Source organism: Triticum urartu, chromosome 3, assembly GCF_003073215.2.
Source record: "Triticum urartu cultivar G1812 chromosome 3, Tu2.1, whole genome shotgun sequence".
Taxonomy (NCBI): Eukaryota; Viridiplantae; Streptophyta; class Magnoliopsida; order Poales; family Poaceae; genus Triticum; species Triticum urartu.
In genome coordinates, this window is record NC_053024.1 from 566,336,655 (window position 1) to 566,408,743 (window position 72,089).

Genomic DNA, 72,089 nt, shown 5'->3' on the forward strand with positions numbered 1-72,089 from the left:
TTGGGGAATGTAGTAATTTCAAAAAATTTACTACGCACACGCAAGATCATGGTGATGATAGCAACGAGAGGGGAGAGTGTGATCTACGTACCCTTGTAGACCGACAGCGGAAGCGTTAGCACAACACGGTTGATGTAGTCGTACGTCTTCACGGCCCGACCGATCAAGCACCGAAACTACGGCACCTCCGAGTTCTAGCACACGTTCAGCTCGATGACGATCCCCGGACTCCGATCCAGCAAAGTGTCGGGGAAGAGTTCCGTCAGCACGACGGCGTGGTGACGATCTTGATGTACTACCGTCGCAGGGCTTCGCCTAAGCACCGCTACAATATAATTGAGGACTATGGTGGAAGGGGGTGTTGGGGAAGGTAGTAATTTCAAAAAATTTCCTACGCACACGCAAGATCATGGTGATGCATAGCAACGAGGGGAGAGTATGATCTACGTACCCTTGTAGATCGCAACGGAAGCGTTGACACAACGTAGAGGAAGTAGTCGTACGTCTTCTTCCCGATCCGGCCGATCCAAGCACCGTTACTCCAGCACCTCCGAGTTCTTAGCACACGTACAGCTCGATGACGATCCCCAGGCTCCGATCCAGCAAAGCGTCGGGGAAGAGTTTCGTCAGCACGACGGCGTGGTGACGATCTTGATGTTCTACCAACGCAGGGCTTCGCCTAAGCACTACAACGATATGATCGAGGTGGAATATGGTGGCAGGGGGCACCGCACACGGCTAAGGAACGATCTCAATGATCAACTTGTGTGTCTAGAGGTGCCCCCTGCCTCCGTATATAAAGGAGCCAAGGGGGGAGGGGTGCGGCCAGCCCTATGGAGGCGCAGGAGGAGTCCTACTCCTACCGGGAGTAGGACTCCCCCCCCCAATCCTATTCCAACTAGGACTCCCAAGGGGGAAAGAGGGAGAGGGGTGGCCGGCCACCTCTCCTAGTCCTAATAGGACTAGGGGAGGGGGGAGGCGTGCAGCCCTTATGGGCAGCCCTTTCACCTTTCCACTAAGGCCCACTAAGGCCCATATGATTCCCGGGGGGTTCCGGTAACCTCCCGGTAATCCGGTAAAATCCTGATTTCACCCGGAACACTTCTGATGTCCAAACATAGGCTTCCAATATATCAATCTTTATGTCTCGACCATTCCGAGACTCCTCGTAATGTCCGTGATCACATCTGGGACTCCGAACAACCTTCGGTACATCAAAATGCATAAACTCATAATAACTGTCATCGTAACGTTAAGCGTGCGGACCCTATGGTTCGAGAACAATGCAGACATGACCGAGACACGTCTCCGGTCAATAACCAATAGCGGGACCTGGATGCCCATATTGGCTCCTACATATTCTACGAAGATCTTTATCGGTCAGACCGCATAACAACATACGTTGTTCCCTTTGTCATCGGTATGTTACTTGCCCGAGATTCGATCGTCGGTATCTCAATACCTAGTTCAATCTCGTTACTGGCAAGTCTCTTTACTCGTTCCGTAATACATCATCTCACAACTAATTCATTAGTTGCAATGCTTGCAAGGCTTATGTGATGTGCATTACCGAGAGGGCCCAGAGATACCTCTCCGACAATCAGAGTGACAAAACCTGATCTCGAAATACGCCAACCCAACATGTACCATTGGAGACACCTGTAGAGCACCTTTATAATCACCCAGTTACGTTGTGACGTTTGGTAGTACCCAAAGTGTTCCTCCGGTAAACGGGAGTTGCATAATCTCATAGTTATAGGAACATGTATAAGTCATGAAGAAAGCAATAGCAACATACTAAACGATCGGGTGCTAAGCTAATGGAATGGGTCATGTCAATCAGATCATTCAACTAATGATGTGACCTCGTTAATCAAATAACAACTCTTTGTTCATGGTTAGGAAACATAACCATCTTTGATTAACGAGCTAGTCAAGTAGAGGCATACTAGTGACACTCTGTTTGTCTATGTATTCACACATGTATTATGTTTCCGGTTAATACAATTCTAGCATGAATAATAAACATTTATCATGATATAAGGAAATAAATAATAACTTTATTATTGCCTCTAGGGCATATTTCCTTCAGTCTCCCACTTGCACTAGAGTCAATAATCTAGATTACACAGTAATGATTCTAACACCCATGGAGCCTTGGTGCTGATCATGTTTTGCTCGTGGAAGAGGCTTAGTCAACGGGTCTGCAACATTCAGATCCATATGTATCTTGCAAATCTCTATGTCTCCCACCTGGACTAGATCCCGGATGGAATTGAAGCGTCTCTTGATGTGTTTGGTCCTCTTGTGAAATCTGGATTCCTTTGCCAAGGCAATTGCACCAGTATTGTCACAAAAGATTTTCATTGGACCCGATGCACTAGGTATGACACCTAGATCGGATATGAACTCCTTCATCCAGACTCCTTCGTTCGCTGCTTCCGAAGCAGCTATGTACTCCGCTTCACATGTAGATCCTGCTACGACGCTTTGTTTAGAACTGCACCAACTGACAGCTCCACCGTTCAATGTAAACACGTATCCGGTTTGCGATTTAGAATCGTCCGGATCAGTGTCAAAGCTTGCATCAACATAACCTTTCACGGTGAGCTCTTTGTCACCTCCATATACGAGAAACATATCCTTAGTCCTTTTCAGGTATTTCAGGATGTTCTTGACCGCTGTCTAGTGATCCACTCCTGGATTACTTTGGTACCTCCCTGCTAAACTTATAGCAAGGCACACATCAGGTCTGGTACACATCATTGCATACATGATAGAGCCTATGGCTGAAGCATAGGGAACATCTTTCATTTTCTCTCTATCTTCTGCAGTGGTCGGGCATTGAGTCTTACTCAACTTCACACCTTGTAACACAGGCAAGAACCCTTTCTTTGCTTGATCCATTTTGAACTTCTTCAAAATCTTGTCAAGGTATGTGCTTTGTGAAAGTCCAATTAAGCGTCTTGATCTATCTCTATAGATCTTTATGCCTAATATGTAAGCAGCTTCACCGAGGTCTTTCATTGAAAAACTCTTATTCAAGTATCCCTTTATGCTATCCAGAAATTCTATATCATTTCCAATCAGTAATATGTCATCCACATATAATATCAGAAATGCTACAGAGCTCCCACTCACTTTCTTGTAAATACAGGCTTCTCCGAAAGTCTGTATAAAACCAAATGCTTTGATCACACTATCAAAGCGTTTATTCCAACTCCGAGAGGCTTGCACCAGTCCATAAATGGATCGCTGGAGCTTGCACACTTTGTTAGCTCCCTTTGGATCGACAAAACCTTCTGGTTGCATCATATACAACTCTTCTTCCAGAAATCCATTCAGGAATGCAGTTTTGACATCCATCTGCCAAATTTCATAATCATAAAATGCGGCAATTGCTAACATGATTCGGACAGACTTAAGCATCGCTACGGGTGAGAAGGTCTCATCGTAGTCAACCCCTTGAACTTGTCGAAAACCTTTTGCGACAAGTCGAGCTTTGTAGACAGTAACATTACCGTCAGCGTCAGTCTTCTTCTTGAAGATCCATTTATTCTCAATTGCTTGCCGATCATCGGGCAAGTCAACCAAAGTCCATACTTTGTTCTCATACATGGATCCCATCTCAGATTTCATGGCTTCAAGCCACTTTGCGGAATCTGGGCTCACCATCGCTTCTTCATAGTTCGTAGGTTCATCATGATCTAGTAGCATGACTTCCAGAACAGGATTACCGTACCACTCTGGTGCGGATCTTACTCTGGTTGATCTACGAGGTTCAGTAGTATCTTGATCTGAAGTTTCATGATCATTATCATTAGCTTCCTCACTAACTGGTGTAGGTGTCACTGAAACAGTTTTCTGTGATGTACTACTTTCCAGTAAGGGAGCAGGTACAGTTACCTCGTCAAGTTCTACTTTCCTCCCACTCACTTCTTTCGAGAGAAACTCCTTCTCTAGAAAGGATCCATTCTTAGCAACGAATGTCTTGCCTTCGGATCTGTGATAGAAGGTGTACCCAACAGTCTCCTTTGGGTATCCTATGAAGACACATTTCTCCGATTTGGGTTCGAGCTTATCAGGTTGAAGCTTTTTCACATAAGCATCGCAGCCCCAAACTTTAAGAAACGACAACTTTGGTTTCTTGCCAAACCATAGTTCATAGGCGTCGTCTCAACGGATTTTGATGGTGCCCTATTTAACGTGAATGCGGCCGTCTCTAAAGCATAACCCCAAAACGATAGCGGTAAATCTAGAGACATCATAGATCGCACCATATCTAGTAAAGTACGATTACGACGTTCGGACACACCATTACGCTGTGGTGTTCCGGGTGGCGTGAGTTGCGAAACTATTCCACATTTTTCAAATGTACACCAAACTCATAACTCAAATATTCTCCTCCACGATCAGATCGTAGAAACTTTATTTTCTTGTTACGATGATTTTCAACTTCACTCTGAAATTCTTTGAACTTTTCAAATGTTTCAGACTTATGTTTCATTAAGTAGATATACCCATATCTGCTTAAATCATCTGTGAAGGTGAGAAAATAACGATATCCGCCACGAGCCTCAATATTCATCGGACCACATACATCGGTATGTATGATTTCCAACAAATCTGTTGCTCTCTCCATAGTACCGGAGAACGGTGTTTTAGTCATCTTGCCCATGAGGCACGGTTCGCAAGTACCAAGTGATTCATAATCAAGTGGTTCCAAAAGTCCATCAGTATGGAGTTTCTTCATGCGCTTTACACCGATATGACCTAAACGACAGTGCCACAAATAAGTTGCACTTTCATTATCAACTCTGCATCTTTTGGCTTCAACATTATGAATATGTGTATTACTACTATCGAGATTCAATAAGAATAGACCACTCTTCAAGGGTGCATGACCATAAAAGATATTACTCATATAAATAGAACAACCATTATTCTCTGATTTAAATGAATAACCGTCTCGCATTAAACAAGATCCAGATATAATGTTCATGCTCAACGCTGGCACCAAATAACAATTATTTAGGTCTAATATTAATCCCGAAGGTAGATGTAGAGGTAGCGTGCCGACCGCGATCACATCGACTTTGGAACCATTTCCCACGCGCATCGTCACCTCGTCCTTTGCCAGTGCCGCTTATTCCGTAGTCCCTGTTTCGAGTTGCAAATATTAGCAACAGAACCAGTATCAAATACCCAGGTGCTACTGCGAGCTCTAGTAAGGTACACATCAATAACATGTATATCACATATACCTTTGTTCACCTTGCCATCCTTCTTATCCGCCAAATACTTGGGGCAGTTCCGCTTCCAGTGACCAGTCTGCTTGCAGTAGAAGCACTCAGTTTCAGGCTTAGGTCCAGACTTGGGTTTCTTCTCCTGAGCAGCAACTTGCTTGCTTGTTCTTCTTGAAGTTCCCCTTCTTCTTCCCTTTGCCCTTTTTCTTGAAACTAGTGGTCTTGTTAACCATCAACACTTGATGCTCCTTCTTGATTTCTACCTCCGCAGCTTTCAGCATTGCGAAGAGCTCGGGAATAGTCTTGTTCATCCCTTGCATATTATAGTTCATCACGAAGCTCTTGTAGCTTGGTGGCAGTGATTGGAGAATTCTGTCAATGACGCAATCATCTGGAAGATTAACTCCCAATTGAATCAAGTGATTATTATACCCAGACATTTTGAGTATATGCTCACTGACAGAACTGTTCTCCTCCATCTTGCAGCTATAGAACTTATTGGAGACTTCATATCTCTCAATCCGGGCATTTGCTTGAAATATTAACTTCAACTCCTGGAACATCTCATATGCTCCATGACGTTCAAAACGTCGTTGAAGTCCTGATTCTAAGTCGTAAAGCATGGCACACTGAACTATCGAGTAGTCATCAGCTTTGCTCTGCCAGATGTTCATAACATCTGGTGTTGCTCCAGCAGCAGGCCTGGCACCCAGCGGTGCTTCCAGGACGTAATTCTTTTGAGCAGCAATGAGGATAATCCTCAAGTTACGGACCCAGTCCGTGTAATTGCTACCATCATCTTTCAACTTTGCTTTCTCAAGGACGCCATTAAATTCAACGGAACAACAGCGCGAGCCATCTATCACAATCAACATAAAAGCAAATATATCAGGGACTAAGTTCATGATAAGTTTTAAGTTCAATTATCATATTACTTAAGAACTCCCACTTAGATAGACACATCCCTCTAATCTCTAAGTGATCACGTGATCCAAATCAACTAACCATGTCCGATCATCAACGTGAGATGGAGTAGTTTTCATTGGTGAACATCACTTATGGTTGATCATATCTACTATATTGATTCACGCTCGACTTTCCGGTCTCCCGTGTTCGAGGCCATATCTGTATATGCTTAGGCTCGTCAAGTATAACCTGAGTATTCCGCGTGTGCAACTGTTTTGCACCCGTTGTATTTGAACGTAGAGCCTATCACACCCGATCATCACGTGGTGTCTCAGCACGAAGAACTTTCGCAACGGTGCATACTCAGGGAGAACACTTCTTGATAATTTAGTGAGAGATCATCTTATAATGCTACCGTCAATCAAAGCAAGATAAGATGCATAAAAGATAAACATCACATGCAATCAATATAAGTGATATGATATGGCCATCATCATCTTGTGCTTGTGATCTCCATCTCCGAAGCACCGTTATGATCACCATCGTCACCGGCGCGACACCTTGATCTCCATCGTAGCATCGTTGTCGTCTCGCCAATCTTATGCTTCCACGACTATCGACTACGCTTAGTAATAAAGTAAAGCATTACATCGCGATTGCATTGCATACAATAAAGCGACAACCATATGGCTCCTGCCAGTTGCCGATAACTCGGTTACAAAACATGATCATCTCATACAATAAAAATTAGCATCATGCCTTGACCATATCACATCACAACATGCCCTGCAAAAACAAGTTAGACGTCCTCTACTTTGTTGTTGCAAGTTTTACGTGGCTGCTACGGGCTTAAGCAAGAACCAATCTCACCTACGCATCAAAACCACAACGATAGTTTGTCAAATAGACTCCGTTTTAACCTTCGCAAGGACCGGGCGTAGCCACACTCGGTTCAACTAAAGTTGGAGAGACAGTCGCCCGCAAGCCATCTATGTGCAAAGCACGTCGAGGGAACCGGTCTCGCGTAAGCGTACGCGTAAGGTTGGTCCGGGTCGTCTCGTCCAACAATACCGCCGAACCAAAGTATGACATGCTGGTAGGCAGTATGACTTGTATCGTCCACAACTCACTTGTGTTCTACTCGTGCAAATAACATCAAACCATAAAACCTAGGCTCGGATGCCACTGTTGGGGAACGTAGTAATTTCAAAAAATTTCCTACGCACACGCAAGATCATGGTGATGCATAGCAACGAGGGGAGAGTATGATCTACATACCCTTGTAGATCGCAACGGAAGCGTTGACACAACGTAGAGGAAGTAGTCGTACGTCTTCTTCCCGATCCGACCGATCCAAGCACCGTTACTCCGGCACCTCCGAGTTCTTAGCACACGTACAGCTCGATGACGATCCCCGGGCTCCGATCCAGCAAAGCGTCGGGGAAGAGTTCCGTCAGCACGACGGCGTGGTGACGATCTTGATGTTCTACCGACGCAGGGCTTCGCCTAAGCACTACAACGATATGATCGAGGTGGAATATGGTGGCAGGGGGCACCGCACACGGCTAAGGAACGATCTCAATGATCAACTTGTGTGTCTAGAGGTGCCCCCTGCCTCCGTATATAAAGGAGCCAAGGGGGAGGGGTGCGGCCAGCCCTATGGAGGCGCAGGAGGAGTCCTACTCCTACCGGGAGTAGGACTCCCCCCCCCAATCCTAGTCGGAATAGGATCCGCGGAGGGGGAAAAGAGGAGGAGGGGGCCGGCCACCTCTCCTAGTCCTAATAGGACTAGGGAAAGGGGGAGGCGCGCAGCCCATCTAGGGCAGCCCCTTCTCTTTTCCACTAAGGCCCACTATGGCCCATATAGCTCCTGGGGGGTTCCGGTAACCCTCTCGGTATTCCGGTAAAATCCCGATTTCACCCGGAACACTTCCGATATCCAAACATAGGCTTCCAATATATCAATCTTTACGTCTCGACCATTTCGAGACTCCTCGTCATGTCCATGATCACATCCGGGACTCCGAAAAACCTTCGGTACATCAAAATGCATAAACTCATAATATAGCTGTCATCGTAACCTTAAGCGTGCGGACCCTACGGGTTTGAGAACAATGTAGACATGACCGAGACACGTCTCCGGTCAATAACCAATAGCGGGACCTGGATGCCCATATTGGCTCCTACATATTCTACGAAGATCTTTATCGGTCAGACCGCATAACAACATACGTTGTTCCCTTTGTCATCGGTATGTTACTTGCCCGAGATTCGATCGTCGGTATCCAATACCTAGTTCAATCTCGTTACCGGCAAGTCTCTTTACTCGTTCCGTAATACATCATCTCACAACTAACATATTAGTTGTAATGCTTGCAAGGCTTATGTGATGTGTATTACCGAGAGGGCCCAGAGATACCTCTCCGACAATCGGAGTGACAAATCCTAATCTCGAAATACGCCAACCCAACATGTACCATTGGAGACACCTGTAGTACTCCTTTATAATCACCCAGTTACGTTGTGACGTTTGGTAGTACCCAAAGTGTTCCTCCGGTAAACGGGAGTTGCATAATCTCATAGTTATAGGAACATGTATAAGTCATGAAGAAAGCAATAGCAACATACTAAACGATCGGGTGCTAAGCTAATGGAATGGGTCATGTCAATCAGATCATTCAACTAATGATGTGACCTCGTTAATCAAATAACAACTCTTTGTTCATGGTTAGGAAACATAACCATCTTTGATTAACGAGCTAGTCAAGTAGAGGCATACTAGTGACACTCTGTTTGTCTATGTATTCACACATGTATTATGTTTCCGGTTAATACATTCTAGCATGAATAATAAACATTTATCATGATATAAGGAAATAAATAATAACTTTATTATTGCCTCTAGGGCATATTTCCTGAGGGCACGCACCGGTAAGAATATGAGGTGGATCAACTTGTGTGTCTAGGGGTGCCCCTGCCCCGTATATAAAGGATCAAAGGGGGGGTGCGGCCGGCCAGGAGGAGGGCGCGCCAGGAGGAGTCCTACTCCCACCGGGAGTAGGATTCCCCCCCTTTCCTAGTTGGAATAGGATTCGGGAGGGGGAAAGAGGAGAGAGAGAAGGAAGGGGGGCGCCGCCCCCCTCTCCTTGTCCTATTCGGACTAGGGGGGAGGGGCGCGCGGCCCAGCCCTGGCCACCTCTCCTCTCTTCCACTAAAGCCCACTAAGGCCCATATACCTCCCGGGGGGTTCCGGTAACCTCCCGGTACTCCGGTAAAATCCCGATTTCACCCGGAACACTTCCGATATCCAAATATAGGCTTCCAATATATCAATCTTTATGTCTCGACCATTTCGAGACTCCTCGTCATGTCCGTGATCACATCCGGGACTCCGAACAAACTTCGGTACATCAAAATGCATAAACTCATAATATAACTGTCATCGAAACCTTAAGCGTGCGGACCCTACGGGTTCGAGAACAATGTAGACATGACCGAGACACGTCTCCGGTCAATAACCAATAGCGGAACCTGGATGATCATGCTACAGTAATCCCACGCTAATCATGCCATGACACCTCGGTTACTGTTGCTAACCTCGCAATGATTCGAAACTGTTTCAAATTTAAATTCTAAATAAGTCAAACGACAAAAGTTTTCAAAATATTAAACAAAAATGTTCGGTGTGTGACTAATATTGCAAGGGTAATTATCGTAAAGAAAACACATTTTTATAAAATGCCTAAATGACTTAAAATGAAATAAAATAGAGAGAAAATAAATATAAGAAAGAAAATGCAAAAGGGAAGAACAAACAAAAAAAGAGGCCACAGCCGATTCGGCCGGCCCACCCCGCCGCGCCCTTATCCCCCCCACTGTCCCCCACCACTCCATCGACACTCTCACTCTCCCCCCCACGAAAATATCCCCCTCTCCCCGACTAGATCGGGATCGAGGGAGGAGGACCTCGCCGCCGCCCGGATCGCCGTTGCCGACCATCACCTCGCCGGCGCCCCCTCCACCACCGGCCTGCCTCCCCATCAACCTCGTCGTCTCCGTCATCCTCCCCAAGCCCCATTGCCTTGTCCCCTGCGACCCACCGTGAGGACCCCTCCTCTCCCCCTTTCCCTCTGTCGCCGGCGCCTTTTGCGATGCCCCGGCCTCCTCTACCGCGTGCATTGCCCGCGCCGTCGCCTGGGCCGTGCCGCCACCGCCACCGCCGCGCCGCGCCGCGCGTGCCCTGCAGCGCCCCCCGCCACCGTTGTTGCTTCGCTGCGCCGACCGCCCCCTCCTCGCCGGCCCCGCTGCTCGCCCGCCTGCGCCGCGCGCGCCTCCAGCAGCCCCCGTGCTAAGCCCCCCCCCGCCCTGACTGGCCTCGCTCCCCCGCCTACTCCTGTCCCGGAGCCAGGCGCGCGCCGCCCTTCGCCCACTGGCTGCAGCGCCCGCACGGGCGCCCCACGCCCGCTAAGGCCCCCGTGGCCAATGACAAGTGGGCCCCTGCCCAGAACGTTTTAATAATAAAAAAAAAGAATAATAAATAATAAATAATAACTAAAATAAACTTAATTAAATAAATAAATAAATTAAGTTAATTAATCCTAGTTAATTAATCTAATTAATCTGTTAGTTTAATTAAACAGTAGTTTGTTTAGCCTAAACCCTAATTAAGTCTAAACAGTGTATGACCGGTGGGTCCCACTGGACCCACGCATCAGTTGACCCAGTCAACCCCTGTTGACTGGTGACGTCAGCATGACATCATGCTGATGTCATAAATCCAAATTTCAAATTAAATTAATTAATTAATTAAATTCCAGAAATTTGTAAAATCTTTAGAAAATCATATCTTTTAATCCGTAACTCGGATTAAATTATTTTCAACATGAAAGTTGCTCAGAACGACGAGACGAATTTGGATACGCAGCCCGTTCGTCCGCCACGCATCCCTAACCTATCAAACTCGCAACTTTTCCCCTTCGGCTCCTCTGCCCGTAAACGTGAAACACCGGGAATACTTTTCCGGATGTTTCCCCCTTCACCGGTATCACCTCATACCGCGTTAGGGCACCTCTAGCACCGATACTTGTCATGTCATGCATGGTCATGCATTTGTTTGCATTATATTTATTGTTTCTTCCCCCTCTTCTCTCGCTAGACATCGAGACCGACGCCGCTGCTACCCAGTACGACTACGGTGTTGACGACCCCTCTCTCTTGCCAGAGCAACTAGGCAAGCCCCCCCCCTTTGATCACCAGATATCGCCTACTCTTTTCTCTACTGCTTGCATTAGAGTAGTGTAGCATGTTACTGCTTTTCGTTAATCCTATTCTGATGCATAGCCTGTCCTTACTACTACTGTTGTTACCTTTACCTGCTATCCTACTGCTTAGTATAGGATGCTAGTGTTCCATCAGTGGCCCTACACTCTTTTCCGTCTGTCTTGCTATACTACTGGGCCGTGATCACTTCGGGAGGTGATCACGGGCATATACTATATACTTTACACAGTTACATTACCTGTGATACTGTTCGGAGATGGGGGCTGAAGGGGCAGGTGGCTCCATCCCGGTAGAGGTGGGCCTGGGTTCCCGACGGCCCCCGACGGTTACTTTGTGGCGGAGCGACAAGGCAGGTTGAGACCACCTAGGAGAGAGGTGGGCCTGGCCCTGGTCGGCATTCGTAGATACTTAACATGTTTAACGAGATCTTGGTATTTGATCTGAGTCTGGCTACTGGCCTATACGCACTAACCATCTACGCGGGGACAGTTATGGGCACTCGACGTCATGGTATCAGCCGAAGCCTTCGTGACGTCAGCAACGAAGCGGCGCGCGCTGGATTGGACTGGAACGCCTACTAGGCTAGGTCTGCTTCCGGCCGCCCACGCAACGTGCAGGTGTGCTAAGGGCGATGGGCCCAGACCCCTGGGCGCTTAGGTTTAGACCGGCGTGCTGACCTCTCTGTTAGTCTAGGTGGGGCTGCGACGTGTTGATCTTCCGAGGCCGGGCATGACCCAGGAAAGTGTGTCCGGCCAAATGGGATCGAGCGTGTTGGGTTATGTGGTGCACCCCTGCAGGGAAGTTAATCTAATCGAATAGCCGTGATCTTCGGTAACAGGACGACTTGGAGTTGTACCTTGACCTTATGACAACTAGAACCGGATACTTAATAAAACACACCCTTCCAAGTGCCAGATACAACCAGTGATCGCTCTCTCACAAGGCGACGAGGAGAGGATCATCGGTTAGGGTTATGCTATGCGATGCTACTTGGAGGACTTCAGTCTACTCTCTTCTACATGCTGCAAGATGGAGGTGGCCAGAAGCGTAGTCTTCGACAGGATTAGCTATCCCCCTCTTATTCTGGCTTTCTGCAGTTCAGTCCATCGATATGGCCCTTTACACATTTACCCATGCATATGTAGTGTAGCTCCTTGCTTGCGAGTACTTTGAATGAGTACTCACGGTTGCTTTCTTCCTCTTTTCCCCTATCCCTTCTACCCGGTTGTCGCAACCAGATGTTGGAGCCCAGGATCCAGACGCCATCGTCGACGACGACTCCTACTACACCGGAGGTGCCTACTACTACGTGCTGCCCGCTGACGACGACCAGGAGTAGTTTAGGAGGATCCCAGGCAGGAGGCCTGCGCCTCTTCCGATCTGTATCCCCGTTTGTGCTAGCCTTCTTAAGGCAAACTTGTTTATCTTATGTCTGTACTCAGATATTGTTGCTTCCGCTGACTCGTCTATGATCGAGCTCTTGTATTCGAGCCCTCGAGGCCCCTGGCTTGTAATATGATGCTTGTATGACTTTTTTTTATTTGTAGAGTTGTGTTGTGATATCTTCCCGTGAGTCCTTGACCTTGATCGTACACATTTGCGTGCATGATTAGTGTACGGTCAAATCGGGGGCGTCACATAGCGGAACCTGGATGCTCATATTGGCTCCTACATATTCTACGAAGATCTTTTATCGGTCAGACCGCATAACAACATACGTTGTTCCCTTTGTCATCGGTATGTTACTTGCCCGAGATTCGATCGTCGGTATCTCAATACCTAGTTCAATCTCGTTACCGGCAAGTCTCTTTACTCGTTCCGTAATACATCATCTCACAACTAACTCATTAGTTGCAATGCTTGCAAGGCTTATGTGATGTGCATTACCGAGAGGGCCCAGAGATACCTCTCCGACAATCAGAGTGACAAATCCTAATCTCGAAATACGCCAACCCAACATGTACCTTTGGAGACACCTGTAGAGCACCTTTATAATCACCCAGTTACGTTGTGACGTTTGGTAGCACACAAAGTGTTCCTCCGGCAAACGGGAGTTGCATAATCTCATAGTCATAGGAACATGTATAAGTCATGAAGAAAGCAATAGCAACATACTAAACGATCGGGTGCTAAGCTAATGGAATGGGTCATGTCAATCAGATCATTCACCTAATGATGTGATCCCGTTAATCACATAACAACTCTTTGTCCATGGTTAGGAAACATAACCATCTTTGATTAACGAGCTAGTCAAGTAGAGGCATACTAGTGACACTCTGTTTGTCTACGTATTCACACATGTATTATGTTTCCGGTTAATACAATTCTAGCATGAATAATAAACATTTATCATGATATAAGGAAATAAATAATAACTTTATTATTGCCTCTAGGGCATATTTCCTTCAGTCTCCCACTTGCACTAGAGTCAATAATCTAGATTACACAGTAATGATTCTAACACCCATGGAGCCTTGGTGCTGATCATGTTTTGCTTGTGGAAGAGGCTTAGTCAACAGGTCTGCTACATAACCCCATCATCATATTCTATTCCACCCATAGTGCTATGTCTATGGCTCGCGCTCATATATTGCGTGAAAGTTTATAGGTTTGAGATTACTAAAGTATGAAACAATTTCTTGACTTGTCATCGGGGTTGTGCATGATGAGAGCATTCTTGTGTGACGAAAATGGAGCATGACTAAACTATATGATTTTGTAGGGATGAATTTCTTTGGCCATGTTATTTTGAGAAGACATAATTTCTTAGTTAGTATGCTTGAAGTATTATTATTTTTATGTCAATATGAACTTTTATCTTGAATCTTTCAGATCTGAATATTCATACCAAAATTAAGAAGAATTACATTGAAATTATGCCAAGTAGCCCTCCACATCAAAAATTATCTTTTTTTATCATTTACCTACTCGAGGACGAGCAGGAATTAAGCTTGGGGATGCTTGATACGTCTCCAACGTATCTATAATTTTTGATTGCTCCATGCTATATTATCTACTGTTTTGGATATTATTGGGCGTTATTATCCACTTTTATATTATTTTTTGGACTAACCTATTAACCGGAGGCCCAGCCCAGAATTGTTGTTTTTTGCCTATTTCAGAGTTTCGTAGAAAAGGAATATCGAACGGAGTCCAAACGGAATGAAACCTTCGGGAACGTGATTTTCGGAACAAACATGATCCAGGAGACTTGGACCCTATGTCAAGAAATAAAGGAGGAAGCCATGAGGTAGGGGGCGCGCCTACCCCCCCCCCTCTCAAGCGCGCCCTCCACCATCGTGGGCCCCATGTTGCTCCACTGACGTACTCCTTCCTCCTATATATACCTATGTACCCTCAAACGATCAGGGACGGAGCCAAAAACTTAATTCCACCGCCGCAACCTTCTGTATCCACGAGATCCCATCTTGGGGCCTGTTTCGGAGCTCAGCCGGAGGGGGCATCCATCACGGAGGGCTTCTACATCAACACCATAGCCTCTCCGATGAAGTGTGAGTAGTTTACCTCAGACCTTCGGGTCCATAGTTATTAGCTAGATGGCTTCTTCTTTCTTTTTGGATCTCAATACAACATTCTCCCCCTCTCTTGTGGAGATCTATTCGATGTAATCTTCTTTTTGCGGTGTGTTTGTTGAGACCAATGAATTATGCGTTTATAATCAAGATTATCTATGAACAATATTTGAATCTTCTCTGAATTCTTTTATGTATGATTGGTTATCTTTGCAAGTCTCTTCGAATTATCAGTTTGGTTTGGCCTACTAGATTGATTTTTCTTGCAATGGGAGAAGTGTTTAGCTTTAGGTTCAATCTTGCGGTGTCCTTTCCCAGTGACAGTAGGGGCAGTAAGGCACGTATTGTATTGTTGCTATCGAGGATAACAAGATGATGTTTTTATCATATTGCATGAATTTATCCTTCTACATCATGTCATCTTGCTTAAGGCGTTACTCTATTTTCATGAACTTAATACTCTAGATGCATGCTGGATAGCGGTCGATAAGTGGAGTAATAGTAGTAGATGCAGGCAGGAGTCGGTCTACTTGTCTCGAACGTGATGCCTATATACACGATCAACCCTAGATATTCTTATAACTATGCTCAATTCTGTCAATTGTTCAACAGTAATTCGTTCACTCACCGTAAAAATACTTATACTCTTGAGAGAAGCCACTAGTGAAACCTATGGCCCCGGGGTCTATCTTTATCATATTAATCTTCCAATACCTAGTTATTTCCTTTACTTTTTTTACTTTGCTTTTATTTTACTTTGCATCTTAATCACAAAAATACCAAAAATATTACTCTATCATATCTACCGACTCGCGCGAACTTCCTACTGGATTGATACCTTAGTTCTTAAAAACTGAGGAAAATACTTACGCTACTTTGCTGCATCATCCTTTCCTCTTCAAGGAAATCCAACGCAATGCTTAAGAGATAGCAATCTGTGGAGAGAGAAGGAATCAACGTCGGCACCGGTGGATCGCAAAGGGACTCGCTCCTGTTCGCCTAACCACTCGCAAGATGCAGCGTACCCAACAATTATTTGATGCATTAGCTTCACATACTATAACGTTCTACTGTCACGAACAGGGATCTTCCTAAAACAACCGCAAGATCACTGTCATCCAAAGAACAGAATAGTGAATCTCTGTAAACAAATATAACAGTAGTGATCTAAACACTCTTATATTTCTTTACGAAGGGAGTACTATGAAATTTGCATCACTGGGTCAATGTCTCTCTGGACTTCTCTTTTGCCTCTCCCAGAGTTATTCTTCCACTGTTCCAGCATCCTCCAGTTCAATACCTTCATCCTCCTTTCATGGACTGGCACGGGCAAGCAGCGATGTCTAGAGCAAGAGATGAAAACTTGGGTTCAGGAGGCCGTCACCGAGTCATCTATAGATTGGTTATATTCAGATTCATTTGATTTTGATTTTCTTTTGTTGCATGAGGTCAGAGTCCACAGCTAGGGAAGAGTCGTCAGATGACAATTGAAGTAGGGATCTGCCCCTTTCAATACTACTACTACTACCAAATTCACCGGTGCTACATATAAACATTGCGAAGCTTAGAACTAGATGGCCCTAAGAAACTACTCCAGCTATGCTCCAGCTGTGTCATATCAAGAAACAAAAAGGAAGAAGTGTCCCTGGCCTAGGCACCTATGGAGCACACCCATGAGAAAATAAACAAATTCAGGCAAACAAAAAAAAAACGAACAGAGCACACAACCATGAGAAGATAAGCCTGAAGTACATTTATTTAGTGCACAATAACCTGGATAAACCATACTGCCATACTGGTGGCACATACAAACCATGGTGAAGGACAACTTGCATCAACACACCGATGCAAATTCAAATGTCTCGGATGTAAAAGTGCATCAAACACAGATGCCTCACGCGACTACTAGCAATTCAAATGGTCTTAGATGTGACAATACCAAGTATACGACAACTTCCAGGCTTCGGTGACAGCACACGAGCATTTGTGTGTTGCCTAAAATCCGTGAATCTTGATGCTCTCTTTCTTTGCAAGTCCAGCCTAACCAAACAGAAATTGCCACCCAAATTTAGAAGATGTATGCACAACAGTCAATATGTATGACAATATAAAATAGCATCGTAAATTACCTGAACTAGGAAAGTAGCAACATTTTTACGCTGATCACCTTGGAGTTGGATGACCTGGAAATATAGAAGATAACTCATCAGCATATATACCTTTACATTAGAGAACTTTGATTCAACAAAATAGGAGAACCTCGCTGTACCTGGCCTAGTTCTGGATCCTGGACTACAGTACCATTACAGCAGAATTCCTTTTTGAGATCCTTGAGAATCTTGTTGTAGCTGTAATCTTTCTTCAAGCCCTGAACAGTAGTCAGACTCTTTCTTCCGTTGCGCTGCTGGACACGCACATGCACATAGTTCTTTGATCCAGCACCAGCGCCGGAGTCCTCAGCATTTGCCTCAGCAAACGGATCTACAAAGAAGATGCGAAGTCAACTTCTCGGTAGAAGGTATAATAGGCAAGGCAGCCAGAGGATTCACAAATCAGTGTTAGACTGTAGGACAAACCAAAAATTACATGTTTCTGTGACATAGATATCTGTGAACACACATCTTCAGAATACAGATAAGATATGCATTAGTACCACCTCTAGAGAAGGTTAGGAAAAGCTCTTGTCCAGCATGATAAATATGTATACAACAACTAACTCATAATCAACTAGATGTGGTATTCTGTTAGTTGATAGAACTAGATATTGAGAACAATCTATTAGGTAATTTAGGGTAAGAGAGAACGTAAGTAAAGACAATCTATAGGTTATTTATAGGCAAAACAAATGATCCATGTTTCTGTAATATAGTGATCTGTGCCTGTGCATCTTTATTAATGCAGACAAGCTATGTACCTGTGCCTCTAGGGAAGGTTAGCAAAAGCTCTTGTCCAGCATGATACATATATGTAGCTATATAACAACTTATAATCTAGTGATAATGGTATGCTGTTGGTTACTGAGATTAGATATTGAGAACAGTCTATAGGTTAATTCAGGGAAGAGGGAACGTAAAGAAACACAATCTACAGGTTAAGGACTCAAATTGCTATAGATTGGCAGGTGTGATTCCCTAATGAAGAGATAATGAAATGAGTGCATACCAAAAGCAGTTGGAACCTGGACGTCGAGATCAGACATGAACTTGTTGTTTGGTTTGATTGGCCCCAAACAAACGAGGCTCTATTTATTGTCTTGATGTGTGAGCTGCAAAACATCCCAAACAATTACAAACCGTCCAGCAATACGTTAATTCTGAAATTTCAACATTCATTCTGAGAAGAGTATAAGCTAGAACTGAGCCACTGATATGCAATAGTTCCTAGATAGTAGGATATTACTAGGTGCTGACAGAAGTTGCATCTGAATTTCTTCTTAAGAAGACCTCTATTAAGTTATTATCATTATAGCTGATGAAATTTAAGAAATTCAGAGTTATAGTCACGAAATATCTAAGGCAGATATAGTCACGCAATACGGAGGGTACTCAGGGCATGTACAATGGTGCTATCTTAGGAGTGCCACGTAGGATAAATGATGAGGTGGAGGAGAGAGAACTTGTAAGAAAAGGCTTGTCTTCTCTTATTTAAGATAAGACAAGAGATGATCTCTTAGCACAATTTGTCTCACCATGTTTTAAGGAATTGCTAGTTATTGAAGATAAGGCTAAGATATAACTCATTGTAGACATACTTTTTTGTCATCTCTAAATTACATGCAAGACTTAAGATAAGACTGTCTTATCAACCATTGTACATGCCCTCAACAGTACAACATCGAATTAAGTGCACAGGACATTCAGCATAAAAAACGAGGGACGGTGTGCAAAACGCAAGCACAAGCCCCATCCTTGGTCACTTCCAAAATCCACATAGAAAGTAGAAGACCATACAAAGTAATTTACCTCCTTATTAACTACCAAGGGAGAACCTAAAATCAGCCCACAAATTTCCTAAATCACAAACAGCATGTTCCAAAATTGATCGTTCTAGACGCATCACGAAATATCTAAACCAGCCCACAATCACATACGCCGACAACAAAAAACAAGGCACTTATCTAAACTGCTCGCACGAACAGATCGGTTCAAATCGCGCCCGCAAACCTAAGCGAATCCCCAATATCAAACGCCCGATTTCCAGAAAACCGGCCTACCAGGTGAGGAAACCAACCGATTGGGGCCAAAAATCGGCACACCAACAAATCAACCCAACAGCCCCATTGAGATCTGGTCGGCTCGGAGCGAGATTGGGAGCGGGCGATCAGACGGCGCAACCGCAACAACCGATCGCGAGACGGAGTCAACCGCTAGAAATCGAACCCCGGGGGAGCACGGAAACGTCGAATCGGCCGACGGGGGGGAGGGCGAGGAGAGGGGGGAATCACCTTGTTCGGTGGAGAGAACCGCGGACGGCGAATGGGGGAGGAGCGGGGGAGGAGGAGAAACGCAGCACGGGACGAGACGACTTGACCTCGGCTCGGGGGAAATATCTGTCTCCTCTCCTCTCTCTCCTTCCGCCCCGGTTCCACCACCGTCGGTTATAAAGGAGCACGCCGCGTATAAATTAGGCGGACCGACGATTAAACGTGGGGAGAGGATATTCGGTCCGTCGGTTCTACGCTAAATTTAGCCTTGCCGTCGGTTCAGGCCCATTAGCGGCAGATGGAGTTGTAATCTTGTCCTGTTAGTTTTGCTGGGCCCTGATTCTTAGGCGTCAACCTTGCCTAATCACAAATTAGTCAGAGGTTTGTCTCAAAAAAAAACAAATTAGTCAGAGGTACCCGTTCGAGATTAAAAAAACCTTTTCCAAAGTGCACATGTTTCCCTCTAAAAAAAGTGCATATATGTAAATGCCTCTGGTGACAACACTTTTTTTAAGAAAATTGTGAACCGTTTTAAACTCATGACTTTTTAAGAAGCAATCATAAATATTTTTCAAAAATTCACGAACATTTTTCGTATTTGCGAACACTTTTCAAATTCATGAACATCTTTTTATAATCATGGATATTTTTTTAAATCCATGGACATTTTTTTGTTTCACCAAAAAAATTTAAATTTGCAGAAAAGAACCCATGTAGAGTTTTTTCATGTGCTTTCCTTAGTTTTGGATTGACAAGTACGACACACATCCCGTATGATAAAATAGGCCCAAACAATAGAAGCACAAAAAGCGCACGTCTGTGTCCCTTGGCTCTAGCGACCCGAAGGCGCTCCGCTAGGATTTGTCATGCCTCTCATCGGCGGCGCCGCCGATCCGGCACGTCTTTTGTGGTTCTAGGACAATGGAGGCGCTGTTTTAGGTGTTTTTTTATTAGTTTTTTTGCCATGCTCAAGAAGACGAGTTGGCGTGACTTTTTAAAGATGGATCAAGGTTATCCCCGCCTAGCCCCCGTCCTGGCGGTGCTTCTACCGTCGTCGGAGGGCGTGTGGAGGTGTGTCTCCGGCTAATTTCGTGAGATTCGGTTGGCGTTTGTCTTCGGTGGATCCGTTTGGAATCGGTCTTCGTTTGTATGCGTATGTGTGCCTACATGTTGCATCATTCTGATCTACACTTCTCTTCATCGACGGTGGTCGCTATTATGGTGTGCTGGTTCTATGGGGTCTTTCCAATGGTCTACTATAATAAGGTTTGTCGGCTCCGACGAGGGAGGGGCAATGATGACGACGTGCCTTCGGCTTGCTCCAATTCTTGTAGTCGTCACTAGGTGGTCTGCGGACCTAGATATAATTTTTACTTCTGTTTTTTATACTCCTTGACAATTGATGAATAAATCAGAAGTTTTCTCAAAGAAAAAAAGAAGTGTGAAAAAAGGCCTACAACACTACAGGACGATGACACATAAGAAATGTACGAGAACCGCCAAACATAAAAAAGAACAGAGATGGTGGAGAGGGGGAAACAAGACAATACAAATAAGGATGACATCACCTAGATGTGCAATAACTATTTCACATCTAGATGAGCCCTAGAAGCACTAAGTAAAAAAAATATAAATTTTTTAATTCTCATATGGATGAGAATTAACAAAGTCTCATCTAACTTCTATATCATTTAATTTTACGTGAAGATTGGTGCTGATATAACATGGGCACAAATGCACATCAGCACACATTTGTCTGCACAAGTCTAAAAGTTGACAAAGTTACTCAACGTTGATTATATTTTTAACAATCCATATTTCAATATAACAACAAACAAAACAATTTTTTTTGGTAGTATACGACCAGTGACTGGTTACGAAAATTGACCATCAATCTCCAAGTGCTTTCCTGGCAAATGCGTCATTGACTATACCAATAAAATCCACGCCATTTTGGTGAAACGAGCCGTATGATGCAGACATGAAACACCACTTTATCATTTATGTAAGATGCATATCATTCTCAAAATCGAGACTTACACAGAATTGATATTGTCAGGTTCGTCTTTTAAAGCACTTCTTATCATGATTTTTTTGCGGCGAATTCTTATCATGAATTTGTAACCATTTAAACATTTGTAAGCATTAAATATTTGTTTAATACGTATCTGTTTAAATTTGTAACCATTAAACAGATATTAAACAAATCAAAGTCAGAGCTCATATTTACACTGTCAGAATACACTTGGTAATTCTTTAAAAGAGGCTTGAATTGCCAAAACGTCTTGTATTTAAAAACAGATGGTGTATTTAGGAATGGAAGAGAAACAAAAGATCAGCAGGCTGCAGTGACGTCTCCAAGATAACAGTGGAAGAGCTGGCACTACGTATGGCATGGATGGTCGACGCACTAGTCAAGTCAATCTTCTCCCCTGAAGAGATGGAAGAGATGCTCCCTCATCAGGAAGTCAATGTTCTACGGATCGCTCACAGCCACGGGTGATGGACCCGTACAATCGTATGCAGCGCCGAGGAAAAGGAAAGGCATACAAAACCCGCCGCCGATTGAGAACCACCGCACCTTCAATACGCGCACGAGACCATCCGGAGGGCCCTTGATTGGATTCCCTGTCTGAACGGAGCCCTGCGCTGTTCTTCCCTACAGCAACCGGCAGCATCTTCTGGGACTTCGTTGCCTGCACTGCACGCCACACGTTTTTGTCTTCATTAGTTCTTGTAGAGAAGATGATATGAATTCATTTATTTGCTTAACATGCGAATGAACAAATTGAAAAACCGTGCTTCGGGAGAGGGAAAATAAGTGCAATATTACAGGTTTGAAATGGGAGAATGCTGGAGCGGGGAGAAACGCAACGCGTTTCAGCTGAGCTAGTTCCAGGGAACTTCATGGAGGAAATTGGCGTCGATAGCCGAAAGATTGGATTCATGCGAACTGAGCCTGTATCTTTGACCTTCCTTTCTGCACATGGACAATCAATTAGTCATCATCATACAGGACAGAGGCTAACAGGCCTATAAATACCATTACCTGTTGTTGGATCATATCAGCAAGTGCTTCCATACCAACATGGATTTCCACTCTTCCCCTCGGCGTTTTCCGGCTTACCTCCTACTATGCTTATGCCTTATGATAAACATAAGCAGAGGGTATGGATCTCAAAAGGTATGGCCAATTCATCACCCTGCATTTTATGGCATAGTGTTGGTTCTGTTCGATGCTAAGATATGTTTTATGTTCCTCTCCACGCATAGCTGTACATCGTTTACCTGGGAGAGAAGAAACATGATGACCCTTCTCTGGTAACATCTTCGCACCATGACATGCTCACCACCATTCTTGGAAGGTAAACCTCAGAACAAGCTTCCTATCTTTCCGAGTTTGGTTCTGATCTTCTGAATGGCAATATACATTTAGAGGACAGAGTATTTCGTTCGACAATTCCGAGAAAGGCTGCCGTTTTATTTTTCCTCATCACTTGCTGATTTGTTTCAGCAAGGAAGATGCGTTGGCCTCCATCACTTACAGCTACAAGCATGGCTTCTCCGGCTTCGCGGCGATGTTAACAGATGACCAAGCACAAGATCTTGGAGGTGGGCCAAGTTTACTACAAAAATTGCTTCGCTAATTCTCTGATGGTCTAACACTATCCTGTTAAGATAACCGAATTGGAGAATTCAATCCTGATGCATGATCCTTTCTTCTGAAGAAAGAAACGTATTTGGTGATTATTATTTGCTCATTAGTTAAGCTGTTTATCTTTCTAATCATCGATATGAGTTCGAGGGTGGGCAGTCATATGGTTCTTATTCCCGTTTTGTGGAAACCTACTCCGGATCAATGTATGGTCTCTTTTCTGCAATACAACTTATTTGTAGTTGTACACTCATTTTAGTATGAAGCTGCACATCTGCAGTAGCCTTACGATCCTGCCTGATTATTATTTCAATTTTTCCTATTTCTTAGGTGACTGAAAAATAACTACTTTTAAGTCACTGCTGAGAATTGTCCAATCAAACTTCAGAATTCGTGAAAGGGTAAAATAAGGGGCGAGAAAATTTTGATCTTGGGACTATCAGTAGTTAACTGAGAAGCAGACAATTTCTTTCTCGGGTTATGAGGATCCTTTCTTTTTGTTACTCTGTGATGTATACACCACATATACATAACTAACTGGCGGCTTCTGATTTAGAATTTTAGTTCCTCATGTATATTTTTGACATGTTCAGAGCTACCTGAAGTTATCAGCGTTACTCCAAATCAGCATCATGACTTGATGACCACAAGAAGTTGGGATTTCCTTGGCATGAACCTGGACCATCAGCCACCCAGTAAACTTCTGCAGAGGAGCAAATATGGAGAAGATGTAATTATCGGGATAGTTGACACTGGTCAGTCCTTCATTGCTAACAAGTTAAATTAGAGAAAAAAATCTTCACCAAGCAAATTCCTGCTAAAACACTGCAAATGCAATTGATGCAGGGATCTGGCCTGAATCAAGAAGCTTCAGCGACGAAGGATACGGACCAGTACCGTCACGATGGAAGGGTGTGTGTCAGCTGGGGCAGGCCTGGAACAGCACCAACTGCAGCAGGAAAATCATAGGCGCACGGTACTATCCTGCGGGTCTGGACAAGGCTGACCAAGCGAACAATTACATGTCGGCACGGGACATTAATGGGCACGGGACACACACCGCATCCACAGCAGCCGGTGCAATAGTAGAGGGGGTCAGCCTCCATGGCCTGGCAGCAGGGGTGGCACGGGGTGGTGCGCCCCGAGCGCGCCTTGCAGTGTACAAGGTTGCATTCGAGGGCCCGAAGAAGGTGCAGCTTGCTAGTGCCGCGCTGCTAGCAGCTCTGGATGATGCGATTCATGATGGAGTTGACATCCTATCCCTATCAGTCCAATATAATGACAATTCATTTGGTTCACTCCATGCAGTCCAGAAGGGTATTACCGTTGTTTATGGCGCGGGAAATAGCGGGCCTAGACCACAAGTCATTTCTAACACAGCCCCTTGGGTCATCACAGTCGCAACGAGCAAGATCGACCGGTCTTTTCCAACTGCCATTACCCTTGGAAACAATCAAACCATCGTGGTATGCACAAACATGATCTTTGTTAGAATCCTGGGAGGCAACTTTGCTCCACCTATCATCCTCAAACACTTACCACTCAATATTTATGCATAACTTTTCATATTTGCAGGGTCAATCACTCTATTACATGATAAAAAATGAATCCAAGAGTGGGTTCCAGCCACTTGTACAAGGTGGAAGGTGTGTCAGATGCTATTCGGTTTCTCAATTGACTACATTTATAAATAGATGTCATTTTCTGCTTAGGCATTAAGATCTGAATCCAGTTGAGCAATTATTGTGGTCTTTCTGTTTTCAGCTGCTCAATCGAGGCGCTAAATGGCACGGAAATCAACGGAAAAATTGTTCTATGCATTAAAGAAACTTTTGGCCCAACAGCAGACATTCTCCCAGACGCCATAACAAATGTTAAAAGTGGTGGGGCATTTGGTCTTATTTTCGCAATATATACCATAGATAAGCTTTTGAGCACCGAAGATTGTGTGGGCATTGCATGTGTCATTGTCGACATTGATATCGGGTTTCAAGTTGCAACATACATTGGAAGCCAAGGGTAAGAACCTATTTTGTGGCCTTCCATGCTTAGTTGCTTACAGATGTTATCTTTTATCCAGCAATTATTTAAAGACTCAATAAACTGTGCTTTAACTTGAGCAGCTCGCCCATTGCCAAGATTGAGCCAGCAAGTACTATAACAGGAAACCGAGTTCCTGCTCCAAGAGTCGCATTTTTTTCTTCAAGAGGCCCGTCCGCCAAGTACCCTACAGTTCTTAAGGTACACAAGCTAAAATGAGCGCATTCTGTTGTCCTTGCAATATATATACTATTATTCCAGAAACAATTTTCGGAAAAACACCAACTAGTAGGGATTGATCGTAAGATTTCTCTCAGAAATAGGGACGTTAAGATGATTTTGTTTGACAGGTTAGCACTACCTTCATACGGTGAAATTATCTTAATCCCATTATAACTACTTTAACAGCCTGACATAGCCGCACCAGGAGTGAACATCTTAGCAGCTACAGGAGACGGATATGTGTTCGACTCAGGGGCATCAATGTCAACCCCACATGTAGCAGGCGTCGTAGCATTGCTAAAGGCTGTACATCCTGATTGGTCTCACGCTGCCCTAAAATCAGCAATTGTTACCACTGGTAAATTCCTAAAACATTATATCCACATGAAACACTATCCTCATCAATCCACTCACACTTTCTTAACAACGATTTGCTCTTCTTTGCATGGGTAAAGCATCAACCAAGGATGAGCATGGCATGCCGATGCTAGCAGAAGCACTACCCCGGAAGGTCGCCGACCCATTCGACTATGGAGGAGGAAACATAAATCCTAATGCAGCTGCCGATCCCGGCCTTGTTTACGACATCGATCCGAGGGACTACAGCAAGTTCTTCGCTTGCACGATTCAGAAATACGCTATCTGCAACATTTCTACATCGCCGGCATATCACCTAAACCTGCCTTCCATAGCCATTCCTGAGCTAAGGGGTCCAATTAAGGTGCAGCGAGCAGTCACGAACGTTGGCGAGGTCGACGCGGTTTACCGAGCCGATATACAGTCCCCCTCAGGAGTGAGGATCAAAGTCGACCCACCAACCCTAGTCTTCAACGCGACAACGAAAGTGCACGCCTTCAAGGTCAGCATGACGCCTCTGTGGAAGGTGCAAGGCGGCTACACGTTCGGCAGCCTGACTTGGCGCAACGAGCGCCACTCGGTGAGGATCCCACTAGCAGTCCGGATCACAATCCAAGATTTCTACGCCGATGTTGCATAGTAACGAGGAATGTCATATGAAAAATAAAGATTGGTGATGTTACGGATTTTAGCATGAATCACAAGATTATTTGTAGTACTTACGATTTGTAGTTTGTACTTGAAGAAATTTGTTTGCAATAGAACACTACTGTTATTGATTTTTGTCTGAATGCTCGGTTCTCGATTTTACCCCCGACGAATCACACAACGGAAATCGCTGGAGAGAGAGGAGGATGGCTGGGACGAACCTGGCGGCGTGGGCGGCGGAGAGCCTCGCCTGATTAGCCGTGGCCAGAGCCGACACGGGAGTGGGGGTCCGCGTACGTTGACCTCCGGCCGCCGGAGTCGACGGGACTCGTTCTGGTCCCGGTATCGCCGTGCGGCTGACCTTTTTTTTAGGGGGCGCCGTGCGGCTGACGGCCATTGTTCCCCAGCCTCGTCGTTCTGATCCTGTACATGGGCCTCAATAAATTGGGCCGTGCTATCTGGATGAGACAACTTCGGCGTTGAGGCCGTTGATGTAGCGTCGAGCCACAGCGCCAACACTATGTCTCGCTTACATCGTTTTTTTCAACGCGTTTTTGGCTTTTTAAACCTTTTTTTTGTTTATTTTTTCAACACTTAGGTTTTCTACCTGTCTTCCTTAGCTTTTGGATAAAAAAATTATTTTTTTGGCACGAAAAAACATGTTTTTTTTCTTTCGCGAGAGTCACAGTTTTGCTTCTGCTAGAGACACGGTTTTGCTTTCATGGGAGTCACGGCCGTGCCTATCAGAAACGAAAAAAGATGCTTTTTTTATTTTTTATTCCTTTCGCGAGAGTTACGGTTTTGCTTTCGCGAGAGGTACGGTTGTGCTTTCGCAAGAGTCACGGCCGTGCCTCTTAGAAAAAAAAAGAAAAACGTTTTTTCTGTTCTTTTTCTTTCGCGAGAGTCACGGGTTTGCTTCCGCGAGAGGCATGGTTACGCTTTCGCGAGAGTCACGGCCGCGCCTGTCAGAAACAAAAAAATAATGTTTTATTTTTTCTTTTTCTTTCACGAGAGTCACGGTTTTGTTTCCGCGAGAAGCACGGTTATGATTTCATAAGAGGCATGGGTATGCCTCTTTCGGAAAGGGAAAAAATCGTACTTCCGGTTCAGATTTTTCATTCGGTTTTTTCCGTAAAAAAAGTTTGTCAAAACCTTTCAACATGGGATTTAGTTTTGAAGATCTAGATATGAGGAATCCAACGGTGAAAGCGATTCGAGATTTGAATGCACAGTTTAAGAGATAATTCTTTTTGAATAAATGGATCTACGAAAAAAAAGAAAACTCTCAGATTGTGATAAATGGTGCACATGCAGCGATCTTTGCAATGCATACTCCTCAATTAGTGATTTCGGCATCCATCTCGTCTGAAGCTTTCCTATGGGCTAGCCCAATAGCTTGTTACTCACTCGTCCGTTTGTGGGATTGTTTGTAGAATTTTCTTTCCTTTTTTTTCCTTTTTGGTTTTTTTATTTCTTCTTTGGTTTTTTCTCATTGTTTTATTTCTTTTTTATTTTAAGTTTCGTTTTTCTTTGCTTTCTCTTTGTTTATTTCATGGGTTTCTTCAGGTTTTTTATTTCTCATATTCCTTATTTCTTTGATTTTTTTGTTTCTTCCTTGGTTTTTTATGGTTTTATTTTTTTATCGGCTTATACTATTTTTTATTCTTGTGCACCTGTATCCTCGGTTTTTGTTTCTTTCTTTTTGTTTTTTGTTTCATTAGTATTTTTACTATGTTTGTTTGGTTTTCATCGTATATTTTACGTATACATCAAGAATATTGTTTAAAACCATGTTTAATATTTTTCAATCACAAGTTCAACATTTTTTAATACATGGTTAATATTTTTATATGAATTTTAAACATTTTTAAAATGCTTGATTAAAAGTTTATAAATACAATATTAACATTTTGTGAATACATGATTAATATTTTTCTATACACATTTAACATTTTCAAATGCTTGATTAACAAGTTTTTATATAGTATTAGAATCTTCTTAATGCATGGCCAACATTTTTTCTATACACATTTAACAGATTTCAAATGCTTAATTAACATTTTTTAATGCAAGATAAATATTTTTTAATATAATGGTCAACATTTTTTATACATATTTAACATTTTTTGAAATGCTTGATTAATATTCCAATAATTGTTTACATTTTTTTAAATGCTTGATAAACATTTTTTAAATACATGATCAAATTGTTTCATACACATCGTATTATTTTTGTATACATGAGAAACATTTTCTCTATACATGTTTGACATTTGTCAAATGCTTGGTTATCATTTTTTCAAACGTTTTATGTATAGTGTTTTTGTATATATTTCTTTAAAATATTTGAAAGTATAAAAAAGTAAACAAAGCTGAAAACAAAAACAAAGTACGTGAAAGAAAAACGAGGTTGTGGTCTCCCGTGCGCCTGGGCCGACACATTCAGGCGAGGCTTCCCTCTGTCTCGCGTGTAGCAAGACATAGAGGCGCCAGAGTCACAATCACACTCTTCAATTCCGCACCTCGCTACAATAAGTAGTTTCTTTAAGCGAAGGCAAAAATCAAGTACTCTTTTAGTTAAGAAGAAAAGAATTGACAGTCAATTAACAAAAAACCGGACAAAAGCATTCACAGTCCACCGAGCGGCACAGACAAGATAACCTACACATAACACTACAAAGAAGACCTGTCGAGGTGGCACATTGGTGTCGTCGTGTCATCGCCATCACTTCTCTCCAAGCAAGGGCGATCGCCATCCCTTCACCATGAACGAGCGACTTTGACTTCACCACATACGACTGTCAACCCAACATATGGCATAGAGGTGTGTGGAGTCACATGAACGGCTATTTTTTTCGAAAAGGGGGGCTCCCGGCCTCTGCATCAGAACGATGCATACGGCCACCTTTATAAAAATCAAATAAGTTCAACAAGGTCTTGCAGTCACATGAAGGGCTATGCCACGCACTCAAGTGTTAACAGCTCTACGTTCATCCACAAGGATAATGCTAATCTCCGTTGCTGCGTTTGCAAGCCAAGCAGGCTGTTCGCTGTTGTCCGCGTCCAATTGCTGCCATGACATGCTCAGCTTTGTTCTGCACACGGCTAATCTGTCGAAATCGAGCTTGCCGTTCCTTGATCAGCTCAATGATTTCGGTGGCTTGGTGCATGTTCCTTGACCGGCCAGCTGTCCCAGCATTGATCAATGCAACGATCTCAGCACAATCAGTCTCCACCAGTAGCGGCGCTTGGGACCAGTGCAGGGCTACTCTAAGCCCCTTCTCGCACGCCGCTAGCTCAGCTTCCAGAGGTCCATGACAGTTGAACAACCATCTACATGCAGCAAAGATTATCTGTCCTTCGTGGTCATGTAAAATCATATATACCTGCACTCGCTTCGCCCTCTGCTGCAACATAAGAGCCATCAAAGTTGAGCTTGACATGTCCCGCTGGAGGGAGCTCCTATTTGACATCACAGGGAGTAAACGAGTTGGCATATGAGTACTCGTTGTGATACATCCACTCAGGTCAGCCGGGAATTTTCCATTGGTAATGTCCGCCTGCGGGTAGTGCTTGATCATGAGCAGATAGTCCATGTGTCCACACAAAAATCGTTTAGATGCTTCAATTGGAATCATTGGCTTATCATGGGCCAGTTCATTATGCACATGGCACACACGCCAGAACACCATTGATAACTAACATGCGTTGTGTGTCATTCAGTTATTGGAGGAGCATTAGCAGCTCCGGTTCAGAATTTCTGAGCGCATCATCACGCGAAGATTCCAAACGTTTTTCATTTCATTCCAAAGGGCATGCACACAATTTCGATTCTGACGGAGAGCCACGAAGAAGAACTATACAAAGTTGACACAGTAAGTAGTTGCATCTTTGCCTTTGTTCTCATCTTAAGAACATGTACAGGGTGCGCATCCATGTAAAACTTGGAGACGTGTACCATCGTGCACAAAATTATGTCGGCAAGTCATGCCAACATGAGCTAACGATGAACCAACCTGGCACGTGCGTGCACTACGGAGCCTCGCTGTCAAGAGACCTGCAGCACATCCCAGATTATCATATCGCAGTCCATCAGACACTATAACACGCATACGATCCGATCCTTTCATCAGCCAACAGAGTTACAAATCGTCGTCTTCAGCGCACCGAAAACCATTTAACATCAATAAACTAATCGATAATGGCAGGCAAACCGCGACAGCTTCTCACCCATCAAGTAGAGTGGAAACGTACTCAAATCACCTGCACACGCTTTTCATCAGAGACAAGAAGAACATTTCCATCCACTAAGACGTGGACTCGTGGCGTGTGCCAGTCAAAACCCGTTGCCGGGTCAACTCTGGATCCTGCATAAATATACACCACCCGGGATGTTGCTGCCCACGACATCGAGTTGGAGCAGCCGAGCAGAGGTAGTAATCACAGAAGAATCTGCTGCCCCTGCGTGCTTGTTTGGAGCTTGGTGCCTGGAGGCGAGGCTAGGAAGAAGATGACGAGGCGGTTCTTGCCTCTTTGCGCGCTCCTCATCGTGCTGCTCTGCATGGCGGCGAGCCTCGCGGAGGGGAGGCGCGGCGGGGGGCGCCCCATCATCGGCAGCGGCAGCGGCGGGGCCAGAGGGAGAGGGTCAGGCAGCCCGCGCGGCCTCAGCGGCGGCACCTGGGCGGCGTGCGTCGGCTCCTCGCTGCTGGTCGCGGTGGCCATGCTCTTCTAGCTTGCAGCGGCGAGAAGAAGTCAAGAAGGATGGTTGGGCAATGTAAATGTTCTGTGGATTCGTTGGTTCTTTACTACTACTGTCGATTTGATTGTTGTTGTATATACGTACAGATACATTCGTGAGCGGATTGATGAATTCATTTGACATGTTCTATCTTGATTAAGTGGATTATGGGCAGTTTGTTCATATTGAGACACCGTATATGTGGATGTGCATGATCTCTCCTCGTCAAAGTATCGTAGAGACAGCCCATGTGATTTCGCAGTGTGTTTAGCATCAAATCAAATACTACCACACAAACATAGTTTATTTTCATAACATTTCACAGAACCACATCGTAGAAACATAATGTGGTTATGTTATGTCAAATACATACTCCCTCGGTAAAGAAATGTGGTTATGTTATGTCAAATACATAACATTTCACTGGACTAAATACTCTTATATTTTTTTAGGGAGAGAGTACATGTAAATATCTTAGATCTGTAATCCATCATCTCGAAAACTCACAGGGGCACAAATGCATGCAACCACCCATTTGCTTCAAGATTGATGCATTAGTTTATGTCATTAACCCTTAATTGCTACACTTGGGGTCCATGCATGCTATCTTTTAGCAGAGTTGCATGCGTCACCCACCCCACCTCTCATTTTTTTATATTTTATCTTCAAATTTGAATCTATTGTATCTTTCGAACCAAAAGTACAAATTAAGTTTCATTTGCATATTCATGTTCGTTGCAATGTGTGCTTTCGAATAAGACTAGTTTTAGATACATTCAACACCTTTTTAAAGTTTACCAAGTTTCAAATATTAAAACTTGCTAGTCATAATATTATGTTTTACAAACTTATTATTTATTCTATCAAGTTATACTAGTTGAAACGCTTTTAGAACTTGTCAAAATGTTAGAGCCCTCACATGGTTTTAAGTTTCACTTTTGAACTTACTGATTTTATTGTTCATTTTAAGTTTCAGCAGTTGAAACTTAGCAAAATTTTAAATGCGTCAAAATGTATAAAAATTGGTCTTGTTTCAAAAGATATAATAGAATAAAATTGCAAGTCAAAAGAAAAAGCATGAGAAATGGGGTGGGTGGGGGTATGCACTCTCTTTCAAAGGTTGTACCAAAAACTGCATAGATGCAGTAATTAAGCTCTAATCACAAAACCATCTTCTGGATTTAGACGCAATCAAACGGCTGCATGCATGTATGCATGCCCCACCCCTGCTTGCCATAAATCGTCTTCTTCGTTCATCTCACCTTCTTCTCCTTTCGTAGACCTAGGGTATCCCCCAACTCCTGGTGAAGGAGCAAAGGTAGAGAACCATGTGAGAAAGATAAAGTCGGTATGATAATAATGATGACAAAGGTAGAAGATGGAGATAACTAGACATAGAGCAGACCATGGCACATCCGCGAATGGCAGACAGAAATTCAGAAGCATTAACTTTACAACCCTGTTTGGAATCCTGAAAAGCCATAAAAGCCATAGTAAAATCGCAGGAATGCTATTTCCGTAGGAAATGTTCATTTTCTTTCCTTTGGAGTGCAAGAATCGTAGGGAAAGTGTAGGATAGGAATAAGGTTCCCTTTGAATTTTAGGGCATCTTTCTTTCACATGATAAAAACAGACATGAACAGATTTTTTTTGAACATGTTACCATGACATGTGGAATCTTAGAGGTATCGAAGACACTCAAATTGCTAGTTGCATCACAGAAAAAAAATAAGAATTAGATTAAAAAATAATGAGAATGTGAATGGAGGGAGAGAAGCCCATATCTGATTCTTATAGAAGAGTGAACCCTCGAATCCGGGTTGGCGACAACTCGCCTTGAAGCTGTCTACCACTAGACGACAGGAGAGGTCTCACAAGAATTAGATATCATACCTCCGGGCTTATCCATCTCCAAATCAATTAGCCTACCGGCACTTGGGAAGAACCTCCTAGCGCCATGGCGAGTGCGTCATGTTTTCACTCAAGCCACCTAGGTTTGAAAAAAGTTAAGGAGAAAACTTCCCCTCTTGGCTTTTTTTTAATTAGCCTACTAGCAAAGTACGTAAAATTATTTCCAAAAAAAGAAGAAAGGATGAATTCTCTTCAAAAACTGAGGTAATGAAAAGTTTTTTTTTCTTTTTGCAATTTTGCACATGCTTTCAAATATGAGTGCGGCTAGATCTCAGTCGACCTAGACTTAATCAAATGATATAGTATGTAGGAAAAAGAAGAAGAAAAACTAAAAAAATTACACAGATCTTCATGCAAGATGAAACAAATATCGAGAAAGCTAAGTACCTGCCGACTGGTCGTTAGGGATAGGCACGTACGATTCCCGCACCCGTACATTCTAAATCCCGCGACGGAAAAAAAGTTTTTTTTTCTTTTTGCAATTTTGCACATGCTTTCAAATATGAGTGCGGCTAGATCTCAGTCGACCTAGACTTAATCAAATGATATAGTATGTAGGAAAAAGAAGAAGAAAAACTAAAAAAATTACACAGATCTTCATGCAAGATGAAACAAATATCGAGAAAGCTAAGTACCTGCCGACTGGTCGTTAGGGATAGGCACGTACGATTCCCGCACCCGTACATTCTAAATCCCGCGACGGAAAAAAAGTTTTTTTTTCTTTTTGCAATTTTGCACATGCTTTCAAATATGAGTGCGGCTAGATCTCAGTCGACCTAGACTTAATCAAATGATATAGTATGTAGGAAAAAGAAGAAGAAAAACTAAAAAAATTACACAGATCTTCATGCAAGATGAAACAAATATCGAGAAAGCTAAGTACCTGCCGACTGGTCGTTAGGGATAGGCACGTACGATTCCCGCACCCGTACATTCTAAATCCCGCGACGGAAAAAAAGTTTTTTTTTCTTTTTGCAATTTTGCACATGCTTTCAAATATGAGTGCGGCTAGATCTCAGTCGACCTAGACTTAATCAAATGATATAGTATGTAGGAAAAAGAAGAAGAAAAACTAAAAAAATTACACAGATCTTCATGCAAGATCAAACAAATATAGAGAAAGCTAAGTACCTGCCGACTGGTCGTTAGGGATAGACACGTACGATTCCCGCACCCGTACATTCTAAATCCCGCGACGTAAAAAAAAGTAGCCACAGCAAGATTCGAACCCCGCACCTACAACCTCACTACTAACCTTGCCTATATCTGATGACCATCTCAGCCAACCAGATGTTTTGTCTAGAAGTGGGCTAATTCTGTAGATATGTGATTACAACGAGTAGGCCACTGCTATGGTGCAGCCCTCCATTTGATTTTTTTTCTGTTACGAATTGGTAATACTCGGATTTTGTTGTATTTCTATAGATAATGCATTTTCGTTTTTTCTTTCACTCATGAATCATTTTGTGGTTCACTTCTTGATGGAAGTAGGCATCCCCGCGAGAACGATATTTCTATAGAGGATTCTACATGAGATGCCCTTGGACAGGTGGGAGATGTTGGCGAAGGGAAGGTGGCACGTCGTGTCATGGTAGAATCCAAGCAAATCTTCGTAGTAATTTGGTGAGAGAGGGATCATCATAGGTGGGAAGACTATATGTAGTTACAACATAACAATTATGTAGTCACCGGGTTGTAGTCATCAACATGGTTATTTTTATAGTTACCAAGTTGTATATGTTATAGAAACATGATTATTGTAGACCGACTTACCCATTATTTGGTTTACAAAAAATCATGTAAATATTCCTCGGCAACTATTGTGTAAATAGCATGATAATATAGGCTTCCGGACCTGATATTTTACATGCAAACACCAAGTATTTTTGACCCGTGAGAAAAAGTTGTTGAAAACATATCACCGATAACTTCAAAGTAATAGCATGGTAAGATACGCCCCTAACCTGATAATTTAGGTACAAACACCACGATAACTTTGACCCGTGGAAAAAAGTTGTTGAAATTAAAACATACCGCTGATAACTTCTAAGTAATAGCATGGTAATATATGCCCTCGGACCTGATAACTCAGGTACAAACACCACGATAATTTTGACCCAGAGAAAAAGATATTAAAAACATACAACCAATAGCTTTTGTGTAAATAGCATGATAATATAGGCTTCCAGACCTGATAACTTATATACAAACACCACAATAACTTTGACCCGTGAAAAAAAGTTGTTGAAAACATACCACCGATAACTTGTGTGTAAAAGCGTGATAATATACGCTTCCGGACCTGATAACCCAGGTACAAACAACACGATTACTTATGACCTATGAAAAAAAGTTATTGAGAACATACTCTATAAATAACATGGTAACACAGGATCCCAGACCTGATAACTTATTTAAGCACTGTAGACCTGATAACAGGTACAAATACCAAGGTAACTTTGAACCAGGTGCAGAAATTATTGAAAACATACACCGATAATTTTTATGTAAATAGCATGATAATATACTCATCCACATATGATAACTTACATACAAACACCCCGTTAACCTTGACCAGACGCTTTTTGTTGTTGAAAATATACCTCGGTAATTTCTGTGTAGATAACATGATCATTTAAGCACTATAGATCTGATAACTTAGATACGAACACCACAATAAATTTCGAACCAGGTAAAAATTGTTGAAAACATACGCCCGATAATTCTGTGTAAATAACATGATAATATACGCATCCACACCTGATAATTTACATACAAACACCGCGGTAACCTCGACCAGACGATTATTCGTTGTTGAAAATATACCCCGGTAACCAAAATGCATAACTTGTGTGCAAAAACAATGGTATTTTTCGTAGCTAATAACGTAGACTCAAACACCATAGTAAATTTTCACCGGGGGAGAAGTTGTTGAAATATATCCCGATAATCTTCGTGTAAAGTTTGCATGTTGCCTATGCTAAACTTAGCATGCTTCTCACGCTTATCAGCATTATAATGATAGAGTTGTCAACCTTTGTCATGTTATTTGTTATCAGAGCGTTATGTTGAAGTTACCATGATGGTTATGTCATAGATATCACGCTGCTTATTCCAAGTTATCAAGACTGTTTTTTTTTGCTAACATGGTAGAAAGAATAAGGGTTCAAATACCCCTGTTTATGTATTGTGGACAATAAAAAAAGACCGATGAGTTGGTTAGTGGCTGTAGTAGCTAGTTGGGAGACCAACGTTCAAGTCCCCTTTTAAGCACTTTATTTCTTTTTCTCCGCTATCTAGACTAATTGATATAAAACCAGCCGAGTGAAAAAAAAATCTGTGAACCGAGGTGAGATAAAAATCGGTGGAAAGAAAATCTAGAAGAAAAAAATCGGGAAACGGGAGGATCGAAGGAAAGACGCAGCGGGTCGTTAGCACAGTTCAACAAATATAGCATAACAAAACTGTTCAAATATTTAGTACTCTTCCCTCCTGGCTGTGGACCCATGACGTGTGGTGCGACTAGTCAACAGATCTTGCCGGGTCAACTCTGGACCAGGCTTAAAGATCCATGAGCACAGCAGCTGCGCACACCCACAGCATCGAGTTGGAGGGGAGAGCAACCACACACCAAATCTACAAGCTGCCTGCGCTGGCCTGGAAACCTTGGAGATCACAAGATGAGAAGCTTCTTGCCTCTGTGCGCGCTCCTCCTCGTCCTGCTCTGCTTGGCTAGCCTCATGGACGTCACGGAAGGAAGGTTCCGAGCCGCAGGCGCCGGCGCCCGAAGCAGCGGCAACAGCAGCAGCGGCGGCAGCCCGGGAAGCCTGAGCGGCGGCACCTGGGCGGCGTGCGTCGGCTCCACACTGCTCGCCGTGGCGCCCATGCTGCTGTAAGCTGCTTTGAATCAGCAAGCACCTGGCGATTCTGTGATATGGCTGGCTAGCACCTAGCAGCCCAGCATATGTGATTTGTCTGGTGTGCAATTTGGGGTCAAGATGGATGGAGTTGGATGCATTTTCTTCCTCCACCTTAACTCCTTCGGATGGCAGCTTTATGTGATTGCGGTGTGTTTTTCCAATTCAAAATACGAGTATGTCATATTACGATATCTACATCGTCTTCAAAATAGTACTTTGTCATTAATTTCCCACACCGAGGGACAGGCCCTGAAACGAAGGATAGGAACGAGCGGAATCAATGTGTTCTAATTTCTGCCCTTGCACCGACCATCCAACGGACCATGGATTAAACGGCCACTGTCTGAAAGAACTATGCTATGTCCAGGGAACCGCCGGTTCTAACCGCCCTTCCTTTAAGTTTCAGTATTTGAAACTCTTTCTAGAATTAAATTGTTTATTTAGTATAGAATAGGAGAAGAAGGGCTTCATTGCCCCCCAGTATTCTAGCATGTAGCTTTGAAAAAGGCGAGGTGTTGTTCAGGGTTTCCTATCCCATTCAACATTTTACATTTTGGCGCAATATATTATATCTCTTCCTTGGGGTACGGTACCATATCAAATTCATTTGGGCAACGGGATAATAAAGCGAACAAAGACCATGAAAAAAGATTACAACATCCAGAACAAAGCCTATCAAGCCAACCTTCCCTCACTGCGGTGCAAGCATGGTGCCTCATGCAAAGGTAATTTAGATGCAGAGACTAGTGTTATAGACCTGCTATTTTAGATGCAGTCAGGTCAAACCAAATGTTTGGATAGCATAATACGAAAAGGACTCCTACATTTTATATCACAGGTAGTAGTTTCTTTTTCGTTCGAGGGACGATAGGATGTAATAATTTTCTTTTTTTGGAAAATATCAAGAAAGTACAAAACACCCCAAACAAAATAAATATTACATCGAGGTCAATGGACAACCGAGCGACCATTACCGCCGCCAGAACGAGCCACCAGCGTGTCGCTGTCGCCCCTTCCATACGGAGCTTGTCGATAACAGCCGAAAAGTATTCGTGACATGCCCCTAAGGACCAGCGTTCGGGAGCCATAGTCGTCGCCATTGAATCCTTTAATCGATCTGAAAAACCTGACACCAAATTTCGCCGTTGCGTACGCACGACGAGAAACTCTAACCTCGCCGCTCCGAGGAGCTGGCGGGAATCTACGCCGGAGCTCCGTCTAACCCGTCCCGACATGTAATAGTTGATTAAACATATTTAGAATATATCCTCCTAGCATATATGTTTAACACAGTATATACGCAGATGCTCATACATAGGCACATACACTCAGCCCTAGAACGCACGCAGACACATCCTACTCCTATGAGCACCTCCGAGAGACTGAGCCGGCACATCATTTTGAGATTGATAAAGTCGCCACAGACATCTTCGTAGTCGAGAGGAACATTTTCTCTCAGTGACCGCACATCGTCGGAAGGCCTGAAATAGATTCAGGAAAACGCGAGCACCAATGTCAAGTATGAGACTTGAACTCTGATGGGCAAGAGATAACACTGTCATCCTAACATATCTGGTGACATTGCAATGGATTATGATATATTCAAGGTTATTGCAAACTAATCTTGTGTTGGAACCTATCCACCCGGGTTCAAGTAACATACTTGTATTGATGCCTGCATTTTTCTCAATTTATCCTAGGATTTAATGTCTTTATTCTTTAAGTGATATAGCTATGTGCACATCAACAACGAGACACATGTGTGACATCATCAATCTTAGGTCTAACCGACTTAGTATTTAGGAGGTGCTAATAGGGATAAAGTGTGCGTGGATCCGACATATTCCTCGACAGAATCAGTCAAGGTCCCCGGTTGGCGGCGGATCCTTGCAAGGCAGAGAACCTTGCCTGGAAGAAGCGGCACCGAAGGCGCGAGAGTGAGGCGACAGAGAAGATAGCGGTGGCGAAGGTAACTACATACACGGACTTGGTGGCCACTGCTAAGGACATGGACATGACGCAGGCCAATCCGTCGGTCCTGGCCAAGGAGACAAACAAGTTCTCACCATTGCCAGACTCTGTTACGCCTCCAGTGGACGGCCATCCCGTATTTGAGCTTTTCGGAAGCCATCTCCGAGGCGGACATGATGGCCAACTCATGGTGCTCCAAACATCATCCGTCCTCGGGCAATGCCGGCTCCAGGCATGCTGACTTGGTGTTCGACAGAGTGCCTGACCAAGACTCCGGGCATCGGGATTCTTTTGTTGCACATATCATCAGATCATATTATTAGGACGATGGTTAAACTGTGATGCCTATTGTAGAAACAAAGATTGCATGGCATGATAAATAATGGTCAAGAGTCTTTGCAATTTACCATGGAGGATACCAATTCCTCGATGTTTGAATTTGGGCATACGTCACACACTAAAAAGAAGAAGAAAGTTGCGGAAGTTCTGAAGCCTAGAGGTCTCACATTCACACAATTTGAAGATGTTTTGTTGTCTGAAAGTTGGTGCAAAACTAGCATGGATCCAATTTGCGGAACTGAGAAAAACGGTGAGAAATATTAGAAACAAAATCCACAAACTTTACCACGAGAAAAACACTATGTCAAGCCACACCCAATATGCACCAACCGTGTCTCGTACTCTCTTCAACATCGATGGTCACTCATCCAAGAGGCCGTTAGCAAATTTGTTGGTTGTCTCAAACAAGTTGTAGGCCGGAACAAAAGCGGCATCGGAGTTCAAACCCATACAACTTTGGTGTCGGCTTTGTACGATAAGTGGAGAAGAGCCATTCACTTTTTCACATTGTTGGTTGGAATTAGATAAACCCAAGTGGTAAACCGTCCCGTTAATCTTGAAAACAGAACGAAGGATATGGAGAAAAAAGACAAGTCGAGTGATAACTCACAAGTATAGGGGATCGCAATAGTTTTCGAGGGTACAATATTCAACCCAAATTTATTGATTCGACACAAGGGGAGCCAAAGAATATTCTCAAGTATTAACAGCTGAGTTGTCAATTCAACCACACCTGGAAACTTAGTATCTGTAGTAAAGTATTTAGTAGCAAAGTAATATGATAGTAGTGGTAAAGGTAGCAAAAGGTAACAGTAGTAAAAGTAATGTTTTTGGTATTTTGTAGTGATGATAGTAATAGCAACGGAAAAGTAAATAAGCGAAGAACAATATATGGGAAGCTCGTAGGCAATGGATCGGTGATGGAGAATTATGCCGGATGCGGTTCATCATGCAACAGTCATAACCTAGGGTGACACAGAACTTGCTCCAGTTCATCAATGTAATGTAGGCATGTATTCCGAACATAGTCATACGTGCTTATGGAAAAGAACTTGCATGACATCTTTTGTCCTACCCTCCCATGGCAGCGGAGTCCTTATGGAAACTAAGGGATATTAAGGCCTCCTTTTAATAGAGTAACGGAACAAAGCATTAATACATAGTGAATACATGAACTCCTCAAACTACGGTCATCACCAGTAAGTATCCCGATTATTGTCACTTCGGGGTTAACGGATCATAACACATAATAGGTGACTATAGACTTGCAAGATATGATCAAGAACACTCATATATTGATGAAAACATAATAGGTTCAGATCTGAAATCATGGCACTCGGGCCCTAGTGACAAGCATTAAGCATAGCAAAGTCATAGCAACATCAATCTCAGAACATAGTGGATACTAGGGATCAAACCCTAACAAAACTAACTCGATTACATGATAGATCTCATCCAACCCATCACCGTCCATCAAGCCTACGATGGAATTACTCACGCACGCAGTGAGCATCATGAAATTGGTGATGGAGGATGGTTGATGATGACGATGGCGACAGATTCCCCTCTCCGGAGCCCCGAACGGACTCCAGATCAGCCCTCCCGAGAGGTTTTAGGGCTTGGCGGCGGCTCCGTATCGTAAAACGCGATGAATTCTTCTCTCTGATTTTTTTCTCCCCGAAACATAATATATGGAGTTGGAGTTGGAGTCGGAGAGGCATCAGGGGGCCCACGAGGTAGGGGGCGCGCTCTAGGGGGGCATGCGCGCCCCCACCCTCGTGGACAGGTGGTGGGCCCCCTGGCCTTCATCTTTTGCAGGTATTTTTTATATTTTCCAAAAAGTTGCTCTGTGAAGTTTTAGGTCATTCAGAGAACGTTTGTTTCTGCACATAAATAACACCATGGTAATTCTGTTGAAAACAGCGTTAGTCCGGGTTAGTTCCATTCAAATCATGCAAGTTAGAGTCCAAAACAAGGGTAAAAGTGTTTGGAAAAGTAGATACGACGGAGACGTATCAAATCCCCCAAGCTTAAACCTTTGCTTGTCCTCAAGCAATTCAGTTGACAAACTGAAAGTGATAAAGAAAAACTTTTACAAACCCTGTTTGCTCTTGTTGTTGTAAATATGTAAGGCCAACATTCAAGTTTTCAGCAAAGATTATAACTAAACACATTCACAATAATGCTTAGGTCTCAAGTTTACTCATATCAATAGCATAATCAACTAGCGAGCAATAATAATATATCTCGGATGACAACACTTTCTTAAAACAATCATAATATGATATAACAAGGTGGTATCTCGCTAGCCCTTTCCGAGACCGCAAAACATAAATGCAGAGCACCTTTAAAGATCAAGGACTGACTAGACATTGTAATTCATGGTAAAAGAGATCCAATAATAGTCACACCCAATATAAATTAACAATAATGAATGCAAATGACAGCAGTGCTCTCTAACTGGTGCTTTTTAATAGGAGGATGATGACTCGGCATAAAAGTAAATAGATAGGCCCTTCGCAGAGGGAAGCAGGGATTTGTAGAGGTGCCAGAGCTCGGTTTTGAAATAGAGGTGAATAATATTTTGAGCGGTATACTTTCATTGTCAACATAACAACCAAGAGATGGCGATATCTTCCATGCTACACACATTATAGGCGGTTCCCAAACAGAATGGTAAAGTTTATACTCCCCCTTCCACCAACAAGCATCAATCCATGGCTTGCTCGAAACAACGAGTGCCTCCAACTAACAAGAGTCCCAGGGGGAGTTTTGTTTGCAATTATTTTGATTTAGTTTGCATAAAGCATGGGACTGGGCATCCCGGTGACCAGCCATTTATCTCGTGAGTGAGGAGCGGAGTCCACTTCTCTTGAGAATAACCCGCCTAACATGGAAGATACAGACAACCCTAGTTGATACATGAGCTATTCGAGCATACAAAACATGATATTTATTTGAAGGTTTAGAGTTTGGCACATACAAATTTACTTGGAACGGCAGGTAGATACCATATATAGGTAGGTATAGTGGACTCATGTGGAATAACTTTGGGGTTTAAGGGATTGGATGCACAAGCAGTATTCCCGCTTAGTACAGGTGAAGGCTAGCAAAAGACTGGGAAGCGACCAGCTAGAGAGCGACAACAGTCATGAACATGCATTAAAATTTATCAACACCGAATGCAAGCATGAGTAGGATATAATCCACCATGAACATAAATATCGTGAAGGCTATGTTGATTTTGTTTCAACTACATGCGTGAACATGCGCCAAGTCAAGTCACTTAAATCATTCAGAGGAGGATACCACCCTATCATACCACATCATAACCATTTTAATAGCATGTTGGCACGCAAGGTAAACCATTATAACTCATAGCTAATCAAGCATGGCACAAGAAACTATGATCTCTAATTGTCATTGCAAACATGTTTATTCATAATAGGCTGAATCAGGAATGATGAACTAATCATATTTACAAAAACAAAAGAGGTCGAGTTCATACCAGCTTTTCTCATCTCAGTCAGTCCATCATATATCGTCATAATTGCCTTTCACTTGCACGACCGAACGATGTGAATAATAATAATAGTGCGCGTGCATTGGACTAAGCTGGAATCTGCAAGCATTTAATAAACAGGAGAAGACAAGGCAATATGGGCTCTTTTGTCAGATCAACTTTTATGCATGTAAGAGCCACTTCAACAATTTAATTATGGTCTTCTCCTATCGACCCCCAAAGAAAAAAAAAGAAGAAAAACTATTTACACGGGAGAGCTCCCAACAAGTAAAAGAAGAACAAGAAATCTTTTTGGGTTTTCTTTTTAATTACTACTACAGGCATGGAAAGTAAACTAATTAAAAGCTACAACTAATTTTTTTGGTTTTTCTTAAGGTTTATCAAACACACAAGAAGAAGGCATAAAAAGGAAATTAAACTAGCATGGATGATACAATGAAAAAGTATGAGCACCGACATCTGGCAATGAGTGTGTGAACATAAATGTAATGTCAGTGGGAAATACAAACTCCCCCAAGCTTAGGCTTTTGGCCTAAGTTGGTCTATGGCCACGGCTGGCCTGGCGGATATCCATAATAGTAGCTGGGGTCGTACTGCGATGCAGCGGCTACCGCCTGCTGAGCTGCAGCGTGACGACGAGCGGCCTCCGCTCTCCTCTCGTACTCATCTTCCTCCTCTCTGATAATAGTATATCTTTCTTTTGCCTGATGATCAAATAAGGCAGGAGCAGGGAGAGTAATATGGACAACACGTCATCTGTCAAAGATTAGTCGATACTGGAGAGGTGATTCATTCCTCTCGACAAACTGGTGGTGAACCATAGCATTAAAATCTAGATAAGCAGGAGGTAATTCAATATCATCTTCGCTTATGGCTACACCCAGAAAATTAGCTATGTGGGTTGCATAAATTTCACCAAAGAAATCTCCATTAAATCTATTAAGATGCAACCTACGTGCAACAATGGCTCCCAAATTATAAGATTTATCTCCTAACACAACACTCCTAAGAATACTGAGATCAGGGACACACATGTGACATGCCTCATCTTTACCATTAATGCATCTACCTATGAAGAGAGCAAAATAATGTATAGCTGGAAAGTGAATGCTCCCTATGGTAGCTTGTGTTATATCTCTAGATTCTCCCACAGTTATACTAGCAAGAAAATCTCTAAATTCAGATTTGCGAGGATCCCTTATACTACCCCATTGTGGAAGTTTGCAAGTAGTGGTAAAGTCCTCTAAGTCCATAGTATAAGAATTTTCATAAAGATCAAACAGGACAGTTGGAGAATTACGTGAAGTTGAAAATTCAAACCTCCTCACAAAGGTACTGGTGAGGTTGTGATACTGACTGCACTTCTCTTCCTCGAAGCTCACAAGATTGGTGTTACGCAAATATGCGTTGAATTCTTCTTTAATTCCTGCTCGATCCATAAAATTTTCAGAAGGCCACTCACAAGGACGCACTGGAGCGTCTCTTGGTGGCTCTTCATCAGCATCACGCATTGCAAGCCTGGGTCCTTGCTTCCTTGAGGAACCACCTTGGAACATTTTCCTAAGCATTTTTCTTCCTCTGAAAAATCCTGAAATTTTTTAGTAACTTCAAAATAAAAGTAAACCAAACTCAATAATATTGATAGCAACTACTCCTACAAGTACCTAGGGCCTATATCATGCATCAAAACTACTTTTGACCAAATAAATTTGACATGCAACTCAAGAACAGGGTCACCTAAGAAGCAAAAATTTGCAATGAATAAAGCACTAGAACAAAAACTAATTGGACCAATGGAGGAGTCACATACCAAGGAACAATCTCCCCAAGCAGTTTTGTGAGAGGTGCTTTGAGCAAGGAGATCGAAAATGGCAGCAAGATGAGCTAGAACTCGTGCTTGAGCTGGATATTCGTGTTTGTGGGAGGAAGAAGAAGTGTGTGGGTGCAGGAATAAGTGGAGGAGGGCCACCGTGGGCCCACGAGGCAGGGGGCGCGCCCAGGGGGTAGGGCGCGCCCTCCACCCTCGTGGGCGGGTGGTTGACCCCCTGCTGTGTTCTCAGTGCCAAATATTCTCAAATATTCTGGAAAAAATCATATTTAAATTTCAGGGCATTTGAAGAACTTTTATTTTCGGGGTATTTTTATATTGCACGGATAATCAGATAACAGACAGAAAAATATTATTTTTATTTTATTTAATATAAATAACAGAAAGTAAAAGTGGGGTATAGAAGATTGTGCCTTCTAGTTTCATCCATCTCATGATCATCAAAAGGAATCCACTAACAAGGTTGATCAAGTCTTGTTAACGAACTCATTCCGAATAACATGGAACCAGAGAAATTTCGAATAACACTATGTTACCTCAACGGGGATATGCACATCCCCAATAATAAGAATATCATATTTCTTCTTGACAGTAGGAAGAGGAAATTCAAAACCTCCAAATATAATCGATGGAATTTTTCCAATAGAGTTGATACTATGAACTTGAGGTTGTTTCCTCGAAAAGTGTATCGTATGCTCATTGCCATTAACATGAAAAGCGACATTGCCTTTAGTGCAATCAATAACAGCCCCTGCAGTATTCAAAAGGGGTCTTCCAAGAATAATAGACATACTATCGTCCTCGGGAATATCAAGAATAATAAAGTCCGTTAAAATAGTAACGTTTGCAACTACAACAGGCACATCCTCACAAATACCGACAGGTATAGCAGTTGATTTATCAGCCATTTGCAGAGATATTTCAGTAGGTGTCAACTTATTCAAATCAAGTCTGCGATATAAAGAGAGAGGCATAACACTAACACCGACTCCAAGATCACATAAAGCAGTTTTAACATAGTTTCTTTTAATGGAGCATGGTATAGTGGGTACTCATGGATCTCCAAGTTTATTTGGTATTCCACCCTTTAAAATATAATTAGCAAGCATGGTGGAAATTTCAGCTTCTGGTATCTTTCTTTTATTTGTAACAATATCTTTCATATACTTAGCATAAGGATTCATTTTGAGCATATCAGTTAATCGCATACGCAAAAAGATAGGTCTAATCATTTCAGCAAAGCGCTCAAAATCCTCATCATCCTTTTTCTTGGATGGTTTGGGAGGAAAAGGCATGGGTTTCTGAACCCATGGTTCTCTTTCTTTACCGTGTTTCCTAGCAACAAAGTCTTTCTTATCATAACATTGATTCTTTGATTATGGGTTATCAAGATCAACAACAGGTTCAATTTCTATATCATTATCATTGCTAGGTTGAGCATCATCATGAATATTATTATTAGCATTATCACTAGTTTCAGGTTCATTACCAGATTGAGTTTCAGCATCAGAAATAGAAATATCATTTGGATTCTCAGGTGTTTCAGTAATAGGTTCACTAGAAGCATGCAAGGTCCTATCATTTTTCTTTTTCTTCCTTTTAGAAGGACTAGGTGCATCTATATTATTTCTCTGAGAATCTTGCTCAATTCTCTTAGGGTGGCCTTCAGGATACAAAGGTTCCTGAGTCATTTTACCACCTCTAGTCATAACTCTAACAGCATTATCATTATTCTTACTATTCAATTCATTGAGCAAATCATTTTGAGCTTTAAGTACTTGTTCTACTTGAGTGGTAACCATAGAAGCATGTTTACTAATAAGTTTAAGTTCACCTTTGACATTAGCCATATAATCACCCAAGTGTTCTAGCATATTTGAATTGTATTTCAATTGTCTACCAAAATAAGCATTAAAATCTTCTTGCTTAGCCATAAATCTATCAAACTCATCTAAGCATGGGCTAGCAAACTTAGTAACGAGATTTCAGCTTTATCATATCTATAGAGAGAATTTACCTTTACTACCTGTGTCGGGTTATCAAGACCATGAGTTTCTTCAATAGGTAATGGATTAAGATCATATGTTTCTTCAACAGGCGGTAAATTAAGACCATGTATTTCTTCAATAGAAGGTAAATTCTTAACATCTTCAGCTTTAATACCTTTTTCTTTCATAGATTTCTTTGCCTCTTGCATATCTTCAGACTGGGAAATGGAATACCCCTCTTCTTCGGAGTTGGTTTAGGAATAGACTCGGGAATTGGCTCCGGAGGTGTCCAATTATTTTCATTTGTCAACATATTATTCAATAGAATTTCAGCTTCATCCGGTGTTCTTTCCCTGAAAACAGAACCAGCACAACTATCCAGGTAATCTCTGGAAGCATCGGTTAGTCCATTATAAAAGATATCAAGTATTTCATTTTTCTTAAGAGGATGATCAGGCAAAGCATTAAGTAATTGGAGAAGTCTCCCCCAAGCTTGTGGGAGACTCTCTTCCTCAATTTGCACAAAATTATATATATCCCTTAAAGCAGCTTGTTTCTTATGAGCAGAGAAATATTTAGCAGAGAAGTAATAAATCATAGCCTGGGGACTACGCACACAACCAGGATCAAGAGAATTAAACCATATCTTAGCATCACCCTTTAATGAGAACGGAAATATTTTAAGGATATAAAAGTAACGAGTTCTCTCATCTTTAGTGAACAGGGTGGCTATATCATTCAGTTTAGTAAGATGTGCCACAACAGTTTCAGATTCATAGCCATGGAAAGGATCAGATTCAACCAAAGTAATTATATCAGGATCAACAGAGAATTCATAATCCTTATCGGTAAAACAGATAGGTGAAGTAGCAAAAGCAGGGTCAGGTTTCATTCTAGCATTTAGATATTGCTTATTCCATTTAGCTAATAACCTCTTAAGTTCGTTTCTATCCTTGCAAGCTAAAATAGCTAAAGAATCTTCTTGATCAAAAACATAACCCTCATGAATAACAAGTGATTCTTCATCATCACTTTCATCAGTATTATCAGATTCAATATTTTCAATCTCTCTAGCCCTAGCAATTTGTTCATCAAGAAATTTACCAAGTGACACAGTAGTATCAAGCATAGAAGTAGTTTCATCATAAGTATCATGCATAACAGAAGTGGCATCATCAATAACATGCCACATATCAGAACGAATAGCAGAAGCAGTTTTAGGCATCGCAAGCTTACTCAAAACAGAAGGTGAATCAAGTGCAGAGCTAGATGAAAGTTCCTTACCTCCCCTCATAGTTGAGGGATAAATCTTGGTTCTTGGATCTTTCAAGTTCTTCATAATGATAAGCAGATATAAATCCCAAGTGACTCAAAGAATAGAGCTATGGTCCCCAACAACAGCGCCAGAAAATGGTCTTGATAACCCACAAGTATAGGGGATCGCAACAGTTTTCGAGGGTAGAGTATTCAACCCAAATTTATTGATTCGACACAAGGGGAGCCAAAGAATATTCTCAAGTATTAGCAACTGAGTTGTCAATTCAACCACACATGGAAACTTAGTATCTGCAGCAAAGTATTTAGTAGCAAAGTAATATGATAGTAGTGGTAAAGGTAGAAAAAGGTAACAGTAGTAAAAGTAATGTTTTTGGTATTTTGTAGTGATGATAGCAATAGCAACGGAAAAGTAAATAAGCGAAGAACAATATATGGAAAGCTCGTAGGCAATGGATCGGTGATGGAGAATTATGCCGGATGCGGTTCATCATGTAACAGTCATAACCTAGGGTGACACAGAACTAGCTCCAGTTCATCAATGTAATGTAGGCATGTATTCCAAACATAGTCATACGTGCTTATGGAAAAGAACTTGCATGACATCTTTTGTCCTACCCTCCCGTGGCAGCGGGGTCCTTACGGAAACTAAGGGATATTAAGGCCTCCTTTTAATAGAGTAACGGAACAAAGCATTAACACATAGTGAATACATGAACTCCTCAAACTACGGTCATCACCGGTAAGTATCCCGATTATTGTCACTTCGGGGTTAACGGATCATAACACATAATAGGTGACTATAGACTTGCAAGATAGGATCAAGAACACTCATATATTGATGAAAACATAATAGGTTCAGATCTGAAATCATGGCACTCGGGCCCTAGTGACAAGCATTAAGCATAGCAAAGTCGTAGCAACATCAATCTCAGAACATTGTGGATACTAGGGATCAAAACCTAACAAAACTAACTCGATTACATGATAGATCTCATCCAACCCATCACCGTCCAGCAAGCCTACGATGTAATTACTCATGCATGGCAGTAAGCTGAAGGAAATATGCCCTAGAGGCAATAATAAAGTTATTATTTATTTCCTTATATCATGATAAATGTTTATTATTCATGCTAGAATTGTATTAACCAGAAACATAATACATGTGGGAATACATAGACAAACAGAGTGTCACTAGTATGCCTCTACTTAACTAGCTCGTTGATCAAAGATGGTTATGTTTCCTAACCATAGACATGAGTTGCCATTTGATTAACGGGATCACATCATTAGGAGAATGATGTGATTGACTTGACCCATTCCGTTAGCTTAGCACTTGATCGTTTAGTTTGTTGCTATTGCTTTCTCCATGACTTATACATGTTCCTATGACTATGAGATTATGCAACTCCCGTTTACTGGAGGAACACTTTGTGTGCTACCAAACGTCACAACGTAACTGGGTGATTATAAAGGTGCTCTACAGGTGTCTCCGAAGGTACTTGTTGGGTTGGCGTATTTCGAGATTAGGATTTGTCACTCTGATTGTCGGAGAGGTATCTCTGGGCCCTCTCAGTAATGCACATCACCTAAGCCTTGCAAGCATTGCAACTAATGAGTTAGTTGCGAGATGATGTATTACGGAACGAGTAAAGAGACTTGCCGGTAACGAGATTGAACTAGGTATTGAGATACCGATGATCGAATCGCGGGCAAGTAACATACTGATGACAAAGGGAACAACGTATGTTGTTATGCGGTCTGACCGATAAAAATCTTCGTAGAATATGTAGGAGCCAATATGAGCATCCAGGTTCCGCTATTGGTTATTGACCGGAGATGTGTCTCGGTCATGTCTACATTGTTCTCGAACCCGTAGGGTCTGCACGCTTAACGTTACGATGACAGTTTCATTATGAGTTTATATATTTTGATGTACCGAAGGTTGTTTAGAGTCCCGGATGTGATCACGGACTTGACGAGGAGTCTCTAAATGGTCGAGACATAAAGATTGATATATTGGACGGCTATATTTGGACACCGGAAAGGTTCCGGTTGAGATTGGGACAATACCAGATCACCGGGAGGTTATCGGAACCCCCGGGAGGTATATGGGCCTTATTGGGCTTTAGTGGAAAGGAGGGGAAAGGAGCAAGGGAGGGGGCGCGCTCCCCCAAGCCCAATCCGAATTAGGAGGGGGGTCGCCCCCCCTTTCCTTCCTCCCTCCTTCCTCTTCCTTCCCTCTCCTACTCCTAATAGGAAAAGGGGGAGTCCTACTCCCGGTGGGAGTTGGACTCCCCCCCTTGGGCGCGCCACCCTCCTTGGCCGGCCCCCTCCTCCACTCCTTTATATACGGGGGCATGGGGGCACCCCAGAGACACAACAATTGATCCTTGAGATCTATTAGCCATGTGCGGTGCCCTCCTCCACCATAATCCTCGATAATATTGTAGCGGTGCTTAGGCGAAGCCCTGCAACGGTAGAACATCAAGATCGTCACCACGCCTTCGTGCTGACGAAACTCTTCCCCGACACTTTGCTGGATCGGAGTCCGAGGATCATCATCGAGCGGAACGTGTGCAAAAACTTGGAGGTGCCGTAGTTTTGGTGCTTGATCGGTCGGGCCGTGAAGACGTACGACTACATCAACCGCGTTGTTATAACGCTTCCGCTTCCGGTCTATGAGGGTACGTAGACAAAACTCTCCCCTCTCATTGCTATGCATGACCATGATCTTGCGTGTGCATAGGAATTTTTTTTGAAATTACTACGTTCCCCAACAGTGGCATCCGAGCCTAGGTTTTATGCGTTGATGTTATGCACGAGTAGAACACAAGTGAGTTGTGGGCGATATAAGTCATACTACTTACCAGCATGTCATACTTTGGTTCGGCGGTATTGTTGGATGAAGCGGCCTGGACCGACATTACGCGTACGCTTACGCGAGATTGGTTCTACCGACGTGCTTTGCACACAGGTGGCTGGCGGGTGTCAGTTTCTCCAACTTTAGTTGAACCGAGTGTGGCTACGCCCGGTCCTTGCGAAGGTTAAAACATCACCAACTTGACAAACTATCATTGTGGTTTTGATGCGTAGGTAAGAACGGTTCTTGCTAAGCCCGTAGCAGCCACGTAAAACTTGCAACAACAAAGTAGAGAACGTCTAACTTGTTTTTGCAGGGCATGTTGTGATGTGATATGGTCAAGACGTGATGAGATATAAGTTGTTGTATAAGATGATCATGTTTTGTTGAAGTTATCGACAACTGGCAGAAGCCTTATGGTTGTCTCTTTATTGCATAAGATGCAAGCGCCAAATAATTGCTTTACTTTATCGCTATGCGATAGCAATAGTTGCAAGAGCAATAGTTGGCGAGACGACCATGTGACGACACATTGATATAGATCAAGATGATGGAGATCATGGTGTCATGCCGGTGATGATGGAGATCATGACAGTACTTTGGAGATGGAGATCAAAGCTGCAAGATGATCATGGCCATATCATGTCACATATTATGATTGCATATGATGTTTATCTTTTATGCATCTTATTTTGCTTAGTTCGATGGTAGCTTTATAAGATGATCCCTTACTAAAATTTCAAGGTATAAGTGTTCTCCCTGAGTATGCATCGTTGCCAAAGTTCATCGTGCCCAGACACCACGTGATGATCGGGTGTGATAAGCTCTACGTCCATCTACAACGGGTGCAAGCCAGTTTTGCACACGCAGAATACTCAGGTTAAACTTGACGAGCCTAGCATATGCAGATATGGCCTCGGAACACTGAGACCGAAAAGTCGAGCGTGAATCATATAGTAGATAGGATCAATATAATGATGTTCACCATTGAAAGCTACTCCATTTCACGTGATGATCGGTTATGGTTTAGTTGATTTGGATCACGTGATCACTTAGATGATTAGAGGGATGTCTATCTAAGTGGGAGTTCTTAAGTAATGTGATTAATTGAACTTTAATTTATCATGAACTTAGTCTTGGTAGTATTAGCATATCTATGTTGTAGATCAATAGCTCGCGATGTTGCTCCCCGTTTAATTTTTATATGTTCCTAGAGAAAACTAAGTTGAAAAATGTTAGTAGCAATGATGCGGATTGGATCCGTGATCTGAGGTTTATCCTCATTGCTGCACAGAAGAATTATGTCCTTGATGCACCGCTAGGTGACTGACCTATTGCAGGAGCAGATGCAGATGTTATGAATGTTTGGCTAGCTCAATATGATGACTACTTGATAGTTTAGTGCACCATGCTTAACAGCTTAGAATCGGGATTTCAAAGACGTTTTGAACGTCATGGACCATATGAGATGTTCCGGGAGTTGAAGTTAATATTTCAAGTAAATACCCGAGTTGAGAGATATGAAGTCTCCAACAAGTTCTATAGCTAAAAGATGGAGGAGAATAGCTCAAGCAGTGAGCATGTGCTCAGATTGTCTGGGTACTACAATTGCTTGAATCAAGTGGGAGTTAATCTTCCAGATAAAATAGTGATTGACAGAATTCTCTAGTCACCATCACCAAGTTAGTAGAACTTCGTGATGAACTATGATATGCAAGGGATAATGGAAACAATTCCCAAGCTCTTCGTAATGCTGAAATTGACGAAGGTAGAAATCAAGAAAATATCAAGTGTTGATGGTAGACAAGGCCACTAGTTTCAAGAAAAGAGCAAAGGGAAGAAGGGGAACTTCAAGAAGAATGGCAAGCAAGTTGCTGCTCAAGTGAAGAAGCCCAAGTCTGATCCTAAGCCTGAGACTAAGTGCTTCTACTGCAAAGGGACTGGTCACTGGAAGCGGAACTGCCCCAAGTATTTGGCGGATAAGAAGGATGGCAAAGTGAACAAAGGTATATTTGATATACAGATTATTGATGTGTATTTTACTAGTGTTCGTAGCAACCCCTCGGTATTTGATACTGGTTCGGTTGCTAAGAGTAGTAACTCGAAACGGGAGTTGCAGAATGAACATAGACTAGTTAAGGGTGAAGTGACAATGTGTGTTGGAAGTGGTTCCAAGATTGATATGATCATCATCGCACACTCCCTATACTTTCGGGGTTAGTGTTAAACCTAAATAAGTGTTATTTGGTGTTTGCATTGAGCATGAATATGATTTGATCATGTTTATTGCAATACGGTTATTCATTTAAGTAAGAGAATAAATTGTTATTCTGTTTACATATATGGTTACACACCCAATGAAAATGGTTCGTTGGATCTCGATCGTAGTGATACACATATTCATAATATTGAAACCAAAAGATGCAAAGTTAATAATGGTAGTGCAACTTATTTGTGGCACTGCCGTTTAGGTCATATTGGTGTAAAGCGCATGAAGAAACTCCATGCTGATGGACTTTTGGAATCACTTGATTATGAATCAGTTGATGCTTGCGAACCTTGCCTCATGGGCAAGACGACTAAGACTCCGTTCTCCGGAACAATGTAGCAAGCAACAGATTTGTTGGAAATCATGCATACTGATGTATGTGGTCCAATGAATATTGAAGCTCGCGACAGGTATCATTATTTTCTGATCTTCACAGATGATTTGAGCAGATATGAGTATATCTACTTGATGAAACACAAGTCTGAAACATTTGAAAAGTTCAAAGGATTTCAGAGTGAAGTGGAGAATCATCGTAAAAAAAAATAAAAGTTTCTACGATATGATCGCAGAAGTAAAATATTTGAGTTACGAGTTTGGCCTTCAGTTAAAAACAATGTGAAATAGTTTCACTACTCATGCCACCTAGAACACCACAGCATAATGGTGTGTCCGAACGTCATAACCATACTTTATTAGATATGGTGCGATCTATGATGTCTCTTACCGATCTACCACTATCGTTTTGGGGTTATGCATTAGAGACAGCTGCATTCACGTTAAATAGGACACCATCTAAATCCATTGAGACGACACCGTATGAACTATGGTTTGGCAACAAACCTAAGCTATCGTTTCTTAAAGTTTGAGGTTGCAATGCTTATGCGAAAAAGTTTCAACCTGATAAGCTCTAACCCAAATCGGAGAAGTGCGTCTTCATAGGATACCCAAAAGAAAATGTTGGGTACACCTTCTATCACAGATCCGAAGGCAATATATTCGTTGCTTTGAATGGATCCTTTCTAGAAAAGGAGTTTCTCTCGAAAGAAGTGAGTGGGAGGAAAGTAGAACTTAATGAGATAACTGTACCTGCTCCCTTATTGGAAAGTAGTTCATCACAGAAATCTGTTCCTGTGATTACTACACCAATTAGTGAGGAAGCTAATGATGATGATCATGTAACTTCAGATCAAGTTACTACCGAACCTCGTAGGTAAACCAGAGTGAGATCCGCACCAGAGTGGTACGGTAATCCTGTTCTGGAGGTCATGTTACTTGACCATGACGAACCTACAAACTATGAGGAAGCGATGATGAGCCCAGATTCCGCGAAATGGCTTGAGGCCATGAAATCTGAGATGGGATCCATGTATAAGAACAAAGTATGGACTTTGATTGACTTGCCCATTGATTGGTGAGCCATTGAGATTAAATGGATCTTCAAGAGGAAGACGGGCTCTGATAGTAGTGTTACTATCTACAAAGCTAGAATTGTCGCAAAAAGGTTTTCGACAAGTTCAAGGTGTTGACTACGATGAGAGTTTCTCACTCGTATCTATGCTTAAGTCTGTCCGAATCATGTTAGCAATTACCGCATTTTATGAAATCTGGCAAATGGATAAACAAAACTGCATTCCTTAATGGATTTATTAAAGAAGAGCTGTATATGATGCAACCAGAAGGTTTTGTCAATCCTAAAGGTACTAACAAAATATGCAAGCTCCAGCGATCCATCTATGGACTGGTGCAAGCATCTTGGAGTTGGAATATACGCTTTGATAAGTTGATCAAAGCATATAGTTTTATAGAGACTTGCGGTGAAGTCTGTATTTACAAGAAAGTGAGTGGGAGCACTACAACATTTCTGATAAGTATATGTGAATGACATATTGTTGATTGGAGATAATGTAGAATTATTCTGCAAAGCATAAAGGAATATTTGAAAGGAGTTTTTCAAAGAAATACCTCGGTGAAGCTGCTTACATATTGAGCATCAAGATCTATAAAGATAGATCAAGACGCTTGATAAGTTTTTCAATGAGTACATACCTTGACAAGATTTTGAAGTAGTTCAAAATGGAACAGTCAAAAAGGAGTTCTTGCCTGTGTTACAAGGTGTGAAGTTGAGTAAGACTCAAAACCCGACCACGGCAGAAGATAGAGAGAGAATGAAAGTCATTCCCTATGCCTCGGCCATAGGTTCTATAAAGTATGCCATGCTGTGTACCAGACCTATTGTATACCCTGCCCTGAGTTTGGCAAGGGAGTACAAGTGATCTAGGAGTAGATCACTGGACATTGGTCAAAATTATCCTTAGTGGAATAAGGATATGTTTCTCGATTATGGAGGTGACAAAAAGGTTCGTCGTAAAGGGTTACGTCGATGCAAATTTTGACACTGATCCAGATGACTCTAAATCTCAATCTGGATACATATTGAAAGTGGGAGCAATTAGCTAGAGTAGCTCCGTGCAGAGCATTGTTGACATAGAAATGTGCATAATACTTACGGATCTGAATGTGGCAGACCCGTTGACTAAACTTCTCTCACAAACAAAACATGATCACACCTTAGTACTCTTTGGGTGTTAATCACATAGCGATGTGAACTAGATTATTGACTCAAGTAAACCCTTTGGGTGTTGGTCACATGTCGATGTGAACTATGCGTGTAAATCACATGGTGATGTGAACTATTGGTATTAAATCACATGGTGATGTGAACTAGATTATTGACTCTAGTGCAAGTGGGAGAGTGAAGGAAATATGCCCTAGAGGCAATAATAAAGTTATTATTTATTTCCTTATATCATGATAAATGTTTATTATTCATGCTAGAATTGTATTAACCGGAAACATAATACATGTGTGAATACATAGACAAACAGAGTGTCACTAGTATGCCTCTACTTGACTAGCTCGTTGATCAAAGATGGTTATGTTTCCTAACCATAGACATGAGTTGTCATTTGATTAACGGGATCACATCATTAGGAGAATGATGTGATTGACTTGACCCATTCCGTTAGCTTAGCACTTGATCGTTTAGTTTGTTGCTATTGCTTTCTTCATGACTTATACATGTTCCTATGACTATGAGATTATGCAACTCCCGTTTACCGGAGGAACACTTTGTGTGCTACCAAACGTCACAATGTAACTGGGTGATTATAAAGGTGCTCTACAGGTGTCTCCGAAGGTACTTGTTGGGTTGGCGTATTTCGAGATTAAGATTTGTCACTCCGATTGTCGGAGAGGTATCTCTGGGCCCTCTCAGTAATGCACAGCACCTAAGCCTTGGAAGCATTGCAACTAATGAGTTAGTTGTGAGATGATGTATTACGGAACGAGTAAAGAGACTTGCCGGTAACGAGATTGAACTAGGTATTGAGATACCGATGATCGAATCTCGGGCAAGTAACATACCGATGACAAAGGGAACAACGTATGTTGTTATGCGGTCTGACCGATAAAAATCTTCGTAGAATATGTAGGAGCCAATATGAGCATCCAGGTTCCGCTATTGGTTATTGACCAGAGACGTGTCTCGGTCATGTCTACATTGTTCTCGAACCCGTAGGGTCTGCACGCTTAACGTTACGATGACAGTTTCATTACGAGTTTATATATTTTGATGTACCGAAGGTTGTTCGGAGTCCCGGATGTGATAACGGACTTGACGAGGAGTCTCGAAATGGTCGAGACATAAAGATCGATATATTGGACGACTATATTTGGACACCGGAAAGGTTCCGGGTGAGATTGGGACTATACCGGATCACCGGGAGGTTATGGGAACCCCCCGGGAGGTATATGGGCCTTAGTGGAAAGGAGGGGAAAGGAGCAAGGGAGGGCCCCCCCAAGCCCAATCCGAATTAGGAGGGGGGCCAGCCCCCCTTTCCTTCCTCCCTCCTTCCTCTTCCTTCCCTCTCCTACTCCTAATAGGAAAAGGGGGAGTCCTACTCCCGATGGGAGTTGGACTCCCCCCCTTGGGCGCGCCACTCTCCTTGGCCGGCCCCCTCCTCCACTCATTTATATACGGGGGCAGGGGGCACCCCAGAGACACAACAATTGATCCTTGAGATCTATTAGCCGTGTGCGGTGCCCTCCTCCACCATAATCCTCGATAATATTGTAGCGGTGCTTAGGCGAAGCCCTGCGACGGTAGAACATCAAGATCGTCACCACGCCGTCATGCTGACGGAACTCTTCCCTGACACTTTGCTGGATCGGAGCCCGGGGATCGTCATCGAGCTGAACGTGTGGAAAAACTCGGAGGTGCCATAGTTTCGGTGCTTGATCGGTCGGGCCGTGAAGACGTACGACTAAATCAACCGCGTTGTTATAACGCTTCTGCTTCCGGTCTATGAGGGTACGTAGACAAAACTCTCCCCTCTCGTTGCTATGCATCACCATGATCTTGCGTGTGCGTAGGAAATTGGTGATGGAGGATGGTTGATGATGACGATGGCGACGGATTCCCCTCTCCGGAGCCCCGAACGGACTCCAGATCAGCCCTCCCACTACAAAAAAGACACATCCGTGACATTTTGGGCTGAATGAATTTTTTCTGTCATACATATGACACTTCTATGATGATAATTGTGACAAAACCCGGTATCATCATAGATGTGGTGGGCTCCTACTTCTATGACAAAAAATCATGACAGAAAATGGGCTTTTCGTCCTGGGCGGGCCGGAAACGCAGCTGCATGACATTCTTTGGGCCGTCCATGACGGAAAAAACCATGGTAGAAGCGAGGGGAGGAAAATTTTGGGGAGTTCCCGGTTACGGTGGGAGGTCGGGGCCGAGCGATGCGCGTTTCTCTCGTACACGTACGCGCATGTGCGCGAGGCGTTGGCTCTAACTGAACCCGAGCGAGCCGTTGGGCTCTAACTGAACCCGAGCGATTGCACTGCAGGCTATGGGTTACTGAACCCGAGCGATCGATCGATGGATGTTAACTGAACCCTATCAAGCGATTCCTTCGCTACTGCTGCTAACTGAAGCCGATCGATGCTGCCTCTGGGATGAACAGTGAGTGTTGCGGGTGGGGGGGGGGGGGGGTTTGGATTAATAGTGAGCGGTGGCGTTACCTCTGGATGAACAGGACCCCGTGGTGTGGTGGATGCCTGGATGAACAGTAGACGGTGGAGGGGTGCCCGTGGAGGGGTGGTTGAACAGGACCCCGTGGTGTGGAGGGATGGATGAACAGTAGACGGTGGAGGGGTGGTTGAACAGTAGCCGGTGGAGTAGCACGCGGTGGAGGCTGGATGAATAGGGGCCCGTGGAGGCTGGAGGAGGTCGACGGTAGCCCGTGGAGGCTGGAGGAGGTCGACGGTGGAGATGAACAGTATCCCGTGGAGTCCCATTTTACGGTACGCCACACCCCTCCCGATGAATAGGACCCCCGTTTTGACCGTAGGATGTCCGTTTCGTCCGTTTTGCGGTACGGCACACCCCTCCTGATCAACAGGACCCCCATTTCGACCGTAGGAGGTCTGTTTCGTCCGTTTTGTGGTACGCCACACCCCTCCCGATCAACAGGACCCCCGTTTCGACCGTAGGAGGTCCGTTTCCTCCGTTTTGCGATACGCCAGACCCCTCCCGATCAACAGGACCCTGTTCAGGCCTCGTTACCATCGCCTGTTCCATCCAAGCCCTCCTGATGAACACGACCACACATTCCGTTCCGACCTAGCCGGTTGGCTCCCACACATTCCGTTGCCTCCCCATGAACACGACGCATTCCGTTGCCTCCCCATGAACACGACGACGACGCTGCCTCCCCATGAACATGACGACGACGTTGTTTCTCCGTTCCAACCCAGTCATGTACACGAGCCCTGGCCGTACGTATGCGCGAGTAGGCGTTCGAGACCCTGCCCGCATGTATGTACGTGGCCGTATTTTCTTTCTTGCACCCTGGCCGCTGTACATACGTGTACATGCTACATGCGCGCCTCTACTACGACACGTGCGCGCCTCTACATCGACCAGGATATATGTACGTACACGTTCGCGACCAGAATGACAACGCTACGCACGCTTCGACCAGGTGGGCCCGACTGTCAGGCACTTCCTTGCATGCGAAGATGTAGCTGGTGGGTCCCAGCAGTCAGGGGGGCGAATCGTTTTTTTCGGACGCACTTCCTTGCGTGCGAAGGTGTAGCTGGTGGGTCCCAGCAGTCAGGGGGAAACATTTTTTTCGCGAAATATGGTGGCCTGTCCGGTGGTTCCCCGCTGTCAGGTGGAGGAATAATTATTTTGCACGTAATAATGAGGCACTTCCTTGTTGCGGCCATGGACCCAGCTGTCAGCCTCTCCACGTACATTCCATGTCCGATGGAAGCCGTTCCTTGACCACGTTGACCACGCCGCGCCGAGAGCACTAGGGCGGTGGACGACGGCGAGGCCTAGGAAGGGGACGACGTGGAGCCGGGGAAGACGTGGCAATGGATGCCCACGCGTAGAGGAGTACGAGGGTTCACTGGTTCGCTGCGGTGTGAGGCTGCCGTCGCCGCAGAATAACAGTGGGTGTGGGTGAGTAGAGGGATGGCCTGGCCAGCGGTGGGAGTAGTAGGGGGCGGTGAGGCCTCCGCCGCATCGCATACGTCCATGGGAGGCAGGAGCACGAGGCACGACCAGCGCTGGTTTGGGTGGCTGGAGCAAGAAGACCAGAGGTTGAAGAAGCACTACGGCCGTTGGATGGACATCGTACGGTCACTGGAGCTAGAATCGTGCATATATTGACTAACTTGACAAAGCCCTCCGTCCCTGTCAACTTAGTAGGCCCACAAGTCAGCCTGCCACTATACTGGGTCCCAGCTAACAGGGAGAGTATTCATTTTTTTGTGCGTAATAAGGAGGCACTTCCTTGCGTGCGAAGATATAGCTGGTGGGTCCGAGCTGTCAGCGGCGGTAACATTTTTTCGCGAAATACAGAGGCCCTTTCGGTGGGTCCCTGATGTCAGGTGGAGGAATCATTATTTTGCGTGTAATAAGGAGGCATTTCTTTGCGTGCGGCCATGGACCCAGCTGTCGGCCTCTCCACGTACAGTCCACTTCAGATGCATGTCGGTCGTTGACCACGTTGACCAGGCCGCGCCAAGAGCACCAGGGCAGTGGACGACGGCGAGGCCTAGGAAGGGAACGACACGGAGGCAGGGAAGACTCGGCAGTTGTTTCCCACGCGGAGGGGGGTACGACTGTACGAGGGTTTACTGGTTCGTCTGCCGTCGTCGAAGAATAACAGCAGGTGTGGGTGAGTAGAGGGATGGCTAGGCCAGCGATGGGAGTACGGTGGGGTGGTGAGGCCTGCGCGGCAGCACAGCCGGCCGCGGGGAGGAGGGAGCAGGCAATCCTCCCACCGGCGCTTGTTTGAGCGGCTGGAGCAGGAAGAGCATAGATTGAAGAAGCACGACGGCCGTTCGATGGACATCCAACAGTCACTGCTTGTGCGTCAACCTTTTTTTAGGAAAGCCTCAAATCTGTGGAAAACAGCATACATGCCATTTGCTAATTCTTAAGGGTTTTTTGGAGCCCATATTCTTTTTTTGTTAGCATTAGAGCCCATATTGTGGCCACGGTTAAAAAATTATACGAAATTTTGCATATTTCGGTGCGGTCCGAACTGTTTTTAATCCTGAAATTTCGACTCGCATTCAAACTGATTATAAAAATAAATGTGTATCAATATAAAATCCAACAAATTCTCCACGCATAAAAATTAATGTAATTTAAAATCTCAAAATGAAAAAAAGATATTTGAAACTAATTGCCGGTTTGATGTGTTTTAAAAATGTACAACTCATTTCTCATTACTGATGGGCCATTTTCTCGGCCAGCCGAATGAAAGCTCTCCTCATCTTGAAAGATTTGCAGCCCAACAGGCCTAACAAAGCGACTTACTTGGCAAATCACAAAAAACTAGGCTGTGGCCATGGACCCAGCTGTCAGTCCATTTGTTTTTTAGTCCATTTGGTGGGCTGAGTGCAACAATGATGTAGCATCTATGCAGCCCGTTTAAATCCAATTTGCATTTTTCTCGAAATCCGCGGACTTGCTGGGCTCGGTGAAAATATCATGTTGGGCTAGACGGAGAAATGTTATAAAAACATAAACACATGATTGCACGTCAGTAAAATCTTTGCAAGCTTATGTACGCAATCACTAGGAGTTAACTTGCCAAGTTATATATAAGCAATTATTATTATTATTTTGTAAGAACTTTCAAATTATGAAATAAAATGTCATTTTAATTTGATGAGTTAATAGTACATGGGCTATTATTATTTTTTAGGCTAGACGTGGGATAGTTGAGTTGGTTCTAGGGGAAAGTACTGGGAGAAAACTCAGTTTACATCGAAAAAAAGTGGGAGAAAATTCAGAGACCTGCTGGGTCCACCTGAGGAGGGGAATATGTTGGGAGGAAGGAGATTCAAAGCACGGCAGCCGAGTGAACTAGTTTATTTTACGGACAAGTGAATTAGTTTAGATACATAAGCAAATAGCCACTAAAAAAGAAATCAGGTTAATGGGTTCTTAAAAGAAATATTTCAGACAAAACAGATAATTACGACACATAGGCTAATGCATGAAACACTCAGATGATAAAGGTGCTTATAAACAGATAAAGTACAACATCTAGACCTTCTTGGCACGCTTGATCATGACGCTGCGGCTGTCCATGTACTCGTCGGTTATGGGAAGCAGACACGCCCTCATGTCCAAGATCTGCATGTACATGTCGTAGCATGCGTATGCGTCCTTGGCCGCGTAGGTTATGTAGGCTAGATTCAGAGGTACGTCCCACGTGTTCAGGTCGTCTTCTTTCATGTTGGCGTATCAGGGGTCGATGATGGTCTCAGCGAGGTCAACCACGGAGTCCTTCTCATGCCTGTTGCTGATGATCTTGTATTGCTTCTGGATGTCGACAAGCTTGTTGCACCAGATGGCCGAATCATCGCGTTCTTCCTTCTCTCCATCGTAGCGAAGGTGCAGTCGGCGCTGCCGATGAAACGGGCGAATGCTCCAGAACCTGGTGCAGCCATAGGACTGAGGCGAGGCAGAGCTTCACCGAGTCCGTATCGTTGGTGTACATCACATTCAACTTGGTGCAGCCATAGGACTGAATGGCGAACTCAAAGGGGAACTCCTTGCTGAAGTCCATATCCAGCAGGCTCACCCCTCGGATCGCCATTGGAGTCTCTTCAAGTGAATGAGTGTGTAGGCGGCGGCAGCAGTTCGTTTTTCAGCTCTTGGGGAACTGGATTCAACAGTAAGCTGAGTGTGTACAGGCGACAACAGTTACTACCCCTCCCTCGTCCGCTGCATGCCCGGCCGAAGATGCACCCTCGGCCACACGTCGGTTCACGAGCGGATCTGTATTGGTACTGTAATAACAGGAGTTAGTGGTCACTTTACTTAAATTTAATTAGCTTTAATAGAAATTTGTACTTAAAAGAAGCAATGCATTCGCTCGTTCTATCAGTGCCACAGGATCAACATGCACAACAATTAGAATTATTATTCTCAAGACGCACACGATCAACACATTTGTCACACTTTCACAAAGATAATACTACCAAGTTTGAACTGTTTGTTATGGTTGTTGTCCTCTGCATCATCATGCTGTGTTTCCCATCTTGCAAGATTCAGAACCAACAAATAAGATCCAAATAATAAGTACAACAAAGATGCATACACATCTCATTGATTCCCAGCTTGCAAGATTTAGAACCAACAAATAAGATCCAAATAATAAGTACAACAAAGATGCCTACACATCTCACTGATTCCCAGCTTGCAAGATTCAGAACCAACCCATTAGAGCCTTTTTATAAAGTGAATATCGGGATTAAATCCATCTTGGCTAGCCATGTCATACAATCGAAGAACTTGGCGAATTCTCTTGACCGTCACAACATCTGTAGTTGAGTATTCCTGTTTGCACAGCATGTTTGCACAGCACAAACAAGGAGATAGGAGAGCATGATTTCGCTTTAATAGCGGCCTCCTTCAACTCAACCTCCAGCTCTACTTGGATGAGGTCTGCCTGGAGTTCCAAGATTCAATTCATGCGCATTTTTCTGCAGTTCACCTGAAATGAAGCAAAGATTGCGTCATTCAGCTAGCAAGAAGTACTTGCTCTTGTGAGCTGGCAGGTTCTTCTTTAGTAGTTGCACTAAAATTGAGGAACATTAAGGTTGGCTATACGGCTCATGTAAGGTGCAACTATAATTTTCTTATCCTTTTGTTCAGTTCCACTGAAATAAAGTGCCATTGTGGTGACAGTGATGGCTGGCTCCATCTTGCAAAGGCTAATAAAATGTTGCACGAGATTACCAGCAGAACTCGATGAGATTTTGGAAACTCCAATCACCATTTTGTGCAGTTCCACCAAAATTGAGAGATGTTGCCCACATGACATTTTAGTTGAACTACACAAGACACTCATTCCAAAAAAAGTGTTTTGTGCAGTTCACCAAAAGGTCACAATAGCAACAAAGTGAAATGGATATCCCTATCTGCACAAAAAGATAGAAAGTAAATAGTTGCTGGTCAATAAGAATATACGAAACATATACAAAATGAAAAGAAGCATCTTAATTATGTTCATGGCAATCACGCAAGGACAATAGAAATTTTAAAATGTCAGCAATGCTTCATGTTTCCAGAAGCATTACGATCAACAATGAGATTCCTCAAATATGGGATTACTTTAATGGTGGCATTGCTTGTTTACCAGACACAGTAAATCAACAGCAGCTAAAGAGTTGGTTTAAGGGCATGGGGCCGTGGGGACACCAGGACACTCAGCAGTGTAAAGGAGCAACTTACTTATCATACTGGGGGAAATAGTAGGAGTGCCATTGTACTATGTGAGGGCAGCAAATCTAATCTTGGAGACCTTTTACTATGTGAGGGCAGCAAATCTAATCCTGGAGACCTTTTACTATGTGAGGGCAGCAAATCTAATCCTGGAGACCTTTTACTATGTGAGGGCAACAAATATAATCCTAAGACCTTTTACTATGTGAGGGCAGCAAATCTAATCCTGGAGACCTTTTACTATGTGATGGTAGCAAATCTAATCCTGGACATACTCTGTTGACTTGTCCACCAGCCGCCACTTTCTATCCTTTTTTCAACCAATAATAGATCTGTTCCTTATCCAGTTTGTACTGCGTTTTCCCATTATTTCCCTTTTCAACCAAGAGACCGGTTGGGTATCCGGTTGTCGGTGTCAAAACCGGCGGATCTCGGGTAGGGGGTCCCGAACTGTGCGTCTAGGCCGGATGGTAACAGGAGGCAAGGGACACGAAGTTTTACCCAGGTTCGGGCCCTCTCGATGGAGGTAAAACCCTACGTCCTGCTTGATTAATATTGATGATATAGGTAGTACAAGAGTAGATCTACCACGAGATCGGAGAGGCTAAACCCTAGAAGCTAGCCTATGGTATGATTGTTGTTGTCTATGTTGTCCTACGGACTAAAACCCTCCGGTTTATATAGACAACGGAGAGGGTTAGGGTTACACAAAGTCGGTTACAATGGTAGGAGATCTGAACATCCGTATCGCCAAGCTTGCCTTACACGCCAAGGAAAGTCCCTTCCGGACACGGGACGAAGTCTTCAATCTTGTATCTTCATAGTTCAGGAGTCCGGCTGAAGGTATAGTCCGGCTATCCGAACACCCCCTAATCCAGGACTCCCTCAGTAGCCCCCGAACCAGGCTTCAATGACGATGAGTCCGGCGTGCAGATTGTCTTCGGCATTGCAAGGCGGGTTCTCCCCCAAATTCCGTGTACCTGTTGAATAAAGTCCGGTTTCTTGTAGATGTTGCGCTCCTTGGCTTCTACGCCCAATAATGGCCGCTTCCCACGTGTCAAACGAATATGAAAAGTCCGAGTGTTTTTACATTCACACCCTTAGCCACGTAAATGAGCTGCCCTATTTAAGGGGACGAGGATTTAGATCCAAACCACATCTTCCCCCCTTCGCGAGTGTTCATCAGAGCGCATCCGACAAAGGCCCATTCCACCATGGCCAGCCATCGCAACTCCTCCTCTCGCCCTTCCAGCCCTCAGCCTGGGTACTGGGAGAGATGCTCCGTCCCGCATAGCGAGCTAGTGACGCTCCAGACCAAGGGATTCCCCCCCCCCGGCCTACATGGTCCCGGTTCGAGCCGGTCTTGCCATCTATAACGGCGGAAAGCAAGCGGAGAGTGCCCCCAATCCCTCCAAAGGAGAGCGGGTATGCCTTGTCCCCTATCTAATAAGGGGGCTCGGGTTTCCAATCCATCCATTCCTCCGGGGGCTGCTGGAGTTCTACGGCCTCCAGCTACACAATCTCACGCCAGCCTCCGTATTGCATATCGCGGGCTATGTAGCCCTCTGCGAGCTGTTTTTGGGCATCGAGGCTCATTTCGGGCTATGGAAAAGGTTATTCTGCCTTGTGCCCCGCTCTAAGGAGGGGTCAATGTATCAAGTGGGCGGAGCCGAAGTGTGGCACATCGCCGGGACCGGGTATCTGTCCGGAATCCCAAAGAAGGCGTCCGAAGACTGGCCCTCGGAATGGTTCTACATAGAAGACGTCCCGCTGCCAGATCCTGTCTGGATCGGCCTCCCTGAATTCGACAATGCCCCCCTTAAAGAAGCGCCTAAGCTGGCATCCACGGAGCCCTTAGAGGGAAAGTGACAGGAACATCATTTACCTGATGGGCCGAATAAGATTGTTAGCCCATTCCGGACTAACCATGATCGGGGTTATGGCCGAATGCATCATGCGGAGGGTGCAGCCGCTTCAGTATAGAAGCCACCCCATGTGGGACTTCAATGGGGAGGACGACGCCACCCGCTACGGCCGTAAGGGGCCAGATTCAGCTGCCGCTCTACTAAAGATCTTGTCCACTTTGTATAAGGGAGAAGAGGAGGAATTTCTCTGCGTCAACCCACAGGGCGGGTTCTCTATGCACAATCCCCCAAGCTGGGTAAGTGGTCGCATTTACTTGCCCATCCGTTTTGTATTCCCATTGTTAAATATTCAGTCTAACGACTTCAACGCAGGAACTGCGCCGGGCTGTTAAGGAAATAAGCAGCCCTCCTCCACAACCCGAGGACCCAGGACGGTCCCTCGACCCGGCCTCTCAAGAGGATCCGGACATATCTGTGGAGCTAATTGATGGAGTGTTTCATCAATTGAGCAAGGACAACGCCTTGGTGGCCATTACGGCCGATTACCCAGGGCTAATTCCGGCCTCCCAGGTAACTGAGATCGAAGTCCCAGTACCCCGAATAGGTGTCCGCCCTCTCGTGTTTTTAGTTTCCTGATTACACCCGAACTTTGGAGGGGAGGTTTTTGAGGCGGAAGGCCGAACCTGCGGCAACAAGCCAACAAGGGGCCACAGGGCCCCGTGGGCAGAAAAGAAGTGCAGTCCGGACCGAGGCGTCAACGCAAAGGTATGGCGCGCCCCCTATCCCAAGTGTTATACCTTCGAGGCACATTGACACTCATGCTCTCTTCAGGACAAAGAGACCTCGCCGGACTATATCTGAAGAGGCTGCCAATCGCGCCTCCACCAGCCAGGCTCCAAAGCCTGGTCTAGAAGCGGAGGCGAACACGAGGCGCGCACCGGACGCTCCTCCGACAGAGGATGCGGACAGGCTGTCTGCCACCAATTCCGAGGTGGAGAGTGCCATGAACCACAGGCGTCGCCGGACAGTTCTTCGGGACGCTTGTTTCTCCCAAGAGGCATTGGATGCCTTCAATTCAGGAGATGCGTACCTCCCTGCCGCTCAAAATGGTCTAGCCAGAGCCACGGAGCAATATGTAAAAGACATACGGGTAAGAAAATTTTGGTAATTATATATATACCAATAGCCCCCGAGACTTGAAACAGTTAGAATAACTGATTTAAGGGTCATTTGTTATGCAGGTTCTTACAGAAAAGAATTCCTTACTGTCCAAGGAGCTGGAAAGAGTGCAAAGCCCAACTTGAGGCCGCACTAGCCGCGGCAGGGGAGCCCAAGGAGACCCCCTCTGGTAATATACACTTCGAAAGATAAGTATTTTGTGAAGCACGACATGGGTGCGAATCTGATAAATGAAATTGCAGATGGTGCCGGATCGAATCCGGAAATGCAACACCTCCAACGCCAGCTAAAGGCTGGTGAGAAGGTGCTTACAAAGGTGAGGCGGGAGAAGAACAATCTCCAAGATGCCAACACCAAGCTGGGCGTCGAGCTGAAAGATGTTCATGCCCAGCTGTCAGACTCCGTGAAGGAGAATCAGCGGCTTTGGCGCGGCATATTTAGTAAGTGCTTGAACGAACCTGTGAAAGAAAGTTCGGCAGGGAAGTCGACTAACAGAGCAATGTCTGTAGGTGTGATAATAGGTCGTCCTGCAGAGGAGATGTCCAGTTCTACGGGTGACCTTCTTCCCGAGCTCTCGCAACTGCTCGATCGAGTTCGGCAGGTGATGCAAGGCGTCACCCAGGCCCTGTGGCCATCCGTCTCCATGCCCGAAGGTCTTGGAGAGCTTGTGGAGAAGCTAAAGGGAGCACGGCGGCACTTCTGATTGTGGAAGATATCGGCCTGCCGTCAGGGCGCGAGGGAGGCCTGGGCCATGGTGAAGACGCGGTACTCAAAGGCTGACCCCAACCATATGGCCGAGGTCGGTCCTATAGGGCTCGATGGGAAGGAGATCCCTGTAAGCTTAGTATACGGCCAAGTAGAGTTGGCCGCAAAGTATTCCCAGCAGGACTGTAAATTAGACAGCCTGTTAGATGGTATTGAAGAGGAATACAATCAGTCAAAATGACAATGTAATTTAATTGACATTTATAATGCCTTCTAGCCGGATTGTAGATCATTTCTCATGGCCGACCCATTCGCTTCAGCCTCGAGACCTGACGGTCCGGAGTGTGTCCGAATTCTCATGCGGTTATATAGGAACCGAGGAATGCATGGAGACCAGGCGTAGGGGTCATTAGTGCGTGAACAGACAAGTGCCTGACTAGTTATGTTATATTACATGGTTAGTAAGAAACATCTTCCAGGGAGAATAGTTCCTTTAGGGGTTCCTTTCCCTGGGAGGCATGCCCTAAAGTGCATGTCCATGCTGCGAAAAGAAACGCAGGAAAAACATCTGGGGGCATATAGATAAAATAAAAAAGATCATCTTTAGTTCACCGACCGAATATTCCCTTAAGAACGCTAGCTTTCGGCTTCACCCAGTCTGAGGTACACGTCCGGCTGACCCGACAGTAACAATCGCAGAGGTGCTCCCTTTACCACCTAGCCGAACAATCGGGAACGTAGGGGTAAGCACAGGAGCCAGGCAACCCAGCTTGGCCAAAACTTAAGTCATATCGATGCATATAATGGTGAATAAAAGGTACATGCGGAAGTGTGACACATGTGTTGGGCATGAAGCCCGTATAAATAAGCTTCTGTTTAAAGAAGCCCCCAGGTTTAATGAGAGCGGATAGCGCGTCACTTTATGAGCTTTTAAAGGCTATAAGAGATTGAGAGAGAAGAAGAGGAATGTAAGACAGAAAGTATATAAAAAATGGACAGAGGAAGGAGACGAACACAGAGTCCGGCGCTAGGCATAGAATCTTCGGAGACGGGCTGCGTTCCATGGGTTCGGCTCGAGTTGGTTATCCGATGCATTTCGCAGGCGGTACGCTCCACCAGTCAGAACTTGGTCAATTATGAAGGGACCTTCCCACTTGGGCTTGAGTTTGTCCTTTTTCTTGTCCGGCAGGCGTAGAACTAATTCGCCAACATTGTAATTTTTGGCCCGTACTTCTCTGCTTTGGTATCGTCGAGCCTGCTGTTGATAGAATGCGGAACGGGCTTTTGCCACGTCACGCTCCTCCTCCTATGCGTACAAACTGTCCTGCCGATCGAGCTCGGCTTCTCTTTCTTCGTACATGTGCACTCGAGGTGAGTCATGAATTATGTCGCAAGGCAAAACTGCCTCTGCGCCGTACACCATGAAGAATGGTGTGTATCCGGTGGTGCGATTCGGCATGGTCCGTAGCCCCCAGAGTACGGAGTCGAGCTCCACTACCCGGTGCATGTTGGATTCCGTGAGGGACCGCACTAATCTGGGTTTAATGCCGCTCATGATAAGACCATTTGCACGTTCGACCTGGCCGTTAGTTTGTGGGTGATAGACAGAAGCATAATCGAGCTTGATGCCCATGTTTTTGCACCAGAGTTTTACCTCATCGGCCATAAAGTTCGTGCCGTTATCAGTGATGATGCTGTGGGGGACACCGTAACAGTGTACAACCCCGGATATAAAGTCTATCACAGGTCCGGATTCGGCCGTCTTAACAGGCTTGGCTTCTATCCATTTGGTGAACTTATCCACCATGACTAGTAAGTATTTTTGCTTCTGGGTTCCGCCTTTAAGGGGTCCAACCATGTCAAGCCCCCAGACCGCGAAGGGCCAAGTGATGCGGATAGTTTGGAGGGCGGTGGGTGGCATATGGCTTTGGTTTGCAAAGAGCTGGCAACCGATGCATCGTTGGACTAAGTCCTGGGCGTCTGCCCGGGCCGTCGACCAGTAAAAGCATGTGTGGAAGGCCTTGCTCACAAGGGACCGAGCTGCAGCGTGATGACCGCCGAGTCCGGCATGAATTTCAGCCAGGAGGTTCTGCCCTTCCTCTTCGGAGATGCACCTTTGAAGGACTCCGGTAGTGCTTTTCTTATAAAGTTCTCCCTCGTGGACTTTGTAGGCTTTGGATCGCCGCACGATGCAGCGTGCCTCATTTTGGTCCTCGGGGAGTTCCTGCCTAATAAGGTAGGCGAGGAATGGTTCTGTCCACGGGGCGATGACTGCCATTATTACGTGGGCTGAAGGTGTTATTTCATTGGCAGAGCCTCCGATTGTGTTAGAATGTTCGGTGTCGGGCAGTGCGGTTGGGTCCGGGCTGTTATTGTTCGGCTCCCCTTCCCATACTACGGATGGCTTGAATAGCCTTTCCAAGAAGATGTTGGGGGGGGGACTACATCACGTTTTGCGCCGATGCGTGCCAGGACATCTGCCGCCTGATTATTTTCCCGGGCTATATGGTGAAATTCAAGCCCCTCGAACCGAGCTGACATTTTTAGGACGGCATTGTGGTAAGCTGCCATTTTTGGATCCTTGGCATCGAAGTCTCCATTTATTTGGGATATTGCGAGGTTCGAATCCCCGCGCACCTCTAGGCGTTGAATGCCCATGGATATTGCCATCCAGAGACCATGTAAAAGGGCCTCATATTCGGCTGCATTGTTGGAGTCCGTGTACATAATCTAGAGTACGTATTGAACTGTGTCTCCTATGGGGGACGTCAAAACGACGCCAGCCCCCAGTCCGGCCAACATCTTGGAGCCGTCGAAATGCATGATCCAATTTGAATATGTGTCGTACTCTTTAGGGAGTTCGGCCTCCGTCCATTCTGTGACGAAGTCGGCCAAGACTTGCGACTTGATGGCTCGCCGTGGCTTATAAGTTATGTCGAACGGGAGGAGCTCAATGGCCCATTTTGAAATCTGGCCCGTTGCGTCATGGTTGTTTATAATATCGTTAAGTGGTACTTCCGAGGCTACTGTTATTGAACACTCTTGAAAGTAGTGTCGTAGCTTCCGGGATGCCATGAATACCGCGTATGCAATCTTTTGGTAATGCGGGTACCGTGATTTGCAGGGAGTGAGGACAGTGGACACGTAATAGACCGGCTTTTGAAGGGGGAATTTGTGTCCGTCCGCTTCTCGTTCGACGACGAGCACTGCGCTTACAACCTGATGTGTTGCTGCAATGTATAATAGCATTGGTTCGCCAATGTTTGGCGCGACCAGGACTGGGTTTGCTGCCAGTATGGCTTTTATTTTGTCGAGTCCGGCCGTGGCTGCATCCCTCCATTTGAAGTGTTCGGTGCGCCGAAGGAGGCGGTCAAGGGGTAGGGCCTTTTCTCCCAAGCGGGAGATAAAGCGGCTTAGAGCCGCCACGCATCCGGTTAACTTTTTTATTTGTTTGAGGTCCTTTGGGATATCCAGTTGCGACAGAGCTCGGATCTTGGCTGGATTTGCTTCGATTCCTCTACCGGATACAATGAAGCCCAAGAGCTTTCCGGCTGGAACGCCGAAAACGCATTTTTCCGGGTTGAGCTTGATGTCGTATGTTCGGAGGTTATCAAATGTGAGCCTCAAGTCGTCTACTAGAGATTCAACATGTCTTGTTTTGACGACCACATCATCTACATATGCCTCCACTGTTTTGCTGATCTGGCTTGCCAGACATGTCTGAATCATGCGCTGATATGTTGCACCGGCGTTTTTGAGCCCGAAGGGCATCGTGTTGAAGCAGAATGGGCCGTATGGTGTGATAAATGCCGTTGCGGCTTGGTCTGGTTCTGCCATCTTGATTTGATGGTAGCCGGAATATGCGTCGAGGAAACACAACGAATCGTGTCTTGCGGTAGCATCGATAATTTGATCGAAGCGGGGGAGGAGGAAGGGATCCTTTGGGCAAGCCTTGTTAAGGTCTTTAAAATCAACACACAGGCGCCAGGATTTGTCCTTCTTTGGTACCATCACCAGGTTTGCTAGCCAATCCGGATGTTTTATGTCTCTGATGAATCCGGCCTCCAATAGCTTTGCTAGCTCCTCTCCCATGGCCTATCTCTTAGGTTCGGAAAAACGCCGAAGAGCCTGTTTGACAGGTTTGAATCCTGTTTGGATATTTAAGCTGTGCTCGGCCAGCCTGCGTGGGATTCCTGGCATGTCTGAAGGGTGCCAGGCAAAAATGTCCCAGTTCTCTCGTAGGAACTCTCGCAGTGCGACGTCTACATCAGGGTTTAAATGTGCCCCGATGGAAGCTGTTTTATTGGGGTCCGTTGGATGGACCTGGAATTTGACTATTTCGTCCGCCGGTTTATAGGAGGTGATCTTGGATCTTTTGTCGAGTACCACGTCGTCTCCATTCACCATGGAGCACAGCGCAGTCAGTTCCTCAGCCGCTAGGGCTTCGGATAGTGCCTGAAGGGCCAGTGCGGCTGTCTTGTTTTCGGCGCGGAGTGCTATGTCTGGATCACTAGCGAGAGTGATGATCCCGTTGGGCCCGGGCATCTTGAGCTTCATGTATCCGTAATGGGGTA

The 72,089-nt window shown here is 44.2% G+C and overlaps 2 protein-coding genes and 1 long non-coding RNA gene across 4 annotated transcripts; 1 reads left to right on the forward strand and 2 right to left on the reverse strand.

The window, feature by feature from the left end:
- Positions 1–16,697: 16,697 nt before the first annotated feature.
- On the reverse strand, positions 16,698–19,586 carry LOC125545035 (protein translation factor SUI1 homolog). The gene is made up of 5 exons (XM_048708883.1): positions 19,410–19,586; positions 18,128–18,230; positions 17,235–17,446; positions 17,095–17,148; positions 16,698–17,005 (listed from the first exon to the last, which is right to left on the reverse strand). The coding sequence occupies exons 2-5, from the start codon at positions 18,162–18,164 to the stop codon at positions 16,961–16,963; spliced, it is 348 nt and encodes a 115-aa protein (XP_048564840.1). The 5' UTR covers positions 18,165–18,230; positions 19,410–19,586; the 3' UTR covers positions 16,698–16,960.
- A 2,025-nt stretch (positions 19,587–21,611) lies between these two features.
- LOC125545036 lies at positions 21,612–26,711 on the reverse strand. 2 transcript variants are annotated; one of them, XR_007299875.1, is made up of 6 exons: positions 26,532–26,711; positions 23,643–23,746; positions 22,677–23,058; positions 22,438–22,591; positions 22,222–22,368; positions 21,612–22,089 (listed from the first exon to the last, which is right to left on the reverse strand). It is a non-coding gene; the product is annotated as an uncharacterized LOC125545036 (long non-coding RNA). The 2 variants fall into 2 exon arrangements; XR_007299874.1 differs by having other exon boundaries at positions 21,612–22,368.
- On the forward strand, positions 22,452–26,441 carry LOC125545034 (subtilisin-like protease SBT3.8). Its single transcript, XM_048708882.1, has 10 exons — positions 22,452–22,572; positions 22,662–22,753; positions 22,903–23,000; positions 23,637–23,798; positions 23,890–24,509; positions 24,619–24,689; positions 24,808–25,062; positions 25,167–25,284; positions 25,492–25,663; positions 25,761–26,441. Exons 1-10 carry the CDS (start codon positions 22,477–22,479, stop codon positions 26,300–26,302), a joined length of 2,226 nt encoding a protein of 741 aa, XP_048564839.1. The 5' UTR covers positions 22,452–22,476; the 3' UTR covers positions 26,303–26,441.
- Positions 26,712–72,089: the final 45,378 nt, after the last annotated feature.

Excerpts from the sequence above, each read along its gene's own strand:
- LOC125545035 (XM_048708883.1), bottom strand. The coding sequence starts at position 18,164 with ATGTCTGATCTCGACGTCCAGGTTCCAACTGCTTTTG. Across the intron at positions 17,447-18,127 it reads CCAGGTTCCAACTGCTTTTG|ATCCGTTTGCTGAGGCAAAT; the intron begins GTATGCACTCAT and ends TCTTCTTTGTAG. Across the intron at positions 17,006-17,094 it reads TTGCTACTTTCCTAGTTCAG|GCTGGACTTGCAAAGAAAGA; the intron begins GTAATTTACGAT and ends CTGTTTGGTTAG.
- LOC125545034 (XM_048708882.1), top strand. The coding sequence starts at position 22,477 with ATGGATTTCCACTCTTCCCCTCGGCGTTTTCCGGCTTACCTCCTACTA. Across the intron at positions 23,001-23,636 it reads CCAAGCACAAGATCTTGGAG|AGCTACCTGAAGTTATCAGC; the intron begins GTGGGCCAAGTT and ends TGACATGTTCAG. Across the intron at positions 25,664-25,760 it reads ATCAGCAATTGTTACCACTG|CATCAACCAAGGATGAGCAT; the intron begins GTAAATTCCTAA and ends GCATGGGTAAAG.